General features: G+C 35.7%; 3 annotated features.

Moving 5' to 3' along the window:
- Window positions 29,258-29,800: an enhancer, noted in NCBI's record as "NANOG hESC enhancer chr13:54957696-54958238 (GRCh37/hg19 assembly coordinates)". NCBI's record gives its function as "activates a minimal SCP1, AML or CMV promoter by ChIP-STARR-seq in naive H9 embryonic stem cells {active_cell/tissue: H9 hESC(naive)}" and the evidence as "EXISTENCE:reporter gene assay evidence [ECO:0000049][PMID:30033119]".
- Window positions 39,557-40,208: an enhancer, noted in NCBI's record as "OCT4-NANOG hESC enhancer chr13:54947288-54947939 (GRCh37/hg19 assembly coordinates)". NCBI's record gives its function as "activates a minimal SCP1, AML or CMV promoter by ChIP-STARR-seq in naive H9 embryonic stem cells {active_cell/tissue: H9 hESC(naive)}" and the evidence as "EXISTENCE:reporter gene assay evidence [ECO:0000049][PMID:30033119]".
- Window positions 56,004-56,645: an enhancer, noted in NCBI's record as "OCT4-NANOG-H3K27ac hESC enhancer chr13:54930851-54931492 (GRCh37/hg19 assembly coordinates)". NCBI's record gives its function as "activates a minimal SCP1, AML or CMV promoter by ChIP-STARR-seq in naive H9 embryonic stem cells {active_cell/tissue: H9 hESC(naive)}" and the evidence as "EXISTENCE:reporter gene assay evidence [ECO:0000049][PMID:30033119]".

The following is a 72,089-nucleotide window of genomic DNA, read 5'->3' as shown; positions in this document are numbered from 1 at the left end:
ACTAGTTCACCATCCCAACAGCAGTGTAGAAGTGTTCCCTGAACACCACATTCATGGCAACATCTATTTTTTTATTTTTTTGATTATGACCATTCTTGCAGGAGTAAGGTGGTATTGCCTGCAAGAATGGCATTTCCCTGATCATTAGTGATGTTGAGCATGTTTTTATATGTTCATCGGCCATTTGTATATCTTCTTTTGAAAATTGTCTACTAATGTATTTAGCTCACTTTTGATGGGATTGTTTGTTTTTTTTTGCTGATTTGTTTGAGTTCATTGTAGATTCTGGATATTATTCTTTTATCAGATGTATACATTGTGAAGATTTTCTCCTACTCTATGGGTTATCTGTTTATTCTGCTGACTGTTCCTTTTGCTGTGCAAAAGCTCTTTAGTTTAACTAAGTCCCAGCTATTTGTCTTTGTTTTTATTGAATTTGCCTTTGGGTTCTTCATCATGAAACCCTTGCCTAAGCCAATGTCTGAAGGGTTTTTCCAATGTTTTCTTCTAGAATTTTTATAGTTTCAGGTCTTAGATTTAAGTCCTTAATCCATCTTCAGTTGATTTTTGTATAAAGTGAAAGATAAAGATCCAATTTTGTTCTCCTACATGTGGCTAGCCAATTATCTCAGCACCATGTGTTGAAAAGGGTGTTCTTTCCCCCTTTATGTTTTTGTTTGCTTTCTCAAAGATCAGTTGGCTGTAAGTATTTGGGTTTATTTATTGGTTTTCTATTCTGTTTCATTGGTCTATGTGCCTATTATTATACCAGTACAATGCTGCTTTGGTGACTATGGCCTTACCGTGTAGTTTGAAATCAGGTAGTGTGATGCCTCTGGATTTGTTCTTTTTACTTAGTCTTGCTTTAACTATGTGGGCTTTTTATTTTTCCATATGAATTTTATAATTGTTTTCTCTAATTCTGTGAAGAATGATGGTGGTATTTTAATGGGGGTTGCATTGAATTGTAGATTGTTTTTGGCAATATGGTCATTTTCACAATATTGATTCTACCCATCCATGAGCATGGGATGTGTTTCCATCTGTTTGTGTTGTCTGTGATTTCTTTCAACAGTGTTTTGTGGTTTTCCTTGTCATAGTCTTTCCCGTCTTTGGTTAGGTATATTCCTAAGTATTTTATTTTATTTTTATTTTTTTGCAGCTATTGTAAAATAAGTTTAGTTCTTGATTTGATTCTCAGCTTGGTCACTGTTAGTATATAGAGGAGCGCTGATTTGTGGTTCATTAATCTTGTATTCTGAAACTTTGCTGAATCCTTTTATCAGTTCTAGGAGCTTTCTGGAGGAGTCTTTAAGGTTTTCAAAGTAAACTATCATTTCATCAGCAAACAGTGACAATTTGACTTCCTCTTTACTGATTTGGATGCCCTTCATTTCTTTCTCTTTTCTGATTGCTCTGGCTAGGACTTCCAGTACTATGTTGAAGAGAAGTGGTGAGAGTGGCCATCCTTGTCTTGTTCCAGTTCTCAGCAGGAGTTCTTTCAACTTTTCCACATTCAGTATTATGCTGGCTCTGGGTTTGTCATAGATGGTTTTTATTACATTGAGGTATGTCCCTTGTATGCCGATTTTGCTGAGAGTTTTAATCATAAAGCGATGCTGGATTCCATCAAATGGTTTTTCTGCATCTATTGAGATGATCATGTGGCTTTTGTTTTTAATTCTGTTTATGTGGTGTATCACATTTATTGACTTATGTATATTAAACCATCCCTGCATCCCTGGTATGAAACCCACTTGATCATGGTGGATTATCTTCCTGATATGTTGTTGGATCAGTTAGCTAGTATTTGGTTAAAGATTTTAGCATATATGTTCATCAGGGATCTCAGTCTGTACTTTTCTTTTTTGGTTATGCCCTTTCCTGGTTCTGGTATTAGAGTGATGCTGGCTTCACAGAATGAATTAGGGAGGGTTCTCTCTTTCTCCATCTTGTGGAATAGTGTCAAAAGAATTGCTACAAATTCTTCTTTGGATGTCTGGTTGAATTCTGCTGTGAATCCATCTGGTCCTGGACTTTTTTTTGTTGGTAATTTTTTAATTATCATTTCAATCTCACTGCTTGTTATTGGTCTGTTAAAGATATCTAATTCTTTCTGATTGTTGTATTTTTCTAGGAATTTATCCATCTTTTCTATATTTTCTAGTTTGTGTGTGTAAAGGTGTTCATAGTAGCCTTAAATGATCTTTTGTATTTCTGTGGTGTCAGTTATAATATCTCCCATTTCATTTTTTATTGAGGTTATTTGGATTTTCTCTCTTTTTTTCTTAGTTAATCTCGCTAATGGTCTATCAATTTTATTTAGCTTTACAAAGAACCGGGTTTTTGTTTCATTTATCTTTCGTATTTTTTGTTTGTTTCAATTTCAGGAACTTCTCGTCTGACCTTTGTTATTTCCTTTCTTCTGCTGGGTTTGGGTTTGTCTGGTTCTTGTTTCTCTTGTTCCTTGAGGTATGACCTTAAAGTATCAGTTTGTGCTCTTTCGGTCTTTTGATGTAGGCATTTTGGGCTATGAACTTTCCTCTTAGCACTGCCTTTGTTGTATCCCAAAGGTTTTGATAGGTTGTATCACTATTGTCGTTCAGTTCAAACAATTTTTTAATTTCCATCTTGATTTCGTTTTTGACCCAATGATCATTCTGGAGCATGTTATTTAATTTCCATGTGTTTGCATGGTTTTGAAGGCTCCTTTTAGAGTTGATTTCTGTTTTATTCCCCTGTGGTCTGAGAGAGTGTTTGATATAATTTCAATTTTCTTACATTTATTGAGGCTCATTTTGTGGCCTATCATATGGTCTGTCTTGGAGCAAGTTCCATGCACTGTTGAACAGAATGTGTATTCTGTGGTTATTGGATGGAATGTTCTGCATATATCTGTTAAGTCCATTTGTTCCAAAGTATAGTTTAAATCCATTGTTTCTTTGTGGACTTTCTGTCTTGATGACCTGTCAGTGGAGTATTGAAGTCCCCTACTACTATTTCGTTGCTGTCTATCCCATTCCTTAGGTCTATTAGTAATCATTTTATAAGTTTTGGAGCTCCAGTGTTAGGTGCATATACGTTTAAGATTGTGATATTTTCCCGTTGGACAAGGACTTTTAGCATTATATAATGTTGCTCTTTGTCTTTTTTAACTGCTGTTGCTTTAAAGTTAATTGTGTCTAATAAAAGGATAGCTACCCCTGCTCGCTTTGGATGTCCATTTGCATGAAATGCCTTTTTCCACCCTTTACTTTAAGTTTATGTGAGTACTTATGTGTTAGGTACGTCTCTTGAAGGCAATAGATAGTTAGCTGGTGAATTCTTATCCATTCTGCAGTTCTGTATCTTTTAAGTGGAGCATTTATGCAATTTACGTTCAATGTCAGTATTGAGATGTGAGGTACCATTCCATTCATCATGCCATTTGTTGCCTGTGTACCTTGATTTTTTGCTTTTGCTTTTTAAATTGTATTTTTGTTTTATAGATCCTGTGAGATTTATGCTTTAAAAAGGTCCTGTTTTGATGTGTTTCCAGGATTTGTTTCAAAATTTAGAGCTCCTTTAGGCAGTTCTTGTAGTGGTAACTTGGTAGTGGTAAAGTATCTCAGCATTTGTTTGTCTGAAAAAGACTGTAGCTTTCCTTCATATATGATGCTTAGTTTCGCTAGATACAAAATGCTTGGCTGATAATTGTCTTGTTTGAGGAAGCTGAAGATAGGGCCCCAATCCCTTCTAGCTTGTAGGGTTTATGCTGAGAAATCTGTGTTAATCTGATAGGTTTTTCTTTGTAGGTTACCTGGTGCTTTTGTCTCACAGTTCCTAAGATTATTTCCTTCATCTTAACTTTAGATAACCTGATGACAATGTGCATAGGTGATGATCTTTTTGCAATGAGTTCCCCAGGTGTTCTTTGTGCTTCTTTTATTTGGATGTCTAGATCTCTAACAAGGCTGGGGAAGTTTTCCTCAATTATTCCCCCAAATATGTTCTCCAAACTTCTAGATTTCTCTTCTTCCACAGGAACAACAATTATTCTTAGGTTTAGTCATTTAACATAATCCTAGACTTCTTGGGTGCTTGTTCATATTTTCTTATTCTTTTTTCTTTGTCTCTGTTGGATTGCATTAATTTGAAGACCTTATCTTTGCGCTCTGAATTTATTTCTTCCACTTGTTCAATTCTTTTATTGAGACTTTCCAGAGCATTTTGCATTTCTATAAATGTATACAATTTTTCCTGAAGTTTTGATTTGTTTTTTCTTTATGCTAGTTCCTTGAATATTTCTCCCTTCACTTCTTGTATTGTTTTTTGGATTTTCTTGCACTGGGTTTCACTTTCTCTGGTGCCTCCCTGATTAGCTTAATAACTAACCTCCTGAATTATTTTTCAGGTAAATCAGGGATTTCTTTTTGGGTTGGATCCATTGCTGGTGAGCCAGTGTGATTTTGGCGGGGGGGGGGGGGGGGGGGGAGGGGGGCGTTGTTCAAGAGCCTTGTTTTGTCATATTACCAGAGTTGGTTTTCTGGTTTCCTCTCATTTGGATAGGCTGTGTCAGAGGGAAGGTCTAGGGCTGAAGGCTTTTGTTCAGATTCTTTTGTCTCACGAGGTGTTCCCTAGGTGTTGTATTCTCCCCCATTTTCCTGTGGATATGATTTCCTGTGAGCCGAGCTGCACTGATTGTTATCTCTCTTCTGGGTCTAGCCACCCAGCAAGTCTATCAGGCTCTGGGGTGGTACTGGGGGTTGTCTGCGTAGAGTCCTGTCTCATAGAGAACCATAGGAACTGTCTATGGGTCTCTGAGCCATGGATACTAGCATTTGTTCCAGTAGAGGTGGCAGGGGGGTGAAATGGACTACTTAAGTCCATTTCTTAGCTTTGGTGGTTTAATGATCTATTTTTTTGCTGGTTGGCCTCCTTCTGGGAGGTGGCACTTTTCAGAGAGCATCAGCTGTGGTAGCATGGAGAGGAACTGTCAGTGGGCAGGGCCCTAGAACTCCCAGGAGTATATACCTTTTGTCTTCAGCTAGGGTAGGGAAGGACCATCAGATGGGGTCAGGGCTAGTCGTGTTTGAGCTCAGACTCTCCTTGGGTGGGTCTTGATGTGGCTGCTATGGGGGATGGGGGATGGGGGTGAGGGTCCCAGGTCAATGGAATTGGGTACCTAGGAGGTTTATAGCTGCCTCTTCTGAATCATGCAGGTTGTCAGGGAAGTGGGGTAAAGCCAGCAGTCACAGGCCATACCTAGCTCCCACACAATCTGAAGGGCCGGTCTCACTCCCACTGTGCACCCTCTAATAGCACCAAGCCTGTTTCCAGGCAGTGGGCAAGCAGGGCTGAGAACTTGCCCCAGGCTACCCACCTCCCAGCTGCAAAAGAAAAGGGCCTTAGTTCTTCCCCTGTCTGTGGAGTCTGAATATCGGATATATGCTGGACCAGTTAAAATTGTTACAAAGTTCAGGTGGAGACTTCCTTCTCCCTGTGGCATTTACCTTGCACTTCTGACTGCCCTCCCGAAGGATCCCTATGGTGCCAGGCAGGCAGGAATAGCCTGCTTGGGGACCCAGCAAGCTTCCAGGGCCTTTCCCGCTGCTTCCTCTACCCCTGTGTTTCACTCAGCTCTCTAAATTGACTCAGCTCCAGGTAAGATCAGAATCTTCTTCCACAAACTGGATCTTCAGCTTCTCCAATGGGGAGGGTGGAGGGGAAGTGTTTGTCAGTGGAGGATCTCCCTTTCCCCCTTCCGCAGTTTGGGAACTCACAGTTTTTGGGATGTCTCCTGGGTCCTGCAGGAGCAGTCTGTTTCCTTCAGAGGGTCTATGGGTCCTCTTGAGATTCCTGATTTATTCCTGCAGTCGTTCAGCACCTAAAATTCACAATGCGAGCCTCTGCACACTGCTCTGTCTGTCCAAGTCAGAGCTGCAATCTAGTCCTCCCTCCCCTCCACCATGTATTTATCATATCTTCTTGATTTACTAAAAGATTCCGTGAAATGGGAACTGCCTATGGGTAGTCTTCTGGTCCAAACCTGCCATTTACAGATGTTGAGGGAGTAGAGCTTAAACAATACCCAGGCTTTCGGTCATCATAGAGAATCTTAGAGGAACCACAGACTTAAAATCGTAATTATTAATGTAGGGAATAGTAAATTCCCCAAAATGAGGGCTGTTTAATTCTATTGTAGTCCATATTGAACTGACCAAAAAGTTCAGCAGAATCCAAGAAGACAAAAGGAAGAGCTGCTTAGCACTAACAATTAGACACACACTTAAAGTAAACTGGGAGTTTCCAGAATAAGGTGCTATCTATAACGGACTGTGTTGTCTGCCTCGCTACCTATCCTGGGTCTACGATTCTAGATTGGACATCTGTGTCCGCAGTCTTAACTATTCATACCAGATATGGAGCTGCCTCATCCTTCAATCAGTATTTAGTCTAGTGTAAACATTTCTATGGCCTAGCCTTCCTGGTATCCCTTGTGGGCATCTGAAGAGTGCTTGTATACATTTGAATACCACTCAGTACAGTTTCCAAGTGAAACTCCCAGATTTTTCCACTTTCTCAGCAACTTCAGGATTGGTGTCATATCTCCCTGCATCAGATCCTTTTCATCCAGTGAGGACATTCTGAGTACCAGTTTTGTTTCTTGGATCAATTTTTCTCTAAATTTAGTGACCCATGAATCATAGACTGATGTTGGGAAGAAGGCAATTTTGCATCCTGGCTTATATGTAGGTTCTGGGGCCTTGCTCATACTTGATTATGGGTCATTGGATTCTGCACTGAAGTTCAAAGATCCTAGATGATGTCTGAGAATATGACCCATATGATAGGCCCCTTGCTTTTCTGCCCCTCAAGGTGCATTTCTAGTACTTCTAGGATATTACCGTGGACTGAATGTTTGTGTTGTATCAATTTTGTTATACAACATACCAGATTTTATATGTTGAAATCTTAATCATTGATATGATGCTACTAGAAGATGAGGGCTTGAGAAGGTGACTAGGTCATGAAGGAGGAGCCCTCATAAACCTAATTAGTGCCCTTATAAAAGAGACCTCAGAGAGCTCCCTTGCTGCTTCTACCATGTGAGGGAAGGGCAAAAATGTGGCAATCTGTAAGCCAGTCACCAAACATGAAATCTGTCAGTGCCTTACTCTTGCTTGGGCTTCCCAACATCTAGAACTGTGAGAAATAAATTTCTGTGGTTTACAAACCACCCAATTTATGATACTCTCTTATAGTAACCAAAATGGACTAATACACATATAGAAAATTTACCAGAGGGACTACACAGTTCCTTCAGCCTAATCAGCCTTTTTGGCTCATAGTGAAGGAATAACAAATGCTTGTCAATTGGCCATGGGGACACAGGAGGTATTAGGTGTCTTTGCTCCTTCCTTATCTGGGATATCTTCTCACCTGCTATTCTGCACTGAAAATCACACTTCACTCTGAGGAAGTTTAAATGTTAGGCAGGATCCATTGAAACTGCTTCTATTCAACCAGTTCCTTTTGATTCAACATAGTTTTTCACAGACGTGTTCAGGCAGGTATCTCAAAGTCTTATAGATCTGGAAGAAAAGAAAAGAAATCATGGCCTTTGGTAAGAATAACAGTGTAGATAAATGGCAGGAGCATATCTACATTCTGGGTTGCAATTTGTTGTCTCCTAAAATATCTGAAATATATCAAAGTCATTTGCTGCATCAAAGGAATACTATGTTTCTTTATTACACCTCTGGTCTCCCAAACTATGAGATAATAAATTCTGTTATTTTAAGCAACCCAGTTTGTGGTAATTTGTTACAGGAACCTTGGCAGATGAATATAAGAGGCTAGAGCAAATGTCCAAGTGAAGCATAATGGAGGTCTGAACTATAGAGGGAAGAGGTAGAAGCAAAAAGGAATATATGTGAATGTGAAATTTACCATAAAACTCATGTGCTACAGACTCTCACTTGCACAACTCTCCTTGAACTCATGTATTGAATTATGTGTGAGTAATTTGGAATTCTTTAATTCAAATAAAGCCCCCCATTATATAAATTTCTGATTGTACAGAGCTTACACCAGCCCCTATCACATGCCTTGACAACCTACTCAGGTAAATTTTCGAATAAGAGAAAATCAAACATTTCCAGCCTGACAATCACAGAGGGTGGTGATATCCTTGATTAGAAATGAAGTTTCCTTATCAGAAATTTTCAGATTTTTTTTTAAGTAAAAATAATTCATGTTTTCAAAGTATTTGTGATCTACTTATCCTTCAGCACTCAGCTCATTAGTGGGCCTGCAGTATGTCGTTTACTGACTCCAGGTATAAAGAAACAATTACAGTCATGGGCTTCATAAAAGCATTGTGATCAATGACAAATGCATATATGATGGTGTTCCTATAAGATTATAATGAAGCTGAAATATTCTTATCGCCTAGTGATGTCGTAGCTGTTGTGACTTCATGGCTCAATGAATTACTCATGTGTTTGTGGTAATGCTGATGCAAACAGATCTACTGTATTGCCAGTCATATGAAAGTACAGCATATACAATTATGTATAGTACACAATACTTGATAATGATAATAAAAGAATATATTACTGGTTTATGCATTTACTATACTACTCTTTTGTCATTAAAGTATATTCCTTCTATTTATGAAAAAAGTTAACTCTAAAATAGCCTCTGGCAAGTCCTTCAGGAGGTATCCAGAAGAAGACATTGTTATCATAGGACACGGCAGCTCCATGTGTGTTAATACCCCTGAAGACCTTTCAGTGGGACAAGATGTGGAGGTGGAAAACAGTAAATGTGTGTTTGTGTCTTAGTTTTTAACAAAATATTTTTAAAAGACAAAAAAAAAAAAAAAAGAAAAGCTAAAGCTTATAGAATAAAAAGAAAGAAAATATGTTTGTACAACCATACCATGTGTTTGTGGTTTAAGATAAGTGTTATTACAAAAGAGTAAAAAAGTTTAAAAAAAGTAAAAATTTTTAAACTAATATCAAGTTTATAGAGTAAGCTAAAGTTAATTTATTAGTGAAGATAGACAATTTTAAAAATAAACTTAATGTAGCCCAAATGTGTAGTGTCTATAAAGTCTGCAGTAGTTTCCAGTAATGTGCCAGGCCTTCACATTCACTCACCACTCATTTACTCACTGGCTCGCCCAGAGCAGCTCCTAGTCCTCTTAGCTTCATTCATGGTAAGTGCCCTATACAGGTGTACTAGTTTTTTAATCTTTCAGAGCATATTTTATTTTGCTTTTTCTATGTTTAGATATGTTTAGATACACCAATTTTTATCATTGTGTTACAGCTGACTACAGTATTCGGTACAGTAACGTGCTGTGTGGGTTACTAGACTAGGAGTATAAGGCTACACATACAGCCTAGGTGTGGAGTAAGCTACACCATCTAGGTTTGTGTAAGCACACTCTATGATGATCGTTTGACAAAATTGCCTAACAATGCATTTCTCAGAAGGTGTCAATGTAGTTCAGTAACACATAACTGTATAAGGAAATGTGATGAGTAGTATAATAGGGGTGTGTGGATGACGCAAAATGGACACAAAGTGGGAAAGCCGTTTACTACCACTGCATACGGGGGTATTAGTCAGGGTTCCCTAGAGGGACAGAACTATATATAAGGGGGAGTTTACTAAGTATTAATTTACATAATCACAAGGTCCCATAATAGACTCTCTGCAAGCTTGAGGAGCAAGGAGAGCCAGCCTAAGTCTCAAAACTGAAGCACTTGGAGTCTGATGTTTGAGGGCAGGAAGAATGCAGCAGGGGAGAAAGATGCAGGCTGGGAGGCTAGGCCAGTCTCACCTTTTCACGTTTTTCTGCCTGCTTTATATCTGTTGGTAGCTGATTAGATTATGCCTAGCAGATTAAGGGTGAGCCTGTCTTCCCCAGCCCACTGACTCAAATGTTAATCTCCTTTGGCAGCATCCTCACAAATACACCCAGGATCAATACTTTGCACCCTTCAATCCAATTAAGTTGACAGTATTAACCATCACACTGGGAAACATTTTCTCGGCTTCTATTGTGAATTGAGTCTAATTGGCCTTTAAAGAAAAGTTTGTTGACCTGTTGTTTAAGCCACAAGCTTCTCAAAAAAAGGGGGCTCAATCATTTTTTTTCTCTTTGTATCCACTGTGATGTACAGAACACATCAAATAGTAGCTGCAGATGCATCCTTACAAATGGTAACATGAGCCTTGGGTAGTAATAGGCTATCCAAATAGACCAAATATAAAGCAGGTGATAAAAAATATGAGTCTCGATCTAGGACAAATATCAGGACTGGAAACATGGAATTAGGTAATTAACAGTGAGATAATTGCTGAATCTCTGGAATTGACTGAGAGAGCCTTGAGACGAAAGATATAGAAAGGAAAAGATATGAGGTTGAGCCTTGATAAACAGGAGCACCATATTGGTTTTTGTGATGAATACAGGGAAGCATTTTCAGCAGTAATAATTGTGGAGCCAAAGAGATACTTTAAATAAATATATTTAATAAATTGGTGAAATTGAACTTTATTGTAACCCTGGCTTTTTCTGGCTTTTTCTTGTTTGGCCCGTCACTTACAGGAAATGTCAAGTGATTCCAAAGACCACCTGGAGTTGCTTTAACTTCAATCCCCTGAGAAGCCTTAAAAGGTCAAGTATCATCTCCTACTGCTTCTCAGATTCCTTTACATTGTACTGTGTTCCTAGTTAATCTTCCTCTTTCCTGTAAAATTCACATGTGCCAGTGCTCTAGATAGAAATGATATACATTCTTCAATTTTGGAAAGAGCTTTTTCTCATAGACTCAAGGGGATAATCCCACATTTTAAATATAGATTTTTAAATATTGAAAGTCATGAAGATCAAAAGATTAAAATAACTTTAAAAATTATCTAAAAGCACATTATTCAATAATAATGTACATTATGCATTGTGCAATAATAATGTACATTGTTTTAAAATATATAAATTTAAATCTAAAAAATAAAGTAAGAAATAATTGTCAGTGATTTTAGAAATACATATTAATCATGCTATTGGAGTATATAAAAATACATACACACATATGAATGTACACATAAAGGAATCTAAATGGACACATAAAAACAAGTACATGTGCATTGATTACTAATCATAGCTGAATAGTGTAATGAGAACTTTAAGATATTACTATACATCAAGGATGAATTAAATCACTCCAAATATTACCTTTAGCTTCTTTATCTTCTCAACAGCTGAATGAAGTAGAAAAAATTATTTAATAAATTTTCCAACTACAGCTGTATACAGCCAACACATATATAACCTAAAGTGGGCAAGATAAGCCAAAGCATACTCTTTAGTTTAATTCAAAAAAATTGTTTATCTGGTGTCTTTTATCTTCCAGTCAGTGTACCACATGCTTAGACAATATGCCTAAGTTTGCCATAGAAAAAGATATATTAATGCAGTTTTGAATATCAAAGGAGTTATTTGCCCCCAAGCTAAATACCAGCCTCCTTTTAGAAGACAGACAGAAATCAAACTGTATAAAAGGGAGAGTCCAAATTGTAAAATATAAATAAGTAAATAATAAGTAAATGTTGACAGCCAGTTACCAATGGAGCACTCTTATTTTTTTTCTAATTTTTATCTTTTTCTTCTTCTTTGCTTTCTTCTTCGCTTTCTTCTTCTTCATCTTCTTGCTGTCTCTCATAACTTGTCCTGTCTTTTTAATTTCAAATATTCCTTGGTTTACGTCAAAATGAGGTCAAAAGAGGCATGGAAAAGTTGAAACTTCTTGCCTTTTATTCTCTAAGACATACTCTTGAGTCTTGTTTAGTTTTAAAAATCTGGCTGCTAATCTCTTTGAACATAAAATAGATGGGAGCTAAGAAAAACTAACACAGGGGAATACAAAATAATAGTAACAACATTCTTCAGTATATCGTCCTAGTTCTAATGGAGGTGGTAATTGGAAGGCTCGTTAGAATTATACTCCTGTGTATATCAGAGAGCTTACTAAGCACTGTCTACAGTATACAAAACATCTGTGCTTAGGGAGTAGGTTTGAAAAATCAGTGAAAGATACAATTTTCAACTTTGAGTAATTTAAGTTTGGGTAACATGTTATTCCCCTGAAATATAGAAGATGAACACATTGAAACATTTCCTCATACTATATGTTCATTTTTTTTTGGTTTGGAAATAATCATATGTGTTACTACATCAAAAACAAAAGTCCTAATTCTGTTCACAGCCTCATATGCATTAATGCTTTATAGTGTATAGTAAGGTTTAGCAAACCCTAGGTATTCAAAGTAAGTAAGATTGAGCCTGTTCAACCGAAGAACATACAGTTAAATGTGGGAAATAAACATGTGAGCATGCTGCAGTTCATTCATTCATTCATTCACTCAATGTAGTTCATTTATTCAAATATTTCATTGAGCCCCATCAAGTACTCGGTACTTTTCTAGGTGCTGAAGACATAGCAGTGAACATAAGGGACCCCAGATGAGATTGGAAGTGTGAGAGCAACACCTTCAACAATGGTATTACTAAACAGCAAATAGAAATTAACTCCAGGAGAAGAGTCTGAAAAAGGTTTCCTCACCTTAAGTGCAGAGGAATAATATGTGTGGAGGAATCTGGGAAGGAGATGGCATACTGACTTGGGCATAGATTTTGTTTATTTATTTGCTCTTCTGTGTTTAGAAGTATTTAATTAAATTGAATATTTAATTAAAGTTAACTTAAAGCAATAGACGAGACTCATCAAGGGCCTTGCATGCTAAATTAAGGGCATTGGACTTGACCCTAAAAATATTAGAAATATTAAAATATTTTATTGGAGGTTAATATAGCCTAGATTTATGTTTTAATAAACAGTAATAACATATGTATTTTTGCTCTTATGATGTGTAAAACAAAATACTAGCTCTATGTAGGCACTGTCTCATTTATTTTTTGAGGTCAAAAGAGCTCTCAAATGAAGGTATTATTATCATTCCCATTTAAGCGACAAGAAAACAGATGCAGAGAAGTTAGGAAAAAAAGCATGCAGTCTCACAGTTTAAGGCCAGCATTTAAAGGGAGGAAACCTCACTGAAAACTACCTGCTTTTCTAGCTCAACAAAATAATTCTGCTTTCTTAGAAAGATCACACTTCATAGATGTTAAATTTACTCACTGTATTAGTCTGCTCTCACATTGCTATAAAGAAGTTCATGAGAAAGGGTAATATATGAGAAGAGAGGTTTAATTGGCTTATGATTCTGCAGGCTGTACAGGAAGCATAGAAGTCTGCTTCTGGGAAGGCCTCAGGAAGCTTCCAATCATGGTGGAAGGAAAAGGGGGAACAGGCACATGACATGGCAAAAGTGGGAGCAAGAGAGTGAGGAGTGAGGTGCCACAAACTTTTAAAGGATCAGATTTCCCTAGACATCTCTCACTATTGTGAGGATGGTATCAAGAGGATGGTACTAAACTATTCAGGAGAAATCTACCCCCATGGCCCATTCACCTCTACCAGGCCCCACCTCTAACATTGGGAATTACATTTCAATATGAGATTTGGGCAGGGACACATGATCAAACTATATCACTCGCCAAACATTTATTGAGTAGGGTAGGGCAATTTGCCATCTTTTAGTTATGTTGATGAATAGGTATGCTTTGTGCTTCCAGCATACATCTATAGCAATATGAAAACCTCAAAAGTTTCATTGGGATTTATTTTTCTTATTTGATTTCAAGCAGTAGTGTTCAGGACATGAATGTGGGCACCATGAGCATCAAAAGAATCAGTTACAAAACTAATGCATAGCCAGAGGAGACTGGAGGAGGGCCTGAAGTAGAGCAAGAACTTATTCTCTCATACCACATGCTCCAATTTTTTGTTTGGAAAGTAGGATAGAAGTGCTACTGCAGCAGAAACAAAAAAACAAACAAACAAAATCCTGGTTTTGTCCTCTGCTTCACATGCATTAGTGTTTTTTCTTACTGTGTGCAAGAAAGCTTAGCAAATGCTGAGTATCAAAGGTGAGAGTATTAGTTGGGGTTCTCCAGAGACACAGAACCAGTAGGTAAAAGGACACTTATTATAAGGAGTTGGCTCCTGTGATTTTGGAGACTGGGAGGTTTCATGATTTGCCTCTGCAAGCTGCAGAACCAGAAAAGGCTACAGTGTAATTCAGTCTGAGTCCAAAGAGCTAAGAACCAGGGGAGCTGATGGTACAAATCACAAACTGAGGCCAGGAGAAGATGAGATGAGATATTCCAGCACATGCAGTGAGGCAGGAGAAAAGGGAGAAAATTCCTCTTTCCTTTGCCTTTTGTTCTATTCTGGCCCTCAATAGATTGGATGATACCCACCCATAGTAAGAAGAATACTGGACTTTACTGAGTCCATTGATTCAAATGGTAATCTCATCTGGATACACTCATCCAGACAGACCCAGAAATAATGTTTAATCTGAGCACACCCTAGCCCAGTCAAACTGACACATAAAACTAACCCTCACAGTGAATAAGACTGAGCCTGTTTCCCAAAGAACATACAGCCTAATGTGGGAGACAAGTAAACAGATGATTGTGCTGCTATTTATTTACTTATTAGAAGTCAGGGTGAAGAAGAGAAATTAAGGAATGACTCCCCAAAACTAAGAGTAATATTGACTTTCACCAAAGATGGCAGAAAATGGTAGAGGAGCACATGTGGATGGAAAGGAAAATGACAAGTTAAAAATGTGAAAGACAAAATACATATTGTGTGAAACATTTAAGATAATTTTGTGAAGACATTAATGTATCTAGAAGATTACTAGATCAATTGGTTTATAGCTATAGAAGCGATCAAAGCTGAAGATAAAGACTTCCATGTCATCTTAATCTGCTGGTAATACATTATACCTCAAGGCAGAACAGAAATAATTTTAAAACACAAATGGGCTTGCAAAGTAATAAGCAACTTGTTTAAGATCCACAATGAAATTGAATAAGAAGCTTTACTTTTTTGATTCCCAATTTGCTCTTCAGTAAAATTAAGAAATAAGTCTAAGCATTTTTCAAACACTAACATCTATTCTGAATAAATTTCATTTTTTCCTCCTCTGTACCCATGCCTCTGCCTCTACCAAATCTTGAGAATATTCTTATATACATAACAATAAAATCAGCAATATACTGGGGGTAATTTTTTGTCCGTTTTCTATGGAATCCTTCACAAATGGATCATGCTGCTGGAAAAAGTCATCAACAAATAACCTAAAAAAAAGTGTTTCTTCCTTTTTGCAAGAGTTTTGTTTTTTTAGAGATGGGGTCTTGCTCTGATGCCCAGGCTGGAGTGTATTGGTGTGATCACTACTTACTGCAGTCTTCACCTATGAGTCTCAAGCAATCTTCCCACCTGAGCCTCCTGAGTAGCTGGGACCGCAGGTGCACACCACCACACCTGGTTAATTTTATTTTATTTTTTTATACAGACAAGAACTCACTATGTTGCCCAGGCTGGTCTTGAACTCCTGGGCTCAAGTGATCCTCCCACCTCAGCTTCCAAAAGTGTTGAGATTACAGGCATGAGCCACCACACGTGGCAAAAAAAAAAAGAAAGCTCCTTCTTTAGCTGTAAAAGCCATCTTGTTTCTTGTTCCCCCTACAACTGGGCAACATCTGTGTTATTGGAAACCCAAGGGACAGCCCCATGGAAGCCCCATGGTAGTTGTACTGGAAGCTGCTCTGCATTCCCATGTCAAGAGCCATCAAGTTTGGTTTTCGCCATAAGAGCAGCAGTTAGTTTCTGGCACAAAGAAAAGGATTTAGTACTGATAACATATAACTCTGTCTTACACAGAGTAGGTGCTAGTAAAATTTTTAAAAATAAGAGTGCCAGAGATCCTCTGGGTGTTGCTCATATCATTTTTTTATTTGAACAGTAAACATTCTAAGATTGAAGACGAACTTTGGATAAACATTAATCAGGAAAATGACAGTAGGTATTTAGCATCTTTTGATCTAATTTTAAAAATAAGGTAGCATGGGTCACTGACTATAAATGTGTATTAAATTAATATGATTCTCATCTTCTAATTACATCATGCTGTAGTATAAGACCTGGTTGCCAATTCAGAAAAAATATATTTTAGGCTATGGCAATAGATTATAATAGAAAAAGACCAACTCAAATTTGAAAATAGAAACAGTGAAGCTGGGTATAGGTGAACTTTTTTGAATGAGACAGATGAACATCTCTGAATGAAATATTCAAGACTATGCAGCAAACTGCCTCCCAAGGGAAATGAGGAAATTCAATTTCATGGGTAAATTAAAATCACAATAAAAAGCCCCTAAAACACATACACCGCACATATATACCCCCTAATATTTGTCTTTTACAGGAACAAGTAGATTACTAGTTAAGCTAATACATTCTTTTCAACTATATGTTTTGCTTTTTTCCCATAAATAATTGTAAACATTGTTCCAGTTATTATTCTGAACCAAAGTTGGTTTATTTTCTTTTAAATTCAGATATCCTATTTTTTTTACCTCCTTCAATCCTAAAGTAAGCGTAGACATTGTATGTTTTTGAATAATTTATCACTCTGAGAAGCTGCACAAGTGTAAGTAACAGATTTCAAACCACAATTGACAGAGAGGGCACTTTGCAATGTCAGGATCCAGAGTCCAGAATTTTAAGGAGTTTTATTCACTTCTAGAAACCTTGTTTACCTTACTTTTCCAAATAAATAAAACTATTTAAACAAATTTCCTCACTTTTGAATATTGTTAACTCTAATTAAGTCTCTTTAAAGTGAGAAAATACTGTACCAAGAAGTTTATATATCTTCTGTGATCCCACAATATTTTTATAATATAGATATTATTATGAGCTTCACGTTAAATATTAAGAAACTGAAATTAAGAGAACAAGTAAGGGACATAGCCAAGTTTACAGAGCTAAGAAATAGTAAGGCTAACATTGACAATAGACTCTAAAGCCCAACTCTAAATCACTACTCCAAATTCTTAAATGCTGCAAAGATTAAATATATAATAATTTGGATAAATCATATTAGCCTTCCCAAAAATAGTACAAGATTTTCATGAAAGATGCCCAAATGTGGCAGAAGATTATGGTGAGTTTCCATTATTTTCAGGGTAATACTTTATGACAAGAAAATTAGAAAATTTAGGAAAAAGTTACAATTGATGTGCATATTAAACTTAATGTTAATAAAGAATATTCTTTTACCTTTAGCCAGTGACAAAGGCCAAACTTTAGTGAGCCTTCTTTTTTAACTAGGCCTTAACCTTGTTTCCTGTCCTCGTGGTGCCTGCATTGCCCAAGATTAGTAAACATCCTTCTTAAGTAAGTTTGTAGAGAATTCTTCACCCTTGATATCTGATAACCTTCATATCTCATCAAATTACTCACCTCCTCAATCCCTCATGTGATATCAGATCACCCTGGCCTGCCTTTAGCAAGAATTGAATTAGGTCAGCTTAATAAGAATCTCCCTATTTTTCATGTCTTTCATTAGTAATGTTTCGTATACCAATGCCCTTCCCCACTCCTTGGCTATAAATCCATACTTGTTCTTGTTATATTCAGAGTTGAGCCTAGATCTGTACTGAGGTACCTATTGGACTATTTTCTGAATAAAATCTGGTTATGCTACCTTCCGGTCAGATTCTGATTTTTTGTTTTTAACACTGTACACATGCAAGAAAAAGAAACATGAGGAAAGGAATGTGTTTTGAATATAGTGATATTTTACACCCATTATTTTTTTTCTGCCTGTATTTAGAGGACTCTGCATAGAAGTTTTTAGAATTTATCATTTAGTTCAAATACTAGTGGGAAAGTCGTCTTTATTTGCTCTGGCAATATTTCTAAACTCAAGAGGCGAGCATGATTATTTACTTCTTCAAAATGTCAACTTTGTCAGACCGTGATGGACTGCATCTTTTAATCTACAAGTGGGCACTATCCTACGGAAAAATTATAGAATCAACCTGAAGCATGCTTTGGAACTACTCCCTCGCACCAGTACTTTGCTGCCTCGATTAGGATTTACTGTGGCTAAAATAATACCCTTATCTTCCTGTTTGCCAGCATTTATGAGCAGGAAATATCCTTGGAGAAGAAAAAAACAGTTTGATTCCCAATCCCTTCTCCACGGGATAAACCACTGTTATCATTGATAGTGTTCTTATCGGGTGAGATTCTATTGTTCAAAACTGCATTTCATGAAGCGGTCATAAAAGATTTTCGAATATCATCAAGTGAGCACTTTTAACACTAGAATAACAAAGGCAGAGTTTATCTTTCATTTGATAACAAGTCTTTTGTGATTTCTCCTGTATACGAAAGAAACCATTTACATTAACTGCAGTAAAACAACAACAACAAAATGCCACTTAGCAGCAGATATTGGATAGATGCATTTTCACCAGCAAATTTAGCCGTTTTCAAAAGAAAATGTATAACTTGCACTTTATAGTTATTGAATTTTTATCATGTATGATTAAATTATAACTTTTGCAGGCCAGGAAAACTTGGAAAGCCCCGTTTACTCCTACCAAAATGTTCTTAAAAGAAGTCCCTGTTTTTTCAGGAAGATGATTATGAAACGTATTCCATTGCCCAAGGTCCTACAACAGACAATTTCCCATTATTTTCCACAAGATCCAAAAGAGCATTCTTGATTTCAATCAGGTCAGACACCCTGTCAGAGTCCAATCTTGACACATCAATGACAAGGCATATCAGAGCAGTCAAAAGTTTACAACATGTAATAAAAACTGAACTAAAGTCAAGCATGCTATCCACGTGCAGGCCCAGGGAGACTCTAGGCAACTAGTGATTTGTAGGCGCCATTACAGCCCAAATGTTCGATGTATCTAGCCCTTGGCAGGGTGTCAAGGACAAGAAATAATCAGTCTTTAGAGATCACTTTTGAAATGCTATGCCCTCTGCTTCTTTCAGGTGAATCATTCTTTCTGTGTTGTCAGGATCCACTGATGAAAGCTGACTACTTTCAATAGCCTGTGACAAGTGACGCATCTCCCCTCCATATGTGGAGAAAATGATATTGTGCACGCAGCTTTCACCAGGCATGCTGTGAGCTACTGCACGACGTCATCCTAGAGAACTTCTTTTCCAGAGTGAAAAGTAAAACTCAGAAGGAGGTACATGATCTTGTACCCAAGAGCATAATGGTTGCCAGAATAGATAGGAGGAGATTTTAAAATTTATTTACAGATTTTTTATGTCTAGAAGCCAAATTGTGTCTTCATGCTGAATCTCTAGATTTAAAATGGTGGACTCATAATAATAATGTGGAAGTAAATGATGCAACGTGGTTGCAGTGTTTACATTGCAATATCTACTAAAGAAGCCTTCTTGTCTTAATATGACCTTTAGTCCCCTTTACAGCTAATATATGCTGCCTAAAGTGCCACTAACAAACAGACAAAGCAAACTAACAAAAAGTCTAAGACTTATGTTAGTTTAACTTCTAGATCACTATAAAAATAACTTACTACGATTCACTTGACATTTAGAATGGATGGTGTGCTGTAGAAAATGGTATTATAATTCTAGGTAATTGCAAAACTTTTCTTACTGAAAGTCCCACAGCACCCAATCCAACACACTGACAGAAATGACTGAGGATTCTGATTTGGGGACATCAAATAATGAATCTTTTATATTCTGAGTATCCTAAAGGTCTTATGTTTTAAAACAATTACACATAATTGTCCATATATCTGCAACCAGAATTGCTATTGATTTTCAAATAGCAACTTTTTTTCTCATGATAGGTTTAGATCTTTTTCACTCACTAGAATTCCAACTATTTATAAAATGAAACCACAACAGATAAAGTTTCTCTTATCAATACACTATAGCTATTATACTTATTGAGAAATACTAATTCTTAAAAACCGATCTATTTTTTAGTTAATTTAAACAGTTAGTTTCAGATTTTCCCCTCACATGTAGTCCAGATTCGCTTTTTTAGTATAATTTGAGATTAGCAATTAGATAATAAAATTAAGGATAAGGAAAAGTATAAATACTCAACATTTCCATTTTGGAGAAAACATGTCAAACACTATGCTGATGGGGAGATAGAAACCAAGAATTCAAATATAATATCGATTACTTGAGGATGAATTTAGGTTTTACCTTAACACAATTGTGTTAATGTGGGAATATGACACTTTGATTTCCTAAGTATTCTGATTTTCAAAAATTGCATAGACTAGGAAATATTGATTATGAAACTTAACTCAATAATTGAATCTTAAATATATTCTCAATAACATAAAAATATACAAGTATATAGGAATGCATAATCTCACATAAAATATTTTATGTTCTTACAATAAAAATTTAGTAAACATTTTATTAAAAATGGCAAATTGTTACACTATTGTATTCTATATAACAGAAACAAATTTTAAAGTATAAAATCAGTTTCAAAAGTAAACAATTTCCAAATTACAGACAATTCTTACTGTCGAGGAATCATTTTTAATCACTATATTTTTTAAGAATATAACATTTATTATTTCCTTTTTTTTTTTTTTAGATTGAGTCTCGCTCTGTCGCCCAGGCTGGAGTGCAGTGGCTTGATCTAGGCTCACTGCAAGCTCCGCCTCCCAGGTTCATGCCATTCTCCTGCCTCAGCCTCCTGAGTAGCTGGGACTACAGGCGCCCACCACAACGCCCGGCTAATTTTTGTATTTTTAGTAGAGACGGGGTTTCTCCATATTGGCCAGGATGGTCTTGATCTCTTGACTTCATCACACGCCCGCCTCGGCCTCCCAAAGTGCTGGGATTACAGGCATAAGCCACTGCGCCCTGCCTATTATTTCTTTCTGAATGCTGATTTTCTTTTTGGTGACTGTTTCCTTCATGTATTTTAATACTCTAGTTCAAGTGCAATAATATTGGGTCTTTATGTTACTATTTGAAATACTTGTGAACTTTAATTTTGAAATTTTTGATTGTACATGCCATTCTTTTAAAAAACTTATATAACTATACGTATATAAAAAAAATCTATATTTGTACTTAAATCTATCTATCTATTTATGTATTGATATAAAGTTATTTGTACCACAGAAATTTTCAGGAAATCTGCAAAGTATTCTTTTTGGATTAATTACTATATATATATTTATGCTGTAAAGGAGAAATTGTTTTCAAGCATCCTGTCTCCCAGGCACTTAGAAATGTTACCTACATTTTTGTTCTAGTCCCAGCCTCACAAATTTTTTTTGGGGGGGGTTGTTCCCTTTTTTCTCTTATATTTCTAAACCTCTCTGCACAAACACACACACACAGTGGGAGTGGGAATGTTCCAATTTCTCCTCTACTTTAAACACGTGTGTGTGTGTGTGTGTGCGCCTGTCTGTGTGAATTGTAAACCAAAAAACAACAACAACAACAACAACAAAACATCCTAGGCTCCCTCAACTGACTCTGGGCCAAGGGAAACCTGAACATCTGAATTCCCTACTATGCCAGGAAGGGAGGTCAGACATGCCTTGCTATATCCCCTGCTTTTTGGAGTTTAGGCACAACTGACCAGCATTAACATTAACACAGAGACCATAAGACCGACAAAACAGACTCTTTGGCAATCAGATATCAAAGTCCTACCTGACTCTGGTATGGCCTCACATGACAAATAGAGCTCCCTGATGGAAATCTAAATATTTTACCACAAAATATATTTTTTGACATATTTCAAAATGGCCCTGAAAAACCATTTTGTGAGGGAATTTTCATATCTGTAAAGAATCTCCATTGAGGCTGCTAGGCCCTTCCCAGATCTAGAAGACATTAAATAATAGTCTGACACCTTTTCAGATCTAAAAATAGACGTTTACCATCTATTCACTCTAAAGCCTGCTACCTGGAGGACTCATCCACATAACAAGAACTGTGGCTTTCACAACCCCCCTTAACTCAAGCTTTTTCTTGTACTAACTTCAAGTCTTTAATTCTTTCAACTATTGTCAGTAAGAAAATCTTTGAATGACCTATGACCTGTAAATACCACCCCCAACTTTGAGATGTCCCACTGATGTTGGTGGACTGGTTCAGGTTCTTGACTTTGCTGCACAAAACAATTTGAGGGCAAGTCCAAAGTGAAAGTAGGTAAAGAAATTTATTATTGCAAAGCGAAAATATACTCTGATAGATGGGTCAGAAGGGACTGCTCAAGAATGCGACAGTGCCATCTGGCACTGAGGCACTTCCCTTTATGGGAGATTTACATGATTATTTATTCATAAAGGGGTGGGAAGGGGTGTTGCTGTTAGGCATGTTGTGGGTGGTTTCCCAAGTCTGCATGCCTAGTGGTTGTACATGCTAGTGCATATATTGCATGTTCACTAGCATCTTAAATCTCCACCCAAGAGTGTTTGTTACTATTATAATGAGCATAATTCACCCCAAGGACACAAATAATGTGTCTCTGCACTTGTGTGAATTTGGGGATTTTTTTCTTTCTGTTCTTTTACCTCTTTGCTGCAGGATATTCTAACCACAAACCCAGGACGTGTTCTGTGCACTGTTGGATGGTTTGCCCTGTCCATCTGTTTGGCAAGTTTGTTCCCCTTTAAGAGAGGCTATGACCACCTTATCTAACCTACCTCGCCACCTTTCTGGGCTGAAGCAATGTATACCTTACATCAATTGATTTATGTCTGTGTCTGTAACTTCCGTTCTCCTAAAATGTGTAAAACCAAAAACAATAACCTGACTGTATTAGTCTGTTCTTATGCTGCTAATAAATATATACTGGAGACTGGGTAATTTATAAAGGAAAGAGGTTTAATTGGCTCACAGTTCCACATGGCTGGGGAGGCCTCATAATCATGGTGGAAGGTAAAGGGGAAGCAAGACACATCTTACATGGCAGCAGGCAAGAGAGTGTGTGCAAGGGGACTGCCCTTTTATTAAATCATCAGATCTTGTGAGACTTATTCACTACCACGAGAACAGCATGGGAAAAACCTGCTTCCATGATTCTATTACCTCACACCAGGTCCTTCCCACAACACATGGAGTTTATTAAAATTCAAGATGAGATTTGGTTGGGGACACAGCAAAACTGTATCACTGATTGACTTGGACATACACTCAGGCCCTCCTGAGACTGTTCCTCAAGCCACGGTCACTCAAATATTTTACAGAGTTTGGTTTGTGTGTGTGTGTTTGTGTGTATAAATTTCTTACAATTGCATCCTACTCATCCAAGCTGAATAATTCCCAAACAAATCAATATGTTTGAAATAAAGACTTGTGGTAGATATTTAAGTTCACAACCTATTTTAACATGAAAATTCAAATGGGAAATATTTTTTGAATGAGTTATAAAATTTATGTTACTTTGAATTCAAACATCAATTGAATATGTGTGCTTATATACAATGTTCTTCAAATTTACAAGAAACGGTTAAGAATTTTAAAACATACATCCATCAATATTTTAAAAAAGGAGAAAAATAGTATATATATATATATATATGTCAACTTACTTTGGAAAATGGTGAGCTGACAAACAAGGGCTACCTGACATGATTTAGCACATATGAAAAAGATGATACCTTCAAGAACATTGAGAACCAACAAGAATCTGACCTGGGAAAGGCTCAGGAATTTGACTAATAGCTGGCTCTAAATGAAAGTCTTTAGAAGAAGCAGTTTGATCTCTAACAGCCTGGAGCCTTTGTATCTAGGCAACTTCCTCAATCTAATAATGAGGAAAACAGGAGGTTATTCATCTGGAGATATTTAATTGGAAAGACTCTGCACTTGGATATCAGGAAAAAGTTAATAGTAAAAGTGAGGCTAAGTTTTTGTATTAGTCTGTTTTCACATCAGTGATAAAGATATACCTGAGACTGGGCAATTTACAAAAGAAAGAGGCTTAATGGACTTACAGTTCCACGTGGCTGGGAAGGCCTCACAATCATGGCAGAAGGCAAAAGGCACAACTCACATGGCAGCAGACAAGAGAAGAGAATGAGAGTCAAGCAAAAGGGGTTTCCCCTTATAAAACCATCAGATCTCATGAGACTTATTCACTACCACAAGAACAGTATGGGGGAACCGCCCCCATACTTCCATTATCTTCCACTTGGTCCCTCCCACAACATGAAGAAATTATGGGAGCTACAATTCAAGATGAGATTTAGGTGGGGAGACAGCCAAACCATTAGTTCTCAATATAGCAAATTAAGGCAGAAGTCTCTATATTTACTTTTAACCCATTGCCCCAACCAAGGGTATTGCAGAGTCTAAGAGAAAGCATTTATAGATTCCTACATTTAGGAAAAGGCCTAATAAGACTAAGTCTCTGTTACCACACTACATTGAGGACTGTTAGCGGATAAACTTTGTTTATGCACCAACTGTTCAAATCATCTTTTCAGTACCTTCCACTTAGACACAAATGTCAGATAATAATCAGCATAGATTTGAGGAAAGCCAGTTATATGAAAAAAGAGTCCAACAAAAGAAAAAGCATGGGAGCAAACAGATAAACAGAGAGCAATTTCAAGGAACCAGGGAATGTTTAGAGAATACCAGAACTTCAAAATGCCTATTAATCTTCAGAGAACCAAGAAATGACTATATACAAACGTTACCAAAAAAATAAAAATGTCAAAAGCACTACAGGAAAAGAAATTTAGACGACAAGAAAGAACTCCTGGAAATTATAAGAGGAGGGCAAAAATTCAGAAACAACCACCACCACCATCACCACCACCACCACCACTACAACGGAGCTAGAGAAAAATGGAAGATAGACTTGGGGATATGCTTCAGAATGTTAGAAAAATAACAGTGAAAGTGAGATGGATACGTAGAAAGAAAAAAGACTAACTAAAATCAATTCATAAGTTTTAACATTCAACTAATACAGAAGTGGACAAGAACAAAAATAAGGATGGGAGGAATCATCAAGATATAATATAAGGGTATTTCCTTGAACTGAAGAATAAGATATATATACATTTTTAAAGCCACACTGCGTACCTAGCACAATAAATTAAAGGAGATCCACAAAAAAACATATTTCTAATAAAACTTCAGAATTACAGAAGGTAAAATAACACTCTAATCTTGTGGGGAAAAAAAGGATTCAAAATGAGAATAACATATGACTTTTTTAATAGTATTGCACTTGAAGACAATGGAACAATGCCTTGTTAATTAATGAGGAAAAATGACTTTCAAGCTAGAATTATACATCAGCACAAACTGTTATTCAAGGGTGAGATATGTAATGTTTCAAAAAAGGTTTCAAAAGACCAGAAAAGTACCTTACTAAGAAAACCTTAACAATCCCCTTGGCTACACTAACCTTAAGACAATCTTCCTTACTCTAGATTCCTGATCTCTCTTCTGTTAGAGCATTTACTTTAGAAAAATTGTCATTGTAAATTATTTCTCTGCCCCTTTGAGGTGTAAATTTTCTAAAAAGACTTGGCAGCTTTACAGCCCAGGAATCTCTTTCTTAAGGACCTGGGAGCTATTCCTTTGAAGTGTAATTACCAAGGAAGGGAGAGCCCCTATATCCTAGTTTTCCTGGAAGGATAAGAGACTGACTTTAGCAGGTGTCTTCCTCCAAGTTGTAAAACCATCTCCTGTCATAAAATATGAGGAGTTTATTTTCATTTGAATAAAGCCAATTAACAAGCACAGATGGCCTGTGATCCACCCACTCCAGTTTTTAAAAACACGCAAGCCCTTTGCTTCAGTAGATAGAAGTTCAGATTGTTTTGTGCCCTTGTTCCCATATTACAAGAGCCTTTAATTAAGTATTTCTTGCCTGTTTAAATTTGTCCAGTTAAATTTTTGCTTTGACACAACTATAGGTTGTGCTTTAAAAGGTAGGATCCAAAGTAGCATTATGTAACAGGAAAGTGATGAATAGAATCTCCAAGCTGATCATACAAGAAATCCTGAAGAGCTGTCAGAGGTTGAGAACATCAGAATACATTGGAAGAAAAGATGGTATCTTAGTCAGCTCAGGCTGCTATAAGAAAATATCATAGACTGTGCTGCTTAGATAATTAATAGATATTTGTTTTTTACAGTTCTAGAGGCTGGGAAATTCAAGATCAGGGTGCAGTTGGTTCGTGGAGAGAGCCTGCATCCTGACCTGTAGGCAGCCACCTTCCTGCAGTGTGTTCACATGAGCTTCCCTTGGTGCATGCACATGGAGAGAGAGATATCTCCCTGACTTGCTCTTCTAATAAGATTAATAATCCTGTCATGGGCATCCCACCCTCTAATCTAACCTAATTACTTCCCAAAGGCCCCGCTTCAAATACCATCACATTGGGGGTTAGAACTTCAACGTATGAATGTGGGAAAACAACCACTAAATTCATAACACATCTAAAATTCAAGAAGAAAAAGCACAGAAATGGAACTAGTAAATTTGTAGATAACTTTCATCATATAGAAAGAAGACATACAATTCTATCATAGAATTTTGTCCTGAATTTGTGTTAGAATATAAACATAATTTAACCCAAGAAGTATCTGGACAATTATTAACTCTATTGAAAATAATAAGAAAGGGAAGAAAAACATGACACCCTACTTGTCTTCCTTCTGAATAATACTTCCATAGTCATCATATTATAAATCTTAAATAAAGGTTGATGGGACCAATATTACCATACAATTATGTTGGAAGGAAGGGGAGCAGAGAATGTACTTAAGAGTGATTAAGCACAAGAAAGCGAAATCTTCAACTGCTCTGTTAAGTGTATGAATTTGTGTCTAAAGCGTAAATGGAAAAATACTACAAACAATGGTTCAAACAGTTGAAGAAGTTGATTATCAGTTCAGAGATTTGGAGTAAAGTGGGTAAGGCTAGAAAATAATTACTTTTCCTTGTAGCCTGAAAATTTTATTCAACTTTTTAAAAGTAAAGTATGTAAAATTGAAATATAATAAAAGCAGAGTCTATAAGAGAAAGAAACACATATGCTTGCTGAAAATGGACATGAAGAAAAAAATGATAAAAGATAAGAGGAGGGAGCAAAAGGAAGAAAAGGAAAAGAATGAAAAACTTGCCATGCCATCTTCATTCTCAGCAATTAACCTTACCTTTTACCTTAACAGAGAAATTAGACAAGATCAGATCTCATCTCTCTTTCTCACTCTTAAAGTCTATATCTTCAAATATATCCGAATTTTCACCTATGCATTCTCCTCTTCTCTTTTTGCAGGAATGTTTGGAAACTGGAATTTTTGCTTCACTTCCTGGTGGTCTCTGTAAAGTTTCTAGCTAAAGTAGTGAGTGCCAAGGCCAGTTCAACACTGTTGATTGTGTGAAACCTGCTAGTGTCCAGCAACATGTAATGAAACACTTCTAGCCCAGCTGTTGGAAAAGCTATTAGAAAGATTTCTACAGGTGTTTCTATTATTTAAGCAACTTCCCATGTTGTAAATGTTTTCCAATTCATGCAATCCAATATCAACCTTCACCTCTGCTATGAAGTGATGCTGCCAAAGAGAAAAATGGGACAGCTTTTGATTTTGCACATGAAGATACTATATTCTTGAGGGTATCTGCCATATTTTATATATATAGTCAGCAAATCTTGGAGGTGTCTTAGTCCAATAATTATTTTGGTATCAGGGATACTTTATTGTTCATAATCATTCCTTGTAAGAAATCCATTTTCTGGATCTGATCCCTTTAATTCTATGGATCAAACTCAGATTTATTTTTAATCTGTCCATTTTCACTGTTTCTTTTCTCTTAACATGCATATATGCTCAAGTTTCTCCCAAGATAAAACACGGCATTTCCATACTTTCTACTAGAAATTTTCCTTTCATCAATAAATCCTGCATATTTTACTTTATTAATATATCTTCATTCTCTCCTCCCACCCATATCCTTATCACTACTACCCCTTCCTACTAATCATTGTAGTTACTGCATTAATCCCTGGTTGTTTCCTTGATCAATTATTTTCCTCCAGCTCTATTTCACAAATATCTCTCCTTTGAGCTTCAAACTCACATATCCAACTATTAATTAGGACATATTCACTGAAACTCACTGTGTCCAATCCTGAAATCAGTTCTCCCTCTTATGACTGTTCTTTCTTTTTGCCCAAAATCACTGCATGTACTTGTCCCAAAAGATTTCTGATTGCTATGACACATTGTTGTCTAAACAGATTTCTGCTTATTTTTTATTTTATTTCCTCTTATACTCCCTAGACAGTCACATTCTCTTTAACAGTCACCAAATTTTAAAAATTCTATTTTGAAAATGTCTCGCAAGTCTAGTCACATTTCTCAATTCCCACTGCCACTCTCCTTATTTAGATAATGGTTATTTCCATCTGGATTTCCAAAACAATCTCACAGCTGATATTTCTGCAATCAGATTTAATCCTCATCTGCCCAATCTTCTCAGAAGAATACAATATATTTGTAGGGATTTTTATAAACTGTATATATGATTCTATGCTCTCCTGGTTCAAGACCATCAATGACTCCCTGTTGCCCTAAGAGTAAAGTTCTAACATCCTTAACTTGGCTTATAAACACCTTAATATCCAGCTCCTATGTTCCTCATTAGCTTAGTCTCTTGATTTCCCACTTCAATATTCCTTCTTAAAACAATTATTTTTGTCATGCAAGTGCGAAGTATTCTTCTTCTCTTCTGGACCTTTGCGCACCTTTCATTTTGCTTGAAATACACTCTCTCTTTGCAAATTATTGTCTTCAACATTCCTCAGGTTTGAGTTAGAGAATCTAACTACATTAAGGAGGGTGTGGACGTTAATAATATGTAATTTTAACTTTAACTAAGTTAAAATATTAATTTTTGTAGGCAAAACACAATATGCATATCTTTTAAAACTTAGGAAATTTTAAGCATATTCTACATTTCTCTTCAGTTCTGCAGACACTTGTCATTTGTACTGTGCTTTTTCCTCATCCATTTTTCAGCTTATTTTAAACTCTTGAACATGCTTTTGAAGTGCAATTCCATGTCTACAGCTAAGCAATTCATTGTTAGATAAGCTACTCATAATTGACTTAATCTTATCACAAATTCTAGCTTAAAATAATATCTAAAGGGGCTCTTCAAAGTTATGAGTTTTGCAGCAGTGTGAACCTTTGCACAAATGTACCCATTTAATGCTGATGGATTTTATAACATTGTTTTGATGAGAAATCATATACTTACATTTAGCTTGTTTTCTGGACATTCAAAATGCAGTATGAATGGGTTTTTAAATTTAAATCAAAAACCATACTTTGTTTTTTCTTTAAAGCATACTCATTTTATTGATTTCTACTTTTATTACAGAATTGTTTTCCTCTACAAGTAGCTAACACTGCATCAAAAGTATATATTGCTCTGAGACCAAATTTACCTGGTTTTATATACAATGTCACACACAAAGCCTTGTTTTTTATCCCTCTCTATTGTCTTCCATTTTCTTACTATACCTACTGCTGTGAGGAAGAGTCAGCTCACAGCCTGATTCAGTGAGTCTTAGCAATGTGAAGCAACATATTCAGGTTTGCATTGTGGGCATATTTATGTAATTTTCCTACCCGAAATTATGTGATATACCTGCTGCTAAAATCAGAGCATTCTTTGAAGAGAAGCAATGCCTTAGTGGAAAAAAAAAACAAAACCGGAAATCATTGTTTTAATCTTCAGTTATTAAACATTGAAAGATTCTTTTTAAATTTCCCCTAAGTTTGCATTTTGAAAGATATTTTAAACTTTTACCATACTGTACTATATCGTGTAGAGAGCAATTGCGAAATATAAAATACTTGAATTCTGGCAAGATCGGCTTACTGCTTCTCCAGTGAAGGGAAAACCTAAGTAGAAGAAAGTATATATAAATATTCTTATGTTTCATAGATCGGAGATAATCAATAATTACCAATAACTACCAGACAATATGATGTATTGTTTTATTTAAAAATAATAAATTTTTATTTATAACTAAATTTATTTATAGTTACAATTGATTGATCATTTCCTAGGATAATTTGATTTTGTCAATAAGAAGGGTGAGGTATTTTATTGATACTACATGAGCTTCTTTGCAGCTGACGTCTCTGCCTGCTTAAAATCCATAGAATTTTGAGGGCCCAATTTTTAAGTCTCTAACAAACTATTATTTTAGTCTAGGTCTATGGTTAGTTTGTCTGTATAATTTCTCAAACAGATTAAAAATCTGTAAAACTAAAATCTCTCTTTTTGAGAGATTATATGGACACACTGTTAATTACTTTTCTGTCTATTTGATTTCAGTGAGACTCTTGACAATAGACACACTAAAAACTATTTCTGAACTGAGAAATTAGAGAACAAGAAGTACTAAGATTATTGCTGGATTTAATTGGCGTAACTTAAGCCTACCATGCTTCCACAAAAAAGAAATGCCTTTGTTTTTTCTCTTATCCCTAAACCATACTTTTCCAACTGAAAGAATTTTCTGGGTACATTGCAGCCATTAAAAGGTTTTAAAATGGGTGCTATAACTATATCCTGATATTGACCCTTAAATCAGCATTTTATGTGAGGCCTTTTAAAAAATTACTATTTAACAACTTTGTTAGTTTTGTATATTATAAGGAGATGAGGACCAGCTAAACTTCCAGCCCAGAAAGCCATCCAACTCTGTGTTCTCTCTACTTTCTTTAAAGTCTGCTTACAAAACAGCCTGTTCTTTTCTGAGCTCATCTCTCTTACATTATCCTGGCAAGTTCAACCAACAACAAAAAAAAACTAAAATTATTTTAAAACCTTTTAAAGATAAAGCTTATTAGGTACACTATCTCCCTCTTAAGGTATCATAGATAATATTTTTTCTAAATATTTTCACCACTGCATGACATGTGTTACTATTCTTCCAGCCTCTAATAAGAATTTTCTTGCCACCATATACTTAACCTCAAACCCAGAGTCACATATTTTATTTAGGTTGTCTGTTAAGGAAGCACCCTGATCCAGTACTCATTTTTCTAATAGTCATGATTGGCCTGATTATTCTGTGTAAAAGAGCAACTTGGAAATCTTAGAGTCTTAACACAGTGATGTCTGTGTCTTCTTGTTTATGAGATGTGTTACAGCATGTGTCACCACAGGGGCTCTTTTTCAGGCTAATAGAGATTCCATTTTTAACCCATTAGCAGAGTCAAGAAAAATGGGAGAGCATGGTAAACAAAGCATTAACTCTTAAAACTTAAGCTGCAAATCACACAGGACATTTTTTGCTCTCATTTTTTTGAGCAAAGCAAGTAACATAATGTCCTCGGTTAAATAGTATCTGCCCAAAATGTATGCCCACCTGGCATATCAGAATGTGTGACCTTATTTGAAAATAGGACTTTTCCAGATGTAATTAGCTAAGGTGAGGTCATATTGGATTAGGGTAGCCCCTAAATCCAATGACTGACATTCTTATAAATAGGCTACATGAAGACACACAGATACAGACATGAAGAGAAGGAGAAAACAGGGGCAGACAGTGTAGTGACGCAACTACAAGCCAAGGAACACCAAGGATTGCCAGCAGCGAACAGAAGATAGGAGAAAGGCATGGGATAGTTTCTCCTTCAGAGTCTCTAGAAAGAACAAAACCCAATGACTCCATGATTTCAGACTTCTGGCCTCCCAAACGGTGACAGAATAAATTTATGATGATTTCAGACACCCAGTTTATGATAAATCATTATGGCAGCCCTAGGTAATTAATACACAGGGGATGCTTTAATTCAAGAGTTTGCAGATGTATAATCTTCCTGTAGACAGGACATTGAATATAACACAAGTTCCAAACATAGATTATTTCCATGCAAATGTGACTGCACTTACAAGAATTTTAAAACTAAGTTTTCAAATTTAGTTTAGGCCTTTATTTTGCAGTGATGTTCTTAACACCTCTTGGTCCCTTAGTACAGAGAAAACTGAATTAAGCCCAATAGATCCAAAGTTATGGCCTATTAGACATAAATAAATGGAGTTCACAAAGCAAAATGACAAAACATTTTGGTTTTGGTGTTTCTTTTTTTTTTTTTTTAACATAGTACACTAAATGTCTTTGTTCATTTGGGGTGCTCTAACAAAATATTTTAGACTGGGTTGCCTACAAACAACAAAAATATATTTCTCACAATTTTGGAAGCTGTGAAGTTCAAGATCAAGGTGCCAACAAATATGGTACTTAGTGAGGGCCCACTTCCTCACAGATGGCTCCTTCCTCACTAGGGTGGAAGGAGCAAGGGCACTCTCTGTGGTCTTTTTGATAAAGACATTAATTTCATTCATGAAAGTGCCATTCTCATTAACTAATCACCCCCCAAATTCCCATTTGCATGTTCCATCATATTGGGCATTAAGGATTAAGATATGAATTGTGGGGATGACACAGACATTTAGACTATAGCACCAAGCATTCTGAGAGTAAATAAACTCAACAAATAAGTTTGATTTTAACCCTTTTATTCTATGTGTTATTAAGAAGTTAGATATGAAAACTAAATTTTCTGTAGTTTTGTTTCTGAATTATATTTTAAATTCTTTTAAAAATATTTTTCTAATACGTGTTTATTTTTACAATACTTATTCTTATTAAAATATTAGTATCTAATATTTTTCTGTAAAAAGACAATATAAAAGATATTGGTGACCTCAAACCCTAAAGATGGAGAAATCAATACCAATAAGAATTTTAGCAGAGTTTAAATAACCAACTTTAATCAGACTTTAATTCTCTCTGTTAGTAGATCAAAAGCTATTATTTTAGGGGAAAAGTATCCTATGAGCATTATTTCTTTGGAACAGAAATAAAGTGAGTATAGTATCATCCAGTGTTCAAACTTCACTTGGTAAAGTACTGTATTGGGAAATCAGTACATTTATCCGTCATTTTCCTATTAGTTGGGATTTATATTACTTACCACGATGGAAGTGGTGCTTAGAAAATGCAATTATGGAATGTAATGTTCCCCATTAAGGTCGGTATCCAGTATACAACCTAGCAAATCAGTCACATTAATCCTGAAGGGCCAGTTCTGCCATATAGACCTTGATACTAGGAAGTCAGCAAGAAAGGCTTCAGTGATAGAGTGAGGATAATTTCTTTTTAACTTGTCTGCAGATAGGGAAGAGTAAAAGAATAATGCACTGGGGTGTAGCCTAGAAGATGAGACTGTTCAAGGAAAAAACAAATGGTAGTGCATATATGAAAACAGTATTTTGCTAAAAAAAAAAAAGCTTTAGCAAAAAAAAAAATTTGACTCATATGCTGGGAAATATTTTAAGGCAATAATCAGAATTTGGGAGGGCAAGTACATTTGTGATACAAATAAAGGTTATCCAAAGTCTATGCAGTAGATCCACGGAATGTTATATTTGTGAATCACAAAGAGAAATGAGAGTTTCGGGACATGGAATAGAAGGATCTTAAGGTCATTGATGAAAATGACTTAGAGATGGAATACAGAACTGCAATGAGGGGCTGAAGGGAAAAAAAGAAAAACACATTACCAAACGATGGATAGAGGTAGCTCTAATGCTCTCTTCACTAGTGTTCATTCTGTAGACAGGCTGTGATTTCCATTTCAGGATGAGCCATTGGCTTTGGTTCCCATTGGCTTGAGGTGCACTTGGTAACACCTGCTCTCCCTTCAGCTTGTGTGCCAAGAGACGCTCAGCTGGGTTAGGCTTGATTAGACTAAATTTCAGTAAACAAGATAAGATTTGGGGGAAAATTTGTGTAAGATATTTTTGAGGGAGAAGTAGAGATCAAATACCCTGGATAAATGAAGAATGACAGAACTTTGAAACACCATCTTAGGTACAAATTGTTTTAAGAAGTATTGGCCCCCATGATTTGCTTCACTGAACAGACGGCATTGATAATGATTTTCATACATAAAATTATGTTTTATTCAGTTCTTGAACTAGGGTGATGGATTGGAGAGCACAGAGAATCCCATTTCCAGAAAATCAAAGTTGATACAAGGAGACTTAGTAACTGAAGAGAGAAACAGAAATAGGAGTCAAATATTATGTGCAGGTTTCTGGTTTGGGTAGTTGAATCCATGTGATTTTTTGTTTTTTTTTGTTTGTTTGTTTGTTTGTTTTGTTTTTTGAGACAGAGTCTCGTTCTTTCACCCAGGCCGGAGTGCAGTGGTGCTATCTTGGCTCACTGCAAGCTCTGCCTCCCGGATTCACGCCATTCTCCTGCCTCAGCCTCCCGAGTAGCTGGGACTACAGGCGCCCGCCACCGTGCCTGGCTAATTTTTTGTATTTTTAGCAGAGACAGGGTTTCACCGTGTTAGCCAGGATAGTCTTGATCTCCAGACCTCGTGATCCCCCCGCCTCGGCCTCCCAAAGTGCTGGGATTACAGGCGTGAGCCACCGCGCCCGGCCTGAATCCATGTGATTTTTGTAAGCAACGTAAGGTGGTAGAAGATAAGAAACACAGGAGTTGAAAGGTTTTGTTTGGGTGAAGGGTAGTGTAGAAAATGAGTTAGTTTGTATATAATAATTCTGAACTAGCAGATAATAACTGGGTAAATTACCCAGAGAAGTGGGAAAAAAATCTTGTGTTGACCCTGGAGTAACATCAGGAATTACATAATAGATAGAGGTAAAGAATATGTCAAAGAAATCTAAGTAGAAATGTCCAAAGACAGACAGAGAGAGAGAAAGAGAAGAAGAGAGAGAGAGAGGAGGGGGTGGGGAGAAAGAGAGTGAGGAACAAGAGAGGAAGAGGATAGAGGGAGAAGAAGATTATTATGTAATGAAAACCAAAGGCAAAGGATTTCAGGACTTAGAGATGGGTCAATAACACCAAATGCTTCCAAAGTTTAAATAAGGTAAAGACACTTCAATATTTAATGAATGTAGCAATAAAGAGATAATTATAATTTCCCACATCCAGTTTAATTAAAGTGACAGTGAAAGAACCTAGACTGTAGCCGATTGTAGAGTGAATAGAAGTTGAGGAAATGAGGATGGCGTTTGAAACAAATGTTTTTAATAAAATTTGCCTGTGACAGGAAGAACAAAACTAGGGCAGTAGCTAGTAGCCATATGGGAATATGTGTTCAAGGAAGGCATTGGGAGGTTTTCAAGATGAGGAGTCAAACACTTAAATGCTGACAAAATGGAACTAGCATTTGCAACACAGAAGAGAGGGGATGAGAGACAGCAATAAAGAATAATTAGAAGTCTCTAAGAAGATGTGAGGGGAGGGAAAGTAAAGCTCACTGAAGAATTTACCAACAGAATCCACCTATTCCTGTGTTATAGTTGGCATTTCTTTTCTTTTGCTTCTTCTTTTTTTTTTTTTTTCCTGATCGCAGAAGTCTGGAACACAGAGGTGAATAGCTTGATAAAGATATCAAAAGCTATCCTGCTATGCGTGATGTACTAGTCATCTTGATCACCTTAATATGAAGATGCTATCTTTAAGAAAATTATTGCTTATTTTTGTTATTTTTCTTATTTTTCTAAGTGTATTTTATTCACTAAGACCTTTTCACAAACCTACACATGTAAATAACCCAGTCAGACTGATCTTATGTTAGCACCTTAGTATGAGTTTTATCAGCTCTCTGTCCCAGTGCAATGTAGGATGTCCACATTATGTGGTTTGGTGTAGGTCAGTATGCTCTTCAATTCTTTTTTCGTGTGTTTACTTTTTTCAAAGCTTTCAAAGTAGCTCATTTAGGAATGAATATTTTAAAACTCCAATGTTTTAGTACATCTACTCAGTAAATTAACACTATTAAAAAAAGCCAGTATACATTTTAGTTATTTATCAGTTGAGTCATAATAACAAAGGATGTCTATTGTTCTTGTGGAAGTCACATGATGTGAAATGTGGGTATGAGGTGGTCTTCAAGTGATAACAGTTACTAAAATCCATAGAGATTATTTGATGTGGACATTCCAGGCATCAGAATCCATCGGCCCTGGCACAGAATGAGTTCATTCAGTCAAGGCATTTGAATTTGGGTTTTGAGAGCCATCTTTATCCTAGTATGGGAATAGTAGGTCTTGGAATAGTAGGTCATGCTCTTTTACATTTTCTTACTTTAACAAATATGCTTACCCATTTCAGCTCTTATTTGAATGTATGTCAAAAGAAAAATAATCATTTGTGTTGTGGAAAATACAGGTGAATTGAACCTGATGACCTCTAGAGATTCATTCAGCTTCTGATTTTTTATTTTATTATTTTATTTATTTATTTATTTATTTATTTATTTATTTATTTATTGAGACGGAGTCTCACTCTGTCGCCCAGGCTGGAGTGCAGTGGCGTGATCTCGGCTCACTGCAAGCTCCACCTCCCGGGTTCACGCCATTCTCCTGCCTCAGCCTCCTGAGTACCTGGGACTGCAGGCGCCCGCCACCACGCCTGGCTAATTTTTTTTTGTAATTTTAGTAGAGACAGGGTTTCACCGTGTTAGCCAGGATGGTCTCGATCTCCTGACCTTGTGATCCCCCCATCTCGGCCTCCCAAAGTGCTGGGATTATAGGCGTGAGCCACCATGCCCAGCCTGATTTTTTATTTCAAAGTGTAACTGTCAGGGTCTAATTAAGAAACCAAAAAACAATGCAAGTGTCTACAATATAGGGAATTTAATTTGGAGAATTAGTTTCATAGGTGAAAGAAAGAGCATCTGACTGTTGGAGATCAAAAGGTGGTAACTCAGCATCTGAGAGTCAATCAAGGGACAGGACGGTAACCCAGAGAACAGCAACAGCAGAAAACCACTACTACCTTAAGCTCAAAGATTATAAAACAGGGGGAGCCCACTGTCCAAAGTCATTCAAAGTAACCTGGTAGCCTGAAAAGCTGCACAGAGGTAGCCACAATCAAGAGGAGTTACAAGGGCAGAGCTTGCTGGAGAAACCACCCAAGACAAAGAGAGAGAAAGGGTTAACCTAGTTTCTTTCCCCCTTCCCCATAAAGCACCATCAGTATTTCCCATTGGCTGACCTGAGCCCAAGGTAACATAATACAAGAGCCCTGCTGTGATACCAGAAAGTGGGAGAGAGTCTGAGGAGCCAGGATTGGCTCAGAAATAAAATACTTTTTTGAGAGATAAAGACAACAATTACAAAGTCTCTGGAGCATAAAATGAAAATCACAGATGTCATTGTCATCATTATTATGTTATCCTTGAGCCAAGTATTGTTGACTTGTTTACCTCATTTCCCTATCCAGTCTGTGCCAGATTGTGTTGGTCACAGATGTCTTTATTTCCAATCTCTCAATCATGGTTAATGATTTGAAATTTCAGTGAAGACTTCTGTTGGTCAAACTCTTACTTATTTAGCTCTTCCTGGAAATAAGAAACCCAATTATCTCTTTTCTGGTGATTCAATTATATAAAAGTAACTAATTTATCTTCCAAAAAGATCAGGCTATATCTTGTAGGATTTACAAAGAGGTATTTTTTAGTTCTGACACAATCTCATTCTCTAAATTTGGACTACAGTATGCTTTAAAATAATGTGTCCACCCTTCTATGTTTTAAGCAATAATTTATCACTAGTTTATTGTATTTACAAATATTTCTACACTTTCTCTTCTTCTTTTTTGATGCTTCAAAATTTTTCATCATTTTCATTTTGTTGCTGTGAGAACTTCTTTTAGCCTTTTCTAAAAGTTAGATCTGCTAGTGAGAAATTATTTTATTAGTTTTCCATCTTCTGAGAATGCCACTATTTTCCATTCATTTCTAAAGAATTGTTTCCCAGGTATCAAATTCGCTGTTGACAGTTCTTTCAGGACTTGAGAGATGTTATGGCACACCCTTATGGACCCCTTGGTTTCAGATGAGAAATCTCCTATTATTTGAATAGCTATCCCTTTATAAGTAATTTTTCCCTGGCTTCTTTCAAGATTATTCCATAATTTTTTGTTTTCCATAGTATGTTTATGATGTGTCTTTGTATAGATTTTGCTTAGCTTCTTGAATATGTGGGCTTATGCCTTTCCACAAATTTGGGAAGTTTCAGTTTTTATTCCTTTGCATACATTTAGCTCCACTCTCTCCTCTCCTTCTAGAATTCTGATGATAATAATGACGGATATTTTGCTATTGTCCACGGGTCCCTGAGGCCTGTGGTTTCTGTTTGTTTGGTTTTAGTCTATTTTCTCCCATTTGTTCAGGTTGGGTAAATTCTATTCATCTGTCCTCAAGTTTACATATTCTATCTTCTATTATCTTCACTCTAATACTGCCCAGGTGCCTTGTTGTGGCAGGATATCATTGCTGTTGTCTGGTGCCCCCTAGTTATGCAGTGTCTCTAGATGAAGTCCCACTGTGGAATGAGAACCCTTTCCCTGGCCTCTTAGGGTCAGCATGGCATTTGGATCAATGATTCTCCCTGTTAGTTTTGTAGAGTAACCTTGTATTTTTGAGTCCTGCCAAGGAATGAGCTTACCTGATCCACCATTGGTTGCTTGATCAGGAGGTGGAAAGCATGGGGCTTGGGTTGTCTTCTGTTGGATAGGGTTTTGTAAGAGTTGTGCTTCTACATCATTCCTCCAGTCCTGGACTCCCTACCCTTTTTCTTCCTCTTACTAACTATACTTATCCTTGGTTTTCTGTTAAGTCATTTAAGGAATTTAAGGAATTTATAGTTGTACTTGGAGGGAAGGGGCAAGCAGAAAAAAATTCTGCACCACCTTGTCTCTACTGGAAGTACTTTGTCTCTAATTAAAACCAGTGGTTCCCTACTGTAAGCAATTTTGCTCTCATACACAGTTGGCAATGTCTGTAGACATTCCTGATTGTACAACTTAGGGGCGTACTACCAGTATCTAGAAAATAGAGGCCAGAAGTGCTGCTAAGCATTGCACAATGCACAGGAGAGTCTCAAGCAAGACAGAATTATTCAGTCCAAATGTCAATAGTGCCAAGGTTGAGATAATTTAAACATTCTCCTTAGGATTAAAAAAAAAATGGCTACTTTTCAAATCTGCTGTAAGGGACATTGTCATCACTTTTTTCCTTTCTCATCATAACCACTAGTTCTGATGAAGAACTCTAGCTTTCTAAATGCAAAGAGCCTTTCTAAATATATGCCTGAGGATTTGCCATTTTTAATTTTTAAAAATGTCATTTTCTTTAATTTGATGCATTTATAAATCAAAAGGGTAGTTATTTTATCTCATGGCCTTGATACTATCTACATTACACTCAGTCAAGAAAATTTTTTAAAAGCTACTAACATTTGCTCCTCCCATCACATTTCACACAATTATATGCACAAAATGGTTTGGGGCTTTGGGCTTCATTAACATATCTTTTCTTTTGCATGCTAAATATAATTTGGCATACACTTTAACATTTATTATTCTAGTATCATTTGATGTTCTAATTTACTCTCTGTGCCAGCATCTACTTTACCACTAATTTTTTTTAAGAGTTGAGTAAAGATCCTGGAAACGTTGCTTTTTTTAAACACTGCTACAGATTTGGGAACTCCCAGAATCAAAGAACAACTTAGTGTGGCAGCTCATTACTGAACTGTGAGCTCTGGATATATAGAGTTACTGCCAAGAAATATTTGCACTTTATAGTCATAGACTTTATTCTTCCATCAATGAGATCTAAAATGGACTACCTGAATGTGGCTTACGCTTCTTGATGATCTTCCTTTGTACAGAGGAATCTTTGTCAATCTCACTGTAACTCTGCCCTTTAGGAGTGGTATGCTGGGGCCAATAAGCAGGCAGGTATTGCTTCTGAATAAACAGCTCATCAAAAGTCTGAGAACAGAAGGTTTCAAATGTATCAAAGCAATTGGCATAGTTGTTCACTTGTTAATTAGGAACACAAAGGCACTTTCATCAAGCTGCCCAGACCAGGGGGCCATCTGCATGACAGCATTGCGTCTCTGATGATAGTGCAAATAGAGCTTAGCCAGAACTCTCCAGGGAAGGCTTGCTGACCTTCCTGCTTTAAAATATATATAAAGCATATGGATGAAATAAAAAAATTGAATATAATCATAGAATAAGCCCCTTTTTTTAGTGTTTAGTCTTCTGAAGAATTTCCTAGGGACTTGTGTCCTATGTATGTTAGTTTTGATAATTGCCTTCTTTTACTGCTACATATTTTAGTAATAGTTGTAATTATTCCCAGTCTATGCGTGTCAAGGTACTTCTAATGCAATAACACACAATGAATTACAATTGCTTTTTAAGTCTTCTGTCTCGTCCATTGTGTGTAAGCTTTGTGAAGGGAGGAGCCATGTCTACCTTGTTTAATTTTATGTTGCCGCTACCTAGTAGAGTTCTAGAAAATAGTGAAATAAGGTGATGTTAGAAAGGATGTTTCATTTTTTTTGGCCGGGCGCGGTGGCTCACACCTGTAATCCCAGCACTTTGGGAGGCCAAGACAGGTGGATCACGAGGTCAGGAGTTCAAGACCAGCCTAGCCAAGATGCTGAAACCCTGTCTCTACTAAAAACACAAAAATTAACCCGGCATCATGGCACGTGCCTGTAATCCCAGCTACTCCAGAGGCTAAGGCAGGAGAATTGCTTGAACCCGGGCAGCAGAGGTTGCAGTGAGCCAAGATTGCGCCACTGCACCCCAGCCTGGGTGACTCCAGAGCAAGACTACGTCTCAAAAAATAAAATAAAAATAAATAAATAAATAAATATGTATGTGTATATATATATATAAAAAGAAAAGATGTTTCATTTTAAAAAAAATGTGGTTTGCTCTGACTTCATATATCTGCATTTTTCTTTGTAAACAAGCATATTCGTATCTCAAATTTTGTTGTATAACAATATTTTTGCCCCACAACACTCTCATATCTGAATGAGGTATAATGAGGTATATCTGAAAGCTATTGAAATGCCTTCTCTACAGCACTGATATGAAATTTTCAATATCACTTATCTCTGTTAATTCTATCCTCTTTTTAAAATATCTAAATTGCTGCCACCATAAACATCAGATGTTTACGCCAGAAAGATGCTGTATGAAGCCACTGCGTGTTTACTTTCCTTGTTGACAGTTCAATCACTGATAATGAATGAAATCTCATTCCTAGGACTCTTCCAGCTCACTGATATGTTTTCAAGAGACAAACAGAAGCAATGCACATGGATCGTCACCTATTATTTGGGTAACCTTTGTGCTTTTTTTGGTAGAAGTAGATGCATCTTCTCTGTGTCTTCACAGTTTTTAATATTTAAATTATAGTCCTATGTATTTGTATGCCTATTTATCCAAATATATTTAGCTGACCCTTCAACAATGGGTTGGAACTGCACGGGCTCAATTATTCATAGATTTTTTTTCCATAGATACAGTTGGTCGACCATATGGAGTTCTACATCTGCAACCAAATATTGGATCTAAAATATAGTATTTTCTGGGCAGGTGTGGTGGCTCACGTCTGTAACCCCAGGACTTTGGGAGGCCAAGACCAGAGGATCTGGATAATTTGTGGCCAGGTGTTCTAGACCAGCTGGGCAACAACATAGTATGACCAGTCTCTATAAAACACATTTAAACATTCTTCTTGTAGAGATCTTTCACTTCCTTGGTTAGATAAATTGCTAGGTTTTTTTTTTTTTTTTTTTTGCAGCTACTGTAAAAGGAAATGAGTTGTTGATTTGATTTATAACTTGGTTGTTTTCATGTATACCAGTGCTATTAATTTGTGCAGATTGACTTTGTAGACTAAGACCTTAGTGAATTCATTTATCTAATCTAGTAGTATTTTGGATGAGTACTCAGGGTTTTCTAGGTGTAGGATTATATTATTGGCACACAGTGGTAGGATAAATTTCACTTTTCCAATTTGGATGCCCTTTATTTCTTTCTCTTGCCTGATTCCTCTGGATAGGACTTCCAGTGCTATGTCAATAGATGTGGTGAAAGTGAGCATCCTTGTCTTGTTTCAGTTCTCAGGGGGAATGCTTCCAGCATTTGCTCATTCAGTATGTTTGCTGTGGGTTCATCATATACAGCTTTTATTATTTTGAGGTATGTCCTTTCTATGCCTAGTTTGTTGAGGGTTTTTTATAATAAAAGATGCTGGATTTTATTGAATGCTTTTTCTACATCTATTGAGATTATCATATGGTTTTTAAAAATCATAGATAGCACAAACAAATGGAAACACATCTCATACTCATGGATTGGAAAAATTAATATAATGAAAATGACCATACTGCCCAAATCAATCTACAGATTCAATGCAATTCCCATCCAAATACCAACATCATTTTTCACAGAATTAGAAAATACAATTCTAAAATTCATGTGAAACAAACAAAAAAAAGCCCACATAGCCAAAGCAAGACTAAGCAAAAAGAACAAATCTGGAGGGATCACATTACCTGACTTCAAACTATACTACAAGGCTACAGAAACCAAAACAGCATGGTACTGGTACAAAACAGACACATAAACCAATGGAACAGAATAGAGAGCCAATAAATAAATCCCAAATATTTACAGCCAACTGATTTTTGACAAAACATACAAAAACATAAATTGGGGAAAGGACATCCTACTTAATAAATGGTGCTGGGAAAACTGGCAAGCCACATGAAGAAGAATAAAACTGGAATAAACTTTGTACAAAAATCACCGCAAGGTAGATCAAAGGCTCAAATCTAAAAGCTGGAACTTTAAAAATTCTAGAAGAAAACCTGGAAAAACTCATCTGGACACTGCCTAGGAAAAGTATTCATGACTAGGACCCCAAAAGCAAATGAAACAAAAATAAATATAAATAAATGGGACCTAATTAAACTAAAAAGCTTCTGTGCAACAAAAGAAATAATTAGCAGAGTAAACACACAACCCCCAGAGTGGAAGAAAATATTTGCAAACTATGCGTTCAACAAAGGACATATATCCAGAATCTACAAGGAGCTCAAATCAGGAAAAAAAAAACAAAAAAAAAACCATCAAAATGAGGGCAAATGACATGAATATACATTTTTCTAAAGAAGATATACAAATGACCAACAAACATATGAAAAATAATACTCAACATTACTAATCATCAGGGACATGCAAATTAAAACCATAATGAGATACCACCTTACCTGTGCAAGAATGGCCATTATTAAAAAGATAATGTTATAAAAACAATATATGTCAGCATGGATGTGGTGAAAAGGGAACACTTATACACTGCTGGTGGGAATATAAATTTGTACAACCTGTATGGAAAACAGTATGGAGATTTCCTAAAGCACTAAAAGTTGACCTACGATTCAATGCAGCAATTTCAGTACTGGCTATCTATCCAAAGGAAAAGAAGTCATTATATCAAAGAGACACCGGCACACATATGTGTATAGCAGCACAATTTACAATTGCAAAGATATACAACCAACCTAAATGCTCATCAAACAACTAGTGGATAAAGAAAATGTGAGAGATATATATATATAATATACATACACACACTTTATGGAATACTACTCAGCTATTAAAAAGATTGAAATAATGTGTTTTGCATCAACTTGGATGAAGCTGCAGGCCATTATTTTAAGTGAAGTAACTCAGGAATTTTAAGTGAAGTAACCGAAAACCAAATACTGTATGTTCTCATTTACAAGTAGGAGCTAAGCCATGGGTATGCAAAGGCATACAGGATGATTTAGTGGCCTTTGGAGGCTCAGAAGGGAGAGGGAGTGAGGAAGATGAAGGATAAAAAAACTACATATTGGATACAATGTACACTAATTGGGTGATAGGAACACTAATATCTCAGACTTCACCACTATGCGATTAATCCATGTAACCAAAAACCACTTGTACTGCAGAAACTATTGAAATAAATATTAGGAAAAAATTAAAAATTGTCTGGACATCATGGTGTGTGCTGTAGTCCTAGCTACTTGGAAGGCTAAGGTGGGAGGATCATTTGAACCCAGGAGTTGCTGGCTGTAGTGAGCTGTGATCACACCGCTGCACTCCAGCCTGAGAGACAGAGAGGGATCCTATATCTAAAAAAAAAAAAAAAAAGAAGAAGAAAGAAAAAAAAGGTAAACATAGTATTTTCAGAATGTGAACTTCATGGATAAGAAGGGCCATTTTTTCCCGTAAGTGGGTTCCACACGGCAAACTGTAGAACTTGATTATGAGTAGATTTTTGTATCCATGACCTCTGTGTGTGTGTGTGTGTGTGTGCGTGTGTGTGTGTTTGCGTGTGTGAGTCCTATAATCGATCCCTGTCTATTCCTGGTAAGAACAAAGCAGGCCTTCTAGAAATAAATAGCTAACTAAAATAAACTCTAACTCAATCTCTTTAATCATAACTGCTGTTATCTTTTGTCCTTTAGGAGTCATTTCTTTCTTTCTAAATCAATTAGGCAAATGGCTCATATCCTTCCTTGTCATCAGCTTTTTGGCTAGACAGATAATAATTATGGGATCTAGAGATCTTATTCTGTTCTGCATTAACAGTGCTTTATGAACATTAACTAAATACATATACTAGTTAAATATATAGCTCTTTCTCCTCCCTCCCTCCTTCTCTTCCTTCCTTCCTTCTCCCCTCCCTCCCTTCTTTCCTTCCTTCTTTCCTTCCTTCCCTCTTTCCCTTCTTCCCTCCTTCCCTCCTTCCCTTCTTCCCTCCTTCCCTCCTTCTCTCATTTCTTTGTTCTTTCTTTTTTTTCTTTTTTTAGAGGCAGGGTCTAACTATGCTGCCCAGGCTGGCCTGGAACTCCTAGCTCAAGTGATCCTCTGGCCTCAGCCTCCCCAGTAGCTGGGATTACAGGCATGTACTATAGCACTCAGATTCCTTCTTCATTTTCTAACTTATTCTTCTAAACTATTTTCTCCATTTCTTTCTTTCTTTCTCTTTCTTTCTTTCTTTCTCTCTTTCTTTCTTTCTTTTTTCTTCCTTCCTTCCTTCCTTCCTTCCTTCCTTCCTTCCTTCCTTCCTTCCTTCCTTCCTTCCGTCCTTCCTTCCTTCCTTCCTTTTTCCTTCTTTCTTTCTTTCTTTCTTTCTTTCTTTCTTTCTTTCTTTCTTTCTTCTTTCATTGAAATATGACAGTTGTATTAGGGTCTCCAAGATCACGTTCAACTTCAGTGATATACTAGAAAGATACACAGAACTCAGAGAAAGCTGTTATACTTAGTTACAATTTATTACAGCAGAAGGACACAGACCAAAATCAGCAAAGGAAAAAAAGCACATGGGCAAAGTCCAGGAGAAAATGGGCATAAGCTTCCAGGTGTTCCCAGTCAGTGGAGTCGTGTGAGAATGCAATTACTTCTCCCCAAAATGATATCTGACAATACCTGCAAAGTGTTACCAAACAGGGAGGCTCAACGAAGCCTTGCTGCCCAGGGTTTTTACTGAGGGTCAGTCTCATAGACATGCCACACCCTCCAAACTGACCTCTGTTCTCAGGTGCCAGCCACCCAGCCTCCATCCCTATAGACATTTACCAGAAATTACAGTGTTAGGTAAATGTATTTGATCAAGCTGGTACAGCATTGCCTAAAGCCTCAGGCATATAAAAAGTATCTTACCAAGCATAATATTCCTAGGGCTCAGAAGTCATTTCCCAAAAGTACATCGAGGGCCGGTTCCTGAAGATAGGCCTTTCTTTGGAATGTGCAGTTTCTGAGAAACACAGGCATGCTGATTAATTCTTTCTGTCCCACAGTTACTAGGTGAAATACACAAAGTGCACTAATTTTATGGTGATAGCTCAATAACTTTTTACAAATTGTACAGCTATGCAATCGTGACCCATATAAAGACATAGTTTATTCAAGTATCCTCAAAATGTTCCTTTAACCCCTCTTTCAGAGGTAAATGTTGTTCTGACCTGTATTGCAATTGATTATTTTGATTTGTTCTTAAACTTTGCATAAACAGGGTTATGCAGCATTAAATATGTTGTATCTAAATTCTGCTCAGCATAACATCTGTAATATTCGTCAATGTAATTGCATATGAAATTTAAGCAAATTGAACCCAACAGAAAGAATGCATCATAATACAGTGACATTTATACCATGCATACAAAGTTGTATTAACATTCAAATTTTTTTAAAATTCACCACATTCAAATAATAAAGGAAAAAAATCATGTGATGATTTGAATAAATGCAGAAAAAGCATTTCATAAAATTCAAAAACAACAGTATACAGAAAATTTGTTTTATTGTTTGTTATGAATATAATGTGATCTATTTCACCTTGATCTTTTTCATAAAAGTTTGGAATTCTTTGAGTATGAAACTTTTATGAATAAATTAACTTTCTTGTACATTCTTGCAATTGCACGCACAGCAAAACATACACATATGCAATTATTTCTCTTGGATGTATTATTAAGAGTAAAATTGCTGAGTCATAAGGAATACTTGGTTTTAACAATTTGTATTTATACTATCAGTTTCTGACTATTGCAGTTGCTATACATCTATTGACAGTCTTTATTTTTAGCTATTCTGGTGCTTGTGTAGTTGTATCATATTGTGCCTTGAATTTTCATTTATCTGATGTGTAATAAATTTGAACAGGATTTAATATGCTTATTCATCTACTGGATAAGATACGATACTCTTTTGTGAAATGTCTGTTTAAATTATTACCAAAGACTTCTTTGTATGTTTTAGATATAATTATTCAAGATCTATAGACTGTTCAAATTTATATATCTATCCAGAATATATAAACAACTCTCACAAATCAATAATAAAAAAGTAGAATCTTTGACCTAAAAATACAAAATATATGGAGAATTGTGCACACAAACACATGTGCATTCTATAGATTCATATATATTGAATATATAGATTGTATATATGTGTATATCTTTATGTGTCTATGTGGTAAATGTATAGAGAGAATATGTACACAAACACATATATATTCTGTTTTTCATATTTAGGTCAAAGGTCAATTTCTAATTAATGTTTTAATATGGTACAATGTTGAAGGGAAAGTACATTATTTTACAATTTCATACATATAGTTAATTTAGGTAATAGTTTTTATAGAAAGATCTATTTATATCTGGCTTTAAATTGGGATTTTATATTGATCTATTTTGTTGGCAGATTTATCTGTTATACCTCCAGTATCATACTGACTTGATTTGCTGTAGTTTTATAGTAAGTCATAAAATTTGGTTGATCAAATCCTCTAACTTTGTTCTCTACCTTTCAAGTTAATTTTGGGTTTTCTAGACATTTCCATATAAATTTTAGAACAGATTTTCAACTTCCACCAAAAAAAAATAACTTGTTGGGTAATTTTTGATTGTCATTGCATTAAATACATGTTTTAATTTGGGAAGAAATGAAATCTTGATAATACTGAATCCTCACTTTCATGAATCTGGTATAGCTCTTCATTGACTTAGGTCTCGCTTTTTGAAAATTTCAGCTGTGTTTTACAGTTTTCATTATAAAGGTCTTTCTCATCTTTTGTTAGGTTTCTTCCTACATATGTTACTTTTTTATGTAATTAGAAAAATATTTTAAATACGCTTTTATACATGTTTGTTCTTAATATATATAACATCATTGTTTAGTTACTCAACAAACTTTCTAAATTCACAGTTATTAATTCTTATAGTTTATTTATGGATTTTTCCATATTTTCCATGTTCACCCTTTTGCTTTTGTTAAATAAAGACATTTTTAGTTCCTCATTTCTAGTATTTATAATTTTATTGGTGTTTCTTTTCTTATTTTAATGCTAACCCCGCTTGTATAATTTGAATAAGAATGATTATATAGGGAACATCCTTGTCTTGCTCATTGGGAAAATCTCAGAAAGAAAATGTTCAATATTCAACTCATGGTGTATATTTAGCACCATTTTTTATGATACCCTTTATAACATTGAGAATGTCTTCTTCTAGAGTGTGTTAATTTTTATAAGAATGAATTTTGAGTTTTATAAAATGAGTTATCTGCATGCATTAAAATAGTTATATGATATTTTCTCTTTTCTCTTAAAGTGGAATACATATATTTTTTAATGCATATACTTTTAAAATTTTAAATGTAAAGTCACCTGGTATTACTGGAATATACACCACTTTGTTATAATGTAATATGTCTTTATTGTTTGATTCTGTTTGCTAATATTTTACTTAAGGATTTTGTATTTTGTTATTTGTTTTTTCTAGTAATGTCATTATCAGGTGTTGGCAAATGGACTATTCTGTTCTCAAAAAACAAACTAGGAAGTTTGGCCTGATGTGTTCTCTTAAATAATTTATGTAATAGCGGTTGCATTTCCTAATTTAAATGTTTGTAAAAATTCGTTGGGGATTCTGAAATTTTCTTTGTGGAAAGGTTTTAAATTAATAATTTAAATTAATAATTTAAAAATTATAGAAAGAATTTTTTTAACAATAAGCCTATTTCCGTTTTCTACTTCTTCTTGGGTTAGTTTTAGTTAAAGATTTTTAAGGTATTTATCCATACATGTAAATTTAGTTGGGTCTAAATCTATTACCTTTTAAATTTATTTTCATAAATTTTTAAAAATGTTCTCTGCTTAAATTCCTAATATTAGTGATCATGTTTTATCTTTAATTTATTTATTTAAATTTTCTTGCTAGAGTTAATAATGTTATTAATCTTTTCAAATAACTTTTTGATTTCTAATTTTCTTGGATATACTTATTTTATTTGGTATTGATTTTTGCTCTTATGTTTATTATTTTTTTAACCTTAGCTGAGTTTAATTGCCTCTTAGTTTTTCCTAATGTCTTAGAAGGAAATCTCACTGACTTTCAACTTTTCATCTTTTTTAATGTAGGCATCAAACCCATAAATGATCCTGTAGTTGCATAGCACTTGACCTTTTGAGACATCATTTTATTCAATTCAATTCAAAATTTTTTTAAAATGTTCGTTGTTACTCCTTGACTGATTTATGGGTTAATTAGAATTGTGTTGCTTAATTTGCAAATATTTGCCCCTTTCTACATATATATATATATATATATATATATATATATATATATATATATATTAGATGGAGTCTCGCTCTGTCACCCAGGTTGGAGTGCAGTGGCATGATCTCCACTCACTGCAGGCTCTGCCTCCCGGGTTCACGCCATTCTCCTTCCTGAGCCTCCCGAGTAGCTGGGACTACAGGCGCCTGCCACCATGCCCAGCCAATTTTTTGTATTTTTAGTAGAGACGGGGTTTCACCATGTTAGCCAGGATGCTCTCGATCTCCTGACCTTGTGATCCGCCTACCTCGGCCTCCCGAAGTGCTGGGATTACAGGCAAGAAGCACAGCGCCCGGCCCTTTCTACCTATATTTCTATAATTTATGTCTAGTTCAATTATACTGTGGTCCTAGAATAATTTTCTGTATAATTTCAATTCTTTAAAATTATCGAGAATTTATTCACCTCTCTCCATATATTCTCTTTTGGTTAATATTCTATGTACATTTAAAAATAATTCATATTCTGTAATTGTTGAATATAGTATTCTATAAATGTCAGTACAACTTTGTTAAAATTTTATTCAAATTGTCTACATATTTACTGATTTTTTTTTTTGCTATTTTAAGCACTGCTAAAGATTTATGTTAAAATATCTCAAGGATTAGTGTAAAAGTTTATATATTTACTTATAGTTCTATGAACTTTGATTTAAATATTTTGAAATACATACTTAGACACATATAAATTTAAGATTATTATGTCTTCCTGTGGAACTGACCATTTCATCTTCATGCATCATCACCTGCCTCCCTCTTTTTGCTAGTAATAATACTTCATTTCAGACTATTTTCTCTCATATTAACTTGCTCAGACCAGCTTTATATTGGTTGATATCTTTTATTCATTCTTTTACTATTCACATCCTTATATTTTAAGTGAGTTTCTTGTCAATTTTATTTATTAGATATTTTTTAACCACTCTGATAATCTTGGCTTTTAGTTGGTATGAATTTATGCTTTAGTTGGGTTTATATCTATCACCTTTCCATATATGTTTTTTCTGTGTTTCCCAGATGTGAAATTCTTACTTATACTTACGACTCTCATGTAGCCACATTTATTTCCTATATCATGACTTTTCATATATTAGCCAGTAATATTCTCTGCTTGCTTCTGGGTGTAGGGCATCCAATGACAGATCGTATTTCCCATTTGGCCAGGTGTGGCTATGAAATCATGTCAAGCTCGTGGAAAGTTGGACAAAATAATGGGTGAAATGTGTAGGCTCTCATCAACTTACAATATATACACACACATACACACACATTTTATATATATACAGTCACTTTTTTCGTGCTTAGTCTCATTTTGCCTTCTCAGGTTCTAAAATATGAATCAATCAGTAACCCAAATTTGTCTGGGTAGATGAGGGTGATGTTCCAGAGAATGTCAAAGTGACAAGTTAGAAAGAATCCAAGTCCTAGAATAATTTTGTTCATCCCAGCTGCCCTACTGCTTAATTTGGCCACAATCTGTGGGAAAGAAAAATATACTCCCATCATATAAAGAAGCCAATGTATTTTGAAGATTTTAGTTTGTTTGTTTATGGCCAGTTAACATTGAAGTAAATATTAATAAGACCTATTATCCTATAGCCATTTATAAGGATTGTTTATCATTAGACATATTAGCATCTGTCACAGCTTGCAAGATAATTTTAAGGTGCGTATTATATATAACACATACATATTTGATATGGTTTGGCTATGTCTCCACCCAAAATCTCATCTTTTTTTTTTTTTTTTTTTTTTTTGAGACAAGAGTGTTGCTCTGTCAGCCACACTGGAGTGCAGTGGTGCAGTCTCAACTCACTGCAGCCTCTGCCCCCTGGGTTCAAGTGATTCTCCTGCCTCAGCCTCCCAGGTAGCTGGGATTACAGGCATGAACCACCACAACTGGCTAATTTTTGTATTTTTAGTAGAGACGGGATTTCACCATGTTGGCCAGGCTAGTCTCAAACTCTTGACCTCAAGTGATCCATCCAACTAGGCCTCCCAAAGTGCTGGGGTTACAGGCCCAAAATCTCATCTTGAATTGTAATAATCCACATATGTCAAAGGTGGGACCAGGTGGAGACAATTGAATCATGGGGTTGGTTTCACCCATACTGTTCTCATGATAGTGAGTGAGTTCTCATGAGATCTGATGGTTTTGTAAGGGGCTTCCCACTTCGCTCAGCTCTCATTCTCTCTCCTGCCTCCAAGTGTAAAAAGATGTATTTGCTTCCCTTTCCACCATGATTGTAAGTTTCTTAAGGCCTCCCCAGCCATGTGAAACTGTGAATCAATTAAATATTTTTCTATATAAAGTATGCAGTCTCAGGTATGTCTCTATAGCAGCATAAGAATGGACTAAGACAATATTCAATAAATTAAACTTTGACATTTTGACTCAGAAGGTTGTGATACCACCTCTCTTTTGTCCCAGTAAGTACACTTTTTAAAACTAAAAAAAAAAACTTTTCTGTTTTCATAGGCTAAAAAGATAATGACAGATTTCAAGCAGCAGAGAAACAGTATTCCCCTGAATAGTCCTATTCTTTGGATATGTAGTAATTACTGAGCTACATCCTAAACACACTTGAGATTCTATCCAGTGCTGCAATGCAGCAACCAGTCTTGGCTTTTCCGTATAACTCTTGTGCAACCAGTTGCTGACATTTGCTGAGCAATTATATCATGGGTATGGAGAAATCAATGAACTAGTCAGAAGTAAAGGTTTACCTTCTTATATTATCTTTGTTTCTTTCTCTCAACCTCTCTCTTTTTATGTGTGTTTGTGAGAGTACTATCTCTGGTTGGTTTTCATATCAGAGTAATACTGATAAACTGAGAAGCATTCTCTCTTCTTCTATTTTCAGGAAAATATTGTGGAAAATTGGTATTAATTTATCTCTAAAAGTTTTGTAGATTTCTTCAGTAAAGCTGTGATTGGGGACTCATTTTTTGAGAGCTTTTAAATTATAAATTCACTTTCTTCAGTGATTATAGGACTATACAAATTATTGTATCATGGTTGACTTGGTATTTTGTGATTTTTAAAAAATTGATTATCTTTTTCTAATTTTATGTGCATAAAGTTGTTCATAGTATTTCACTATTACCTTTACAATAGCTGCCAGTTCTACAGTAATGTCTCCTATTTGATTTCCTATTTTATTTTTGGCAACTTCTTTCTTCTCTCTTTGTATTTTTGTCTATCTTATTGTAGGTTTATCTATTTTTCTTTTTTCTTTTTTTTTTAAGGAATCAACTTTTGTTTCACTGATTTTTAAATTTGTGTTTCTATTTTTAAATTTATTCATTTCTTCTTTTTATTAGTTCTTTTTCTGCTTGCTTAATTACTTAAATATTGGATGTAGAATAGTTTTATTTTCATTTGGTTCTATGCACTTTTTAACATACCCTTTGAGACTTCAACTCTGACCTATATTTAGATGTATGTTTGTCAATATTCATATATGTATACTTTTTCTGTCGTTTTTCTGTTATTGATTCCTAGCTCAATTCCATTATAAAAAAAATTCACTCTGGTTCCAATTGTTTTACATTTTCTGAGGTCTGTCTTGGTGAATATTCCATAGGCATTTGGAAAATGTCAATTTTACTGGTATTGGGTAGATGTTCTATATATGCCAATCTAACAGTAGATTTTCTATGTCCTTGTTACCTAGCTACCACTTGTATCAGTTCCTGAAAGTGGGATTTTCAAGTTCCTAATAATAATTGTGAATTTGTTCATGTCTTTTTTCACCTCTGTTTTTGCTTCATGTATTTTATTTCAAGGCGCCATGTTTGCTTGGTACATTTTTAGGATTGTGTATCATTATGCAATGATTTTAACCTTTTATCCTTTTACGCTTTTATCTATGCAATTCCTATTTTTGTGTCTATTTTCTTTTCTCTGTAATTTACATATTTAATTTTCAATATAACCAGTCACTCATGCTTGCTTGAATAACATTTGCATGGTAAATCTTGTTTCATTCTTTTACCTTCAACTTACTTTTGTCCTTTAATTTGAAGATATTTTATTGAAGGGGGATATAGTTAAGTCATGTTTTACATCCACTCTGCTAGTCTGTGTCTTTTGATTGGTATATTTAGATCATTTACATTTAAGATAATTATTGATAAGTTAGAACTTAACTCTGACATGTTATATTTGTTTTCTGGTTTCTTTTCTGATTCTTGTCCCTAAATACATTTTGTATTATCTTTTTTAAAACATAGCTTAATATCTCATCTTGATTTATTTATAGTATATTTAAGTGTGTCTTTTTCATAGTTTTTAAAGTGGTAATCAGTCTTATAAAAAATACACATAAGTTGATATATAGGTAAAATGAGATTATATGTACTACTACTACTAATAAAAATTTTAAAAGTAGGTAGATGCTAGTGATTATTATTACCCTTGACAACCCAACTAGAAACCAGAGTTGTTTCACTTAAATCTATCTTCATATATCCATATATTTATCTTATAAAAAACAAAACAGTTTACTTGCAATTACAGAGCTTCTATTTTACATTAACCATGGAATAGACAGGAATTTATGGTTTCTCTAGGAGATAAACATAAAGTTACCATATGACCCTGCAATTCCATTTCTAGGTATATACCCAAAAGAAAACAAAATGTGTCTACAAGGAAACCTGTACACCAATATTTGTATTCAAGCCAAAAGGTTGAAATACCGCAAATGTCCATCAATGAATGGGTAAAACAACCGTAGTATACACACACACACACACACACACACACACACACATATAGTATAAATATAACATATATGTATATATAATATTATAATGCTATAAAACCATTATGCTAAGTGGAAGAATCCAGAACAGAAAATTTTATATTGAATCTTTCTTGTAAATATGATATATCCAGAATGGGCCAATCTATAGAGACAGAAAGTAGATTAAGGTTTACAATACAATGGGAGGTAGGAGGTGGAAGGAAATTACTTAATGAATATTGGGCATTTTTATGGAGTAATAAAATGTTTTGAAATGAACGAATAGAGCATATGGCTGTAAAATGTTGTGAATACACTACATATTACTAAAATGTACACTTTAAAATGGTAAGTCTTATTCTAAATCTGTATTTCATTCCATTAAAATATATTTTAAAGGTAATTAAGAAACAATGACTTGATTGCAAGCTCCTTGAGGGAAACTACATTTGTATCTCCTGCCTAAGACCCCAGTAAATTCAGAAACTGGACAGCTGAGCATAAATTCTTGTTGACCATAAATAAGCATAATAAACAATGTCATTGCAATAAGGACAATTTAAACTACAACTTGTTAAGCAACAACAAAAACATATGGTAACCATTCTGTGATGAAAAGAGTCAAATTCTGCAAAATATTTAGAGAGATTTATTCTGAGCCACATACGAGGACTATGACCCATGACACAGCTCCAGGGAGCCCTGAGAACATGTGTCCAAGGTGGTCGGCCTGTAGCTTAATTTCATATATTTTAGAGAGACATCAGACATCGATCAATACAAGTAAAATGTATGTTGGTTCAGCCTAGAAAGGAGGGACAACTCAAAGCTGAGGGAGGTGGCTTCCAGGTCATAGGTGGATTCAAAAATTTTCTTTTTTTTGTTTTATTTTTTTATTTTCAATTTTTGTGGGTACATAGTAGGGGTGTGTGTGTATACATTATATATATATATATATATATATATAGTAGGTATATATATTTATGGGGTATGTGATATGTTCTGATACAGGCATGCAATGTGAAATAAGCACATCATGAAGAATGGGGTATTCATTTTCTCAAGCATTTATCCATTGAGTTACAAACAATCCAATTAATCTTTTAAGTTATTTTAAATTATACAATTAGTTATTATTGACTATAATTACCCTGTTGTACTATCAAATAGCAGGTCTTATTTTTTCTATATTTTTGTGTACCCATTAATAATCCTCACCTCCTCTCTGCCCCACCCTCCTATGACACTTCCCAGCCTCTGGTAACCATCCTTCTACTCTCTATGTCCATGAGTTCAACCATTTTGAATTTTAGATCCCACAAATAAGGGAGAACATGCTGATTGGTAACTGCTTGAAAGAGTTAAGTTATTATCTAAAGACGTGGAATCCATAGAAAGGAGCATCTGGGTTAAGATAAAGAGTTGTGGAGACCAAGATTTTTATCATGCAGATAAAGCCTACAGGTAGCAGGCTTCATAGAGAACAGATTGTAAATGTTTCTTACCAGACTTAAAAAAGGTGCCAGGTTCTTAGTTAATTCTGTCTTGAGTTAGGAAGACCTGAAAAGGGAAGGAGATTCTCTACAGAAAGTAGATTTTCCCCGAAAGAAACAGTTTTGCAGGGCCATTTCAAAATATGTCAAAGAAACATATTTTGAAGTAAAATACTTCAATTTCTTTCAGGACCTACTAATCTCATGTTGGTATCTTATTGCTACAAATAGCCTGTTTTGTCAGTCTCAAGGTCTCTGTTTTAATGTTAATGCTAGTCAGTTGTGCTTGAATTCCAGCGAGGAGGGTATAGTGGGACCTGTTTGACCTTCTCTTTCCATTGTGGACTGAAGGAGTTTTTCAGGTTAACTTAGGAATGCCCTTGCCCAAGAGGAGGGGTCTATTCAATTGGTTGAGGGGCTTAGAATTTTATTTTTGGTTTACAATTCTTTCAAGTTGCCTACGTCTGTGAACTACAGTTGTACATTCAGAAGTCAGGAGGGATTCTCAAACGAATGCTGGCACCTTCTACGGTCTGCACTGCTGCTGCTCTCCAGATCCCTGTCAGTGGCTGTGGCTGTTCACCTGCCGTGACAGTCAATGGAGAGGAGCCCTAACTACAAATCCTCACTACCACCTGGCACTGAATTCCCCCTAGGCTTTTCATGTTTTGGAGTTTCTCTGCAGGTCAGCAGACACAGCAGTGCTCCTACTCCCAGGAAAGCAGTATCCCATTTTTAGATTGTCATTACCATGGCAGAAAATCATAAAACTAGGATACACGAATATCTATCCTGCCACCTAATGCAAAGCAAAATTGTTCCTTATAGCATAGTCTCATACACTTTGGTGCTGTCTAGTTTTAAATGATTCAGCTTCTACAGATTTTTTTTCTTCTTTTTTTTTAGTGTGTGGTATGGCACCCAGTAATTTGAGTCTGAAGCTTTGCCATTTCTGACATTCCCTGGAGAGAATTGGTTCTTCCAAGTCTGAATGCTCTCATTTACATAGGAATAGACTCCCAAGGAGTTGAGGTCACTCAACCCTTGCCAGCTTTTTTCTAAAAGAGGACCTATGTATTATAGGAAGGAAAGGAAGAAAGCAAGTTTGTAAAATGAGTCTCACTGGTTCTAAGTTTCTGTCTAAAATGTCGGAATTGTTAGCACATTGAAGTCATTGCCTTATTCCTTACTGTTGCTATTTTAGTTAACAGGTTTTCATAGGACTCCACTATATTATTTTCCTAGAAAGAAAACTCAGTGTTTTTAGGCACTGCTTAATCTCTTGAGTTCATTTTAGTTATCAATATATTGCTCACTTGCTTAGGGACACATTGGGAAAACACTAGTCAATGCTGATTTCTGGCTATTTGACATAAATAGGCAGATTACATAAACGTAAGTCTGTTTAAAATAATTCCAGTGTCAAAGTGCAAATGCTTGCTACTTACAGCACTAGATTCTAGAGATAGAAAATGTACAACACATGGTCTTAATTCTTATTTTGCTCCCAGAGCACCTCACCAAGAAAATGAAAAAGTGCTTCCTGTAATACAAGGAGATTATCAGCAATGAATAAAAGGCACTTGTGATAAGAAATCTGACTATCACTCTACCCTTGCAAAGGGCTAAGATTGGAGATTCCAAATCAAAGGAGAACTGAGGGAATGATTAACTTTGCTAAGGTCAGAAGAAGGGGTAAGCTTTTGTTCCTATATCTATTCCCCAAAAGAAGTGACAACTGGTAGATATGCAAAGTAGTGTTTAAACAGCATGCTTCCTGTGCCATGTTTCTTTAAGAGGTGCTGATTTTTTTTTTTCCTTTTTTGGCTGCTGTTATACATTTTTTTCTATGTGGGGCGCATTACTCTTTTATTAGAGATACACATATTATTAATATCCTGGAATATTTTATTTATTAATTAAAGACTTTTTTGGGAGAAGAATTACACACATTTAGAACACATCACAAAGTTACAGACATAGTTTATTTTTGTTTTTTTAAAAAAGGCTTTAGAAAGTTTCACTAAGCAGATTGTGTGTGGACAATGACAATCCAGTAAAGTCTTAGATTTTTGAACTGCCTCTCCCAGCAAATCCTGAATCAGGCAGGGGTGTGCTGACTTCCCAGAAGGGTCTTTGACCCAATCCTTGCCATACACTTGGCTTCTCCTGTCTGCTTTAGGGCACAGTTGATTGCTGCTTCCCTGCACACTTCTTTAATGCCTTCTCCAGCAGTCTCTGTAGTATTAGTATACTTTGTAAACATACTATGTCCCTTAGTGTAATTTTAAGCTCCTTTTCTTTCACCTCCTGGAGAACAGATGGTCATCTTTAGCACACTCTTTCCAATACCATTTTTATTGTCTTTCACTTTTTTTTGAAACATGGTAGAATATTTACTTGTGTGAGAAAAATATCTGTCTTTCAGTATTCCTAGAGATGGGTCTAAGAACTTGCATAGGATAATTATTTCTTCAAACCAAAATATGGATATTTATTTTTAGATTAGCCCCATTTCTATGAGGCCCGCTGTCAATGTACCTAAGCATGAAATAGTAGAAGAGCTTACTTGTTACATTCTATTTTGTTTTTCTGCATGACCTTTGGTTGATCTTCAATTATAGACCAGGTGAGGTTCTCATTAAGAGTTTAGAAAAATTGAAATTGGTGATTTTCAAATCCTGGTTTATTTGAGTGCCTTTTGTGTTTTTGAATTTTTAACTTTTTTTTATACTCTGAAATGTCTACTCCAGTGAGCATTTGGTGAGAGCCCAGAATAGATACAACAATCACAAATCAAAGCAGCCTGCCATCAATGTCTTCCTCAGAAACCTCACTGTCCAAAATCAGTTAAAACAGTTCATAGAATGTGTAATCTGTACAAAGTAGACTGCAAAGTACTGTAGGGAGGTCTCAGAGAAATAACAAATATTCTGTAATTTTAAAAGCTTTGTACCTATTAAGACAGGACAATTGTTTCAGATAAGCATCATTAATATAATGATATACAATAGTAACCTGGTTTGGCTGTGTTACCCCCCAAATCTTATCTTGAATTGTAGCTCCCACAATCTCCACATGTCATGGGAGGGACCCAGTGGGAGGTAATTGAAGCATGGGGATGGGTTTTTCCCCTGGTGCTAGTGAATAGTGAATACGTCTAATGAGATCTGATGGTTTTATAAAGGAGAGTTCCCCTGTACACACTCTTTTGCCCGCTGCCACGTAAAACGTGGCTTTTCTCCTCTTTCACCTTCCACCATGATTGTGAGACCTCCCTAGCCATGTGGAACTGTGAGTCTATTAAGCCTCTTTTTCTTTATAAATTGCCCAGTCTCAGGTATTTCTTCATAGCGTATGAAAATGGACTAATATAAATAGAAAAAATAGCAAAATGAATTTATAGAGTAAGGTGATGTGGAGTGATGGGGTTCAGGTCATGCTACACTGAAATATGGCAGCTTGGCATTTGGAAAAATAGCAGAAGCTAGGAGGTCACTCTCACCTTCCCCTTGCCCTTCTCCCCTCAAGCTGGTTATAAGACCTTATGTAAGAGGTACCCTCCTTATACCCAGAAGAAAGGCACATTCTCATCTCAAGACAAAGAGCCACACAGAAAAATCTGAACAAACAGGCCTTGCTGTTTCCCCAGTTTATTTCCATAACTTTTGTCCAATCATATTTCTCCATGACTGTCTACTCTTCATCAATCCAGGCATAAGCATACACAAGTTTAACTGTTTTTTCTGGTCTCCATTTTCTTGTGAGGGGTTCTGTGTTCATAAAACTTATTTAAAGAAATTTGTATGTTTATCTACCTTTGGTTATAGGTGTCTCAGCTAAGAACCTCGGATAGGCAGATGGGTTAGGAAAAGATATTTTTCCCTTCCCTACAAAAGAAAGAAAGTCACTGTAGCTGATTTAGATCTTCAAGAAAAGTTTTAAGATGGATATATTCTTTCATCAGGATCTATTTTTGTGCTCTCCATGGAAATATTACTCAAGATACAAATGTGAACCACTTGTGTAATTTTAGTTTTTTGAGCAGACACAATTAAAAACAAAAAACAAAAAAAAAAATAAGAAACAGGGCTAATTCATTTTAATAAAGTTTCATTTAACCAAATATATCCAACATACCATTTTAACATGTAATTAATTTTAAGAATATATTTAATATTCTTTTTGTCCTAATTGTTCAAAATCCAGTATGCAGTATTATACTTACAGTGTATCTCAGTTTTGAACTAGCCATATTTCAAGGGCTCAATAGTTGCATGTGGACACATATGGACAAAGTCACATATTGGACAGTTCAGATCAAAAGTAGTAAAAAAAGACAGAATAGGATTTGGGAGGAGCATTTTAAGAAGGAATGACAAGAAGATACTCTGAAAGGTAGAAAGGCTTATATGACATTGAGTAGGTTACTAAGGTATGGGGTACAAAATCCGTTTGAACTATACACAAGGTTGTTGTTGAAAAAAATTGTAAGCTTTATTTTTGTTTATATATTTTGTATATATTTTTAAGAGATGGGGTCTCATTATTTAGCCCAGGCTGGTCTCAAACTCCTGAGCTTAAGCCATCCTCCTGTTTCAGCCTACTAAGTGGCTGGAACTGCTACCCTGCCCAGCAAAAGACTGTAAGCTTTAGAACAAGTTAGCTCTAAAATCAAATATATCACATAAATTAGAATAATGTTCAGTGGAAAAAACAGAAATATCTCAGAAGCTTAACATAATGAAATTTCTGGTTTCTTGTCCACCATGGGTCAGTAGTGGGAGTGTGTATAGGAGGTCGTCTCTGCTCCATATCAGTCTAGAATTGATGGGGGCTTCACTGTCTCGAATATCACTTGTTGCTGCAGTAGCAGAAGAAGGTGGCATATGGAACTTCTGCTTGTTCCTCCTAACAGCAAGGAACAAATGTAATCATTCTGTGTACCCTGAAGCAAAGACAAAGTGTATACAAATTAGCATTAAAAGTCTCTGTATCTATCAAAGCCTCAAACATTTTTATGACTGTAGGAAAATTACTTTGTTTCTGAGCTTATGCTTTCTCTTCTGTAAAGTGAAGAAAATAACTGTAAAGTAGGATAACAGTAAGCAAAGCACCTTGCACGGTGTCTGGTATATAGCACTCAAAGAATTGGTAGCTATTATTTTTGTGCTATAATTCAGAGTTCTCCCCATGGATATTAGTGGTTCATAACTAAACTAGAATAATGTGCCCAATAAGGTCCCTAGAGGAATCTGGACCAGTTCGTTTTAATATTTTTATTAAATTTTGTAGAGCAAGTTAATTTTTTACAGAATTTTAATACCTGAAAATTTATGGATTTTTAAATGTCTACAGTAGTTACCGTATGTGTTTAGTGCTATCATTTTTAACTTGCCTTTAATCTCCAGCAATAGTTAATACAATTTCACAGAATAAGTATGTTGTCTTATCTATTATCACCTTAAGATCATATAAATACACCTTGCTTTATTGAACGAAAATACAATTTTGGATTCAAAATACTAGCAATTATAAATAATGTACTGACTCACCCACACCAAGATTAATTTTATCAAAAATATGGCTAAGTTGGTCTATTTAAAAATGCATATCAAACTACATTGACAAAAGTGGTGTAAAAATCAATGAAACAAAAGTACAGCAGGGTCACAGAGTCCACAGGCTGACTGTGACTTGTGCTTTCACTAAAAATGCCTATATAACTTAGGAAAATTGAAATGCAGAGGAAAGAATTAATTATTTTATGTATTTTTCCACTAGCCATGAAAATTTATTCAATTCTGACTTATGTTTTGTAAAAGAGTTGAAAAGCTGGAGAGTTGACGAATAAGATAGAAAAGTTGGTCATGCCAAAGACTCTTAGAAGCTAGGTAGGAGCAACTCAATCTGTCTACCAACCACCCAACAAATCAATATATAATGCAATAAAAAGGATTAGTTTCTTTTCACATAATGGGCAATTTCATTTGTGAAAGAGGAGGTTAAATGATTGCACAGTAGATATTTGCAAGCCCATAATTATGGACATAAGGATACTGTAGAAGAAAAGCAGAGTAAGAAAAGACAAATGAGAAATAATTTGTTGATACATCCTCTAGGGAAAATTAGCAAAGTGAAATTATGGAATAAAGGGATATGGAAGAATAAATCATTGTAGCTGAAATTTCCATTTTCATCTCTTAAAATGTTATTTTCTATTATTTTGAGAATTCATTGTGGATCTCTGTGAGATGGGGTTTGAACACATGATTGTGTGAAGTGGATTCCAGCTATGTGATTCCTTTTGTAGCCTTTTAGTGGGTTTATAGGGGTTTTAATTTTAGAGTTTCTAATTCATTAGAAAATCACGTTTTGTGAGTGAACTAAGACACACAGATGTACACCCAGATGCAATTATGAAAATGGTTCACAGATGTGTGATGTCTCACATAATAATTTCATTCTAGATGTAAGATTTATAATATGATTAGCAACTTCAGACTTTCTACAAATATTTTGAATTTGCTTGTTTCATAGTTACCCAAGGCAAGCAAAAAGTAGTTTTTCTCCAGCTACTTTTATAAGCGACTGAAATACAGCAAATGGGATCATTAGTAGTTTTGCCTTCAGCTCTGAGACTCATTTATTTGTGCTCTTGACCTAGTCAATACTTTTGAATCGGCAGGAACCAAATTAAACCAAGGTGCAAGGATTCCAAGGAGCTAGAATGAAGGGAAAGGCAAATTATTCAAACTTGCCTCACAAAGTGGGTATAAAAAAACAGAAGAGTGCCCAGAGGGGTCAAACTTATGGCAGAGATGTTAATACCATACTTCAAAGCCAACTGCAGAGGGAATGCGAGGAAAGGGAAAATGAATAGGGTGGTGGAAGGGTATACAGTCCAGAAAGGGGCAGAAGGATGTGTTAGGCATGGCTTGAGGTGAGCACTCTACACTAATAATGTGCTGGATGGTGTTAATAATTGATAACGTCTTTTTACATGATGCCAATACATATTTTTGGGTTTGACATGGCAAATGTAACTGGGCCCTTTCCAAAAGTAAGTTTCATAACTTTATTATTATTTTTGTTTGTTTTAGTAGCAAAATCATTCTGCCAAATTAATGATTATGTAGGTATCTATATGGAAGTAATAAAAGTTGGACTGTTTGAATTGAAGCAGGAGTTGTTTATTTACCTTCTTATTCAATTTCTCCCCTTCTTCTTTGGAGACATCTCTTTTTTTAATATGACTGTTCCATGTTTTGAAAGGTGAATACATTGATTTTGTTTAAGGAAAGTATGAGTCATCTCTTTCCCAACAACTTTGATTTTGACAAACCTCTGCTTGATTACAAATAGCACTTATTCTTCATGCTGTTTCTAAGATGTTGTTACTATATTCTCTCTCTTTTCCTAATGTACATTCTCCCATAATATTCCTCAGCTTCCTATGGTCACAATCAACAAATTTAGGTGTATTTTGAACAGGAAATGTCTTCCCAAGACTATTACTTCAGGCTGCTTCGTTTGAAGTTACCTGCCTCCTGCCACTTCAAATAATAATAAACTATGAAAAGACGCCCTCCAGGAATGTCACAGAGATGAACAGCTACATGTAAAGAAAGCTTTCAGTACCCTTGGAATAGACCTGAATTTTCTTCATAGACTGACTACTCATTACCATTATAGATTTGAATAAATCATGAATTCTACTTCTCCCGATGAAGGCTGTTCCTACACCTGCAGAGTCCATAATCAGGGTAGTTTTCTAGATAATATAAGAAAGTGAAAAATATATACTTCTTTTGCTTCAATTAGCAAGATATTCAAAATACATAATTGAAGGCATTTTTTTGCTTAAAATATCAACATAATAACTTCCATACTCTTTTTTTGTGTGTGTACAGTGTGTAGAAAAACAAACAATTTGAAGAAAAAAAGGTATTGTTTTCCCTCAGTGGACTTTCAAAAGACACATCAGAGTAGCTTCTGGGTATGTTATAGAAATGCATAGAAACTATAAAAAATAATTGAAACTTGCAGAGTGATTTCAGAGTTTTATTCACTGCTGAATTTTGCAAACTTCATCTTTGCTGTACTTGAACTTAAAGAACTAAATAATTTTCTTAGAATTTCTCAAGCCTACCTTTGTTTCCAAGGATATTTCAACCACAATCTAAGCAAAAATAATAAGCTGCTAATGATTTGTTTAGTCTAGTGGTTCTCAACCTGCCTGCAAATTAAAGTCACCTGGAGACTTTTAAAAAATAGTGCTGCTTAGGCCCCACCTGCAGAGAATTTGATAAGAAGGCCCAGGCATCAGTATTTTTTAAAGATCTCCCAGGTGATCCTAAAGCACAGCCAGTATTAAGAACCATTGAGCTAGTAAATATCTTGGGAGACTTTTACTCATTGCCTGATAATAAAATTCAACCTACTGTACTTGTTGTCATATTAGGACTTATTAATAGCATAAATTAATATGTATCAAGTGCATCTTAATTCAGAAAGCCTGAGAAAATAAACTTTGGTTTTGTAGAAAATGGTGGATCCTTCTTTCTGCCAGTCCCTGCCTTCTCCAACCCTCTTATCTGAAGTGACTACATCCCTCTACTTGTAGACTTAACATTACAGAAAATGCTGATTTGCGTAGGAAATATATCAGCCATCATGTCTCATGTGGAGGCATGGAATTGTTCTGATTGACAGTGACCTAATACATTGCCTCCAAACTGATATTCCTTTACCTCCATTATAATGTTACACTTTCCTCACATACCACTCTAATGCTCTTTTCTAAGTCTACGTCTGATGGGTGAGTTTTTGTCACCCCATTTATCTTCTACTAGCCCCATATAAAAGATGCTTCATCTCATCACCATGGCTTCTAGTTAGTGCCTTGTTAATGAACAGGTCACCTGGAACTGATTTCATAGAGTCCACATGCCTTAGGTATTGCCTGATGCACTAACTCTTGCTATCATGGTCCCTACCTGGTTGCCACCTGCCTAAAGGACATCTGAGACAACCATGCCTCTGGAACATTTAATTTGAACTTTGCAGATATACCTTAGCTGAGTAATTGCTTCCCCCAGCCTATGATTTACTGTTCTGGCTTTCTTGCTTCCCATATTGCTTTGTTTTGCTGAGATACTATTTTACTTTATACTTTATCATACATCTAAAGTTCCGTAATATTGATTTTTGGGACTAATAGTTTTACTTTAATTTTTTCTTATTTTTAGTTATATTTATAAACCTATGTATTCATTTATTTGCCTACTATGCAGTTGCTCTAGATTTCAAAATATGCCATATGTGCTGACAACCTGTAATTTTAGAATCTTAAGAAAAATGAAAGTTTCCAAACAAAAGAAAAAGTCTAGGCAAAGCAACACCCTGGAGATCAGACATGGTTTAGTCATTAAATCTAAGCCTGGGGCATTCCAATTGCCTTCCAGCAATTAGTTTTGTTTGTTTTTTTTTCCTGTTTAAACTTAATTGAACTTGCAAAATATTTTGCTTCCAAATTACATGCTGAATCCAAGTATGTAATATTTATATCATTGGTCTCTAAATAGGAATTCAAGAAGAGCAAATCCCTGAATTCCAGTATGTGGTTCTACTTCTCAATTTTGATAAATACATTTTTTGATCATTACAAAATGAATTTGAGTTAACTTATTCTTGCAACAATGTTAAAATAGAAAATATAAAAAATTATATGAATAAAAATGTATAAAAAAAGCCTCCCAGAATTATCAAGATATGTTAAAGGATTTCAATAATGATAACATGCTACTCAACATTGTATTATATTATCATTGGCTTATAAACTCTGCAAAATTAATTTGATATATAATAGTTTTATCTAATGATGACCATGCTCTCTTTTTCCCTGGAGTTTAATATTCCACTCTTCTTTCAAAACAAATGCCTTATACATATGTATTTAAATGATACATTATTATTGTATAACTTTTTTTATCTATGTCTAAACTATAAAACCTTCATACAATGCATAATACTACAGTGTCAAAATGAGTCAGTATAAGGCAAACAACAACTCAAAACTTAATCAACTATGAAGAGGGATAAATAGAAAAGGTGTATGTTTTTATTAATCTTTATGCAAAGGAAATTCTACTTTAATGTGATGTGTTAAACATAACCCTTGACTTCTACTGTCTCCTGTAAACTTACTTAAATGACAATAAAGGATTAGAAACTAGACAAATCCACCAAGCAAAAGAGAATAGGAAAGAAGATGACAGCAGATGAGAAATTCCAGCCAAATGTTGGAAAATGAAAAACAGATTTACAGAGTAACTAACTCAGCAGATGGGAAAAGCTGAACGCTAAGTGCCTGTAGGCTGGTGAGTGTCAAGAAGCTGGAGTGCAATGCATGAGAATGTAGGGTTGAAGAATAGCACAACTGGTTGAATGCCCGTATTTACTCTGTGTGGAGATCTGACTGCCTGCCCCCAAACACTAAACATACCTGCAGTTTTTTTTTCCTCTTCAAAGGTTGAATCAGAGGGCCTCTGAACTCAAGTGCACCAGGAACAGGTGAAGAAAATCTTCATCCTAATTATTTTTACCCCTAACACTTTCTACATTTGACTCCTAGAAAGCTGGTAGGCTGGCTTACATACAAAAGGAAGAAGAATAAGGAAGGTTTCTCTCAAAGAGCAGAGAACTGCATCTACTGAAAATTGTTCATCAACGAAATGGTTTTGTCTTTCTGCTTGATTCCCTACTTGGTCCTCTCTGCTTGATCTGCAGGATAAGGGTCCCCAAAGATGCCCAGTTTCTTTTTTTTTCTTTTTTTTTTTTTTTTGAGATGCAGTCTCGCTCTGTCACCCAGGTTGGAGTGCAGTGGCGCCATCTCGGCTCACTGCAAGCTCCGCCTCCCCAGTTGACGTCATTCTCCTGCCTCAGCCTCCCCACTAGCTGGGAGTACAGGTGCCCGCCACCACGCCCAGCTAATTTTTTGTATTTTTTAGTAGAGACAGGGTTTCACCGTGTTAGCCAGGATGGTCTCGACCTCCTGACCTCATGATCCACCCGCTTCGGCCTCCCAAAGTGCTGGGATTACAGGCGTGAGCCACCGCGCCCAGCCAGATGCACAGTTTCTTATCCTCAGATACTATCAATATGATGCCTTCTCTGACAAAAGGGACTTTGCAGATGTGACTAAGAGGTGATAAGGAAATTATAGCCTGCATTACCCAGGTGGGCCCAATCTAATCATATGGGCCTTTGAAAGCAGATAACCTTTCCTGGCTGTAATGACTGGGAGATGTGACTATGACACATGGCCAGAATGAACTTAATCTACCCTCTCTTGCTGTATTTGCAGATGGAGAATAAGTGCTGGAAGCCAAGGAATGTGGGTGGCTTCTTTCTAGAAGGTAGAAAACAGAAATAAATAGATTCTCCTAGAAGGCATCATAGCCCCACTGACGCATTGATTTTAGTCCAGTGAGACCTGTACTGAATGTCTAACCTATAAAATTTGTGTTGTTTAAACCACTAAGTTTGAGGTAATTTGTTACATCAGCATTAGGAGATATGTCCATATCAATACATCTCCCTTCACAATCCATCACTCAGCAAGCCTACGCATGCCCAGAGTTTCCAGTAGGCGTGTTTGTCTGTTTTTTTGTTTGTTTCTTTTTTGACAGAGTCTTACTCTGTCATCCAGGCTGGAGTGCAGTGGCAGGATCTTGGCTCACTGCAATCTCGGCCTCCCAGGTTCAAGTGATTCTCCTGCCTCAGCCTCCTGAGCAGCTGGGATTACAAGGCACCCGCCACAACACCCAGCTAATTTTTTTGTATTTTTAGTAGAGACAGGGTTTCACCATGTTGACCAGGCTGGTTTCGAACTCCTGACCTCAAGTGATTCACCAGCCTCGGCCTCCCAAAGTGCTGGGATTACAGGCTTAGCCATCACGCCCACCCTCCAGCAGGTATTTTGTTTTTCACTCAAAAACTTCAAAGAGCTCTGGATGACTAGGTATTTAAGGACAATCTCTATCATAAAAGAGAGAGCAAAATGAACAGAGGAAAGCTACATGTGATGACAAAAATAAAGCAGAAAGCAGAGCAAAACCTAAAGAAAAAAAAACTGTAATTACTCTACGCAGATAGTTAGGAGAAAATTATACATCCATTGTAAAACAATGCTTACACATAATAAAAATTATATTCAGAAAACAAAATGTTTTTAAGACTTCTTAAAAGTTTAATAATTGGCCGGGCGCGGTGGCTCACACCTGTAATCCCAGCACTTTGGGAGGCCGAGGCGGGTAGATCATGAGGTCAGGAGATCGAGACCATCCTGGCTAACAAGGTGAAACCCCGTCTCTACTAAAAAAAAAAAAATACAAAAAATTAGCCGGGCGCGGTGGCGGGTGCCTGTAGTCCCAGCTACTCGGGAGGCTGAGGCAGGAGAATGGCGTGAACCCGGGAAGTGGAGCTTGCAGTGAGCCGAGATTGCGCCACTGCAGTCCACAGTCCGGCCTGGGCGACAGAGCGAGACTCCGTCTCAAAAAAAAAAAAAAAAAAAAAAAAAAAGTTAATAATTGAGAACTGGCATTTATACATAAATGAACATATGTAAGTAAATATAGAATTGGCATATAAATAAACTTATATAATAGATAGACAGAAAGTAACAGGGGTAAAAATGATTAGGATGAAGAATTTCTTCAGCTATCCCTGCATCACTTGAGTTCAGAGACCCTCTGATTCAACCTTTGCAGAGAAAAAACTTGCAAATATGTTTAGAGTTTGGGGCAGGCAGTCAGATCTCCACACAAAATAAATTATTTATAGAATGAAGTTTAAGAAATCTCCCAGAAGACAGGAAAAAAGTCCAAGAAATGGAAAATAGAAAGGAAAATTAGAGGATTGACCCAGGAGCTCCATTTGTCTCTGATCCATTTTTCCTACTCTGTAACAGAAGCTCCAGAAAGATTAAACAAGAGAAAAAATTATCAAAGAAATATTAAATAAAGAGAACATTACTTTCTATTTTGAAAGGGTTTATTGAGAGCTCAGCAGCATAGGGAATGAAAAAAGACCACCTATATCAAAGCATACTGTCAGGATATTTTCCAGTAATTGGGGAAAAAAAAGATAATTTTTGAGGACAATCATGAAAAAAAAATTCACACACTAACTTAGACATATGGGATTAAACTTCTAAATATCAAAAAGCTACAACATAATGGAACACTACCTTCAAAATTTGGAGGTAATATTAATCCGCAAATAGCATGCTATACCAAGTTATATGTTCAAACATGTGTAGGGCTAAAATTTAAAAGAAAACAAAATTCAGGTATACATATTTACACATTTTTTTCATATTCATCCTTTCTTGTGGAGAAGCCATGTGATGCACTCCATATAAAAAGGCATAGTAATATAAGAATAAAAGGGGAAGGTGACAGTCCTCCTAGGATGACAGCTACGCAGCAGGCCTAGAAAGCAATTGGGCAAGATAGGAGAAAAATAAGAAAGTGTCTAGAAGGGAAATAGCCAAGAAAATAAGAAATGTTATAGAGTATGTGATATGTTTTAAATGTTTTGAACAGAGATTTATATTTCCCTTGTGGAGTTTCAGGCTGAATACTGATTATGACAAAGAAAATGAAGCAAATAAAGATGGCAATAATTGCCTCCAGGTCAATAGAAAATGGTTTGAGAAAGCAAATATAATCATAGTGCATTGCATGACTTAGCACTGAATAATATTAACATTGCGTTAATAACGCAAACACTAAATATTGCTTTAACCAAAATGGATATAGTTATATAAGGAGCTTGAGAGGAGAGGAAGTCTGTGCAGGTACGTAAGGTTGCACATCCATACACAAGTATGTGTGTGCTCACTGGATGGAGGTAGAGGGTAGGTTTCAGAACTAAATTCCCACCTCTATAGAAGCAAATTAGTAGATAAAATAGTTTAAAAAAATTAAAACAGGGCAGAATAAGCATACAACTTAGGAATCTGAGAATAAGTTTTACGACGAAATTAGCCAAAAAAGTTTAAAGGAGTTGTCAATATTCCATGAGGCATTGGACACAGGGAAAAAAAAAAAGTGATCAAGATACTTCTTTTTTCCCCTGAGTCAGTTAAAATATTTGAATTTGATTACTCCATAAAACAAACTTTACATATAAAAAATACTGTGTGAAAAAAATGTGGTAAAGATAATCATGAATAATCATGATATGATTACCAGTGAAAAGCTGCTATAATATGGTGTATTTCAATATCAAGTAATTATAACTGAACTAAAAATTTAGCAACCAGAAACTGCTTTATGGTCTGCACATAGGTTATGAAATAATCAAATAGATAATACTAAACTATTCCTTCTCACCTGCCAATGTAAGTCACTAAGAGTCCTCTTATAGTAAATTAATATTGACTTTCAGATTTAATGACTTCATTACAATAGTCATTAATGTAATACTGAAATTCATGGTGAAATATAAACTTGATTTAAGTAAGATATCTAAATTATACAATTAACCAATTACTGCTTTAGAAAGTACACTCATACAGATGGTGTCTGTTGCCATTCCTTCTTTTTATAATAAATAGTTCACATCTCTGTTTAATGTATTTTATCATGTTTTATTGGTGTGACAGATATGGATCCTTAACTGGACTTCTTATTATTTTATATCTTTACACGCAGCATTATGAAGATTTTATTCACACTTTAATTTAGGTATCACGCTGCTGTATCTCATAATTTTCCTTTATGTACAACTTGCTAATTTTGCATAGGTAAATAAAGGTGGTGTTTCAAGCCTGTATTTCACTGGAAACAATATCTACAGGTGCATTTCTAAATAAGAATTGCTGGCTACAATTATTTGTCAAGTTATACTATGAGAAATAACGCCTAAGTGGAGAGAAGTTAAAGAACTATCAACAATCTACATTCTATCTTTGGATTGCTCTGTATGCATTTTGGAGGCTCCTGCAACTCAAGATCCAGGCTTCTTTAGAAAAACCCCTAGGCCACTATTTTTAGATGATAATTACTTCTTGATTAAGCCAGTGGTAGCATTTATATCAAGCACTGCCCTTGAACATTGATATATAATCCAAATCTACCTTCCTGGTTCACAGATTGTTTGTAATTGTGAATATCTCAATAAATCTAGAAGGGGTTTTAGTAAAGTGAGTCTTAAATAAGTTATTCTGTATATTTCTACAGTGAATTTTCACTTTAGACAATATAGATCAGTGGTCCCCAACCTTTTTGGCACTAGGGACTGGCTTGGTGGAAGACAATTTGTCCATGGATGGGGGCAGGGAGGCGGGGGAGTGGTGGGAGTGGGGGATATTTTGGGGATGAAACTTCCACCTCAGATCATCAGGCACTGGATTCTCATAAGGAGCACGAAACTTAGATCCCTCTCATGTGCAATTCACAATATGGTTTGCACTCCTGTGAGAATCTAATGCCCCAGTTGATCTGACAGGAGGCGGAGCTCAGGCAGCAATGCTTGCACACCTGCCACTCACCTCCAGCTGTGTGACCCGGTTCCCAACAGGCCATAAGCCAGTACAGGTCCATGGCCCAGGGGTTGGGGAACGATGATATAGATCACCCATGCCCAGGGGCCACAATGATCTCCTTGGTATTTTCTAATTCTAGTATGTGTGCTATCGAAGTCAGAAAAGATATTCATTTGTCTAAAGAAAAACAAACAAAGAAATAACAGTCACCCAGAAGGCTCATCTTTCATAGCTCTATTTTATGTAAACATTCTCAGACAATTAGAAAACCATTTGATTCTATAAAGGATTTTGTGGCCCATTAAATTATGGATTATGTTATATTTATAGATACCATTATTTAATGAGTTGATTTGTGTGCTCCAGAAATGTCAACTCTCTTCTTCAAGCTTTCAGAGATAGGATTTGAATCCAGGACTGCATACACCAAAGCCTTTAGAGTGATTTACACCTTCAACAGCACTGGGAATGCTACTGGATTCAGTAAGAGCTCTTTCTGTACATCAACCAAGCCACAATGCTTTCTTCTTTCTGAAAGAAATATAATTGATAAACTGTCTCTACTGTGAACATTCCAGCCCAAAATATATTTTATCTATTTTGTTTAAGGGAAAAAAAAGAGATGGAAATATTTTTTTCTACCTGTCCTCCAACTAAAATTTTGTTTGCTTGCTACTTTTGTGTGTTTATTCTAGAGACTAAAAAAAATCCTTCTTTCAATGTTTCAAAAAAAGGAAATGTAATAATTGAATGCCATCACTGTCGAACATCTGTGTTTCAGAGGAGGACAAAAAAACAGTCCCTTTTGAAGCAGTTACTACATAGTAACCATTAAGCTTGACTTTGGCAAAACTCTTTGCCAATCTCTTTTGTTTTGGAAGAATTCCGAAAAAAGTCACTTGAAAAAAATTTTTTCAAATTATTTCTATCTAATAGTGTTCTGAAATTTCATCTCACTGCTTTGAAGAACTAAGCAATTAATTAATGGGGAGATTTGTGAAAAGGAGGGAGCCCTCCATGATTTTGGCTAGTTCCCAAAATGACATAGACTAGTGTGTTAAGAATTACAGCAGGGGTCTAAGAAAATTAAGTTAGTTTAAGCGATTACAAGTTATTCTACATAAGCAATGTGGCCAAGCGTAGGCTTCCCATTAAGGCTGACAGGTACGGCTGTGCCAATTGTGCCCTGCACAAAGATGCCTGGCTGAGAGCCTACAGGTGGGGG

Source organism: Homo sapiens, chromosome 13 (genome assembly GCF_000001405.40).
Source record: "Homo sapiens chromosome 13, GRCh38.p14 Primary Assembly".
Lineage (NCBI taxonomy): Eukaryota > Metazoa > Chordata > Mammalia > Primates > Hominidae > Homo > Homo sapiens.
The sequence above is the reverse complement of the archived record's forward strand: the minus strand, read 5'-3'. Positions and strand labels throughout refer to the sequence as shown.